This window comes from Tinamus guttatus, unplaced genomic scaffold (assembly GCF_059628265.1).
Source record: "Tinamus guttatus ecotype Peru unplaced genomic scaffold, ASM5962826v1 Tinamus_guttatus_pri_ptg000211l, whole genome shotgun sequence".
In the NCBI taxonomy this organism is placed as follows: Eukaryota; Metazoa; Chordata; class Aves; order Tinamiformes; family Tinamidae; genus Tinamus; species Tinamus guttatus.
Window position 1 is genome coordinate 8,912,224 of NW_028288745.1, and position 69,155 is coordinate 8,981,378.

General features: G+C 39.9%; 1 protein-coding gene across 1 annotated transcript; it reads left to right on the forward strand.

Moving 5' to 3' along the window:
* Positions 1 to 12,547: 12,547 nt before the first annotated feature.
* ARHGAP29 (Rho GTPase activating protein 29) lies at positions 12,548 to 58,431 on the forward strand. Its single transcript, XM_010216131.2, has 23 exons — positions 12,548 to 12,870; positions 32,310 to 32,453; positions 39,993 to 40,086; positions 40,407 to 40,479; positions 44,227 to 44,287; positions 44,721 to 44,858; positions 45,139 to 45,203; positions 45,686 to 45,796; positions 45,920 to 46,000; positions 46,274 to 46,462; positions 46,708 to 46,845; positions 48,034 to 48,224; positions 49,939 to 50,105; positions 50,614 to 50,742; positions 50,883 to 50,981; positions 51,632 to 51,795; positions 52,050 to 52,238; positions 52,386 to 52,523; positions 53,751 to 53,983; positions 54,960 to 55,266; positions 55,452 to 55,560; positions 55,934 to 56,053; positions 56,514 to 58,431. The coding sequence occupies exons 1-23, from the start codon at positions 12,609 to 12,611 to the stop codon at positions 57,410 to 57,412; spliced, it is 4,101 nt and encodes a 1,366-aa protein (XP_010214433.2). The 5' UTR covers positions 12,548 to 12,608; the 3' UTR covers positions 57,413 to 58,431.
* The last annotated feature ends 10,724 nt before the right edge of the window (positions 58,432 to 69,155 follow it).

Here is a 69,155-nt window from a genome sequence, read left to right on the forward strand (position 1 = left end):
AACTCAGGGTAGAAAAGAAAACACCTTTCAAGCCAGTTTCCTAGAGATAAGCTAAAACTCTACTCAACATTGTATGTAGCCATGGAGAGAGAAAAATGGAAGTTGTTAAATACCAGCCTCTCTGCTCTAGAGCTGCCGGAGGCTGGGGCGCTCCCTATGGAAAAGTCCCGGCCAGGTACAGCAGCAAGGAGCAGTTAAGAGTCTTGTAATTACCAAATATGCCACAGGATGGTACCATAGGGTTGGTTTGTAAATCATTCAGGGGGTACCTATATTAACTTTGAAACAAGCAAATACTAATGGCAATTATCAACACAAATATTTTATAATATAGATATAAATGTTAGAGACTATAGAGGGTAATGTTTGCATTTGTTATAACCTTAACAGATAGTTTAAGTCCTAAACGGTGAAAATTCACATTCAAAACAGAAGTTTATTACTTGTGAAACACAGTAGTCATCTTTGCCTTCCTGAGTTTGATTTCACGGAATTTCTGGAAAACACATTATACAGAAATAATATGATTGTAACTAGTGATGTTATTACAATCTATAGCAGATCTCTTGATTTTTCCTTTAAGCTACCAAAAGCTTATTTAATTAACATATTCCTTCTGCTTTTGTAGTAGTTAAATTAATCTAAGTTTCTATTGATCTACTTTGGGTAATGTTTCACTTGTCAGGGAAAGCCATAAAGAGGCATACCCATAAGAAGACCAAAGAAACAGATTCCAGTTTATTTCTGTGGTATGTTACGGCTCTTCACATATATAAAGATTGTACTATATAACTATGCCAACTGAATAGTCAATGCAAGTATTCAAAGAATTATATGTAAGTTAACTGACTGGCATGGTGAGATACATTTTGTGGTGGACTACAGAACTTAACCTCTCAATGTTAAGAAGAAAATGCTAATATATATAGTAAAAGTCCTACACATTCAAGCCCCTCTGCTGTCTTAGATTTATTCCAAAGTGAATCACAAGATCCTACAGGACTTCCACTATCACTGAACACAACCCTAGAATCTTTTGATACAAAATATATACAAGAATATACAGCACAGGCAGTTTTCACAAAACATCTTTTTTTATCCTGGGAATTCAAAACTATCATTAATGTAATCTTTCAATCTAGTTTGTTTAGATGAGATTTACAGGTATATCAGGATAGCAGAGGTAAAATATATGTCTTTCCTTATTCATAAATATTTTTGCCATTCCCTTCTGTACTTGCCTCCCATTTACGTACTTCCTTCATTTTGTTTATAGAAGTCTTTAATTAAATTAACCTCTGTAAGATTTATCAATAAGTAAACATGAGTAAAAATAACATTAGGTAGTTAGCATCCTCAGTCTATACCTTATCATCCTGGCTGCAGCCCTGCACATTTTTACTTTGTTCAGCATCAAGTTTCATGTGATTTATAAGCCTGAGAGCCCTGTAGCCATCCATAGCATTTTCATTTGTGCAGTGGATGTATGAATGAAGATCCACTGTGGGACTACCTTGAAACATTTCCTGGTTTATATATACAATATTGCAGTAACAGGCTGTCCAAGGGAATTCCCTGGTGCCTCAACAAAACTGTCAGTATGTTTTCTAGGAAGCACCTATTTTCATTACTATTCCAGCCTTCATCAGTAACGATAGCAGCATTTAGCCACATTTGGAATCAGACTGAAGGAGGTTTCAGAACTTACTAGAGCATTCCTTGCAAACGAGGGTAAGAATAACATGTAACAGTGACACTTACTTTGTTTGAATCTGTATACTCAAATGTATTATTTTCCTAGTTTAATTGTTCAGAGGCTTGTCTGGAAAAAGCTAAATTTGATGGCATATTACTTATCTAGAACGCTTTAGGATTTGGACATTGGGACTCCTCTTGACATATGTAGCTATAGAAATGTCAAAGTAGTGTTTGTTATTTATATATTCTGTGACATAAGTTAATGTTTGAATGGCTTTGCAAAATTTCAGTTGCTGTATGGACTAACACTGAACTCCTGATTGTGTTGGGGAAATTCTCCTATTTCACCACCAGTGAAAGCAAACCAACAGCTTTCCCCTCTCCTTACAGATCTTTCATTGTAAAGGAAGCAATTAAAAATTTCACTCAACCACAACTTATTACAATAAATAGTTCTTCCTTCATACTTTCTGTTTTAAGACTTAAGTGAAGAATTACATTTGATCATACTTCTAGATTCAAACTCTTACAAGCACAATTGCATCAAGAATTTCACATATATTCATAAGCAAAATGAACCTGCACGTGACCCAATACCCCTCGATACGTAACCCAATTTCATGAGGGAAAAAAAAAAAAAAAGTTGTGGAAAAGGTGCCTCACTCTCTAGGTGTTATATTAACTGACAGGAATTCAGTCAATGGCCTCCAGGTGAAGGCAATTAAGCTATCCTAGAGATCTGGAATGTGTTGGGAGCAATTCAATGACTAGTTATAAAGGAAGGAAGGAATGTGTCCTGCTTTTCCCTGTTAGGGCTTGCTACCACCCTAGGAACAAGGGAACTGTTTATTTTCCTCTGGAAGAAAAAAAAGGTTTTGTGTCACTTCTGAAGCAGGTGATCTGAACAGCTTAACCCTTTCCTACTGTATGGATATATTTAGCAAAACTCCTTTTCAGATCTATTTTTTTCCCTTTTTTTTTTTTTTTAAAATGGTTGCAAAGCAGGAAAATCCCAGTGTAATATACCACTTGCTTGTAAGGATGTGTCGCCACCAGAGGCTACAGGGAATTAGTGCTGGACATTAGAGTTAAAAGAAAGAACCTAAGACTAGACTAGTAACATATTCACTAATATTTGGTAATCCCACTACACACTGAAAATTGAAAACAGATCTTAACAAAAATGGAAAAAGAAACATGAATGGAATTTTAAGTGAAGCCTTGTGTACTCTGGCTCCATGCCAAACCACATGGAACATACAAAAATGCACTATACGGCATTTATAAGACGTCCTCAAATATTTATTTTGCTGTTTGAGATCTTACGCTGCTGTTATTTCATTCTCCTTCCTGATTCATTTCACTCATTGCGCAGGGGCCTTGATAAAAGCCCCGTTCCTGCAACCTGTTCTGATAGAGTCTGTCTTCAGAGAACAGGTTCTGTGGCAGGAATCAGACTCAAAAACCCAGTCTGAAGTTCAGTACGCTACCTGTGACCCTCAGATGTCTAAACTACCAAAAGGAGCAATTCTTCACACTTTTCAAAGCTGTGAAATCCCCTTTACAGGATATTGCGATTGCTAGAAGTTTGCAGGTTTTTAAGGGACTGCACAAGTTCAGTGAAAATTACTACTTAGATAGAAATCATGTATACCTCAGGAAGCTTGAGCTGGAAGGCCAGGAAAATATTACAATGCAGGTCCAGGGCTTCTTGTCTTCCTTAAATACTCCTTCACAGGCACTAGGAGGAGGAGGATGCTGGTCATACTGGATTTTTGGTTTTACCCAGCCTGGTCATTCTTATGTTCTCATTTTCAAGCACTAACTGCTTTCAGTTCCAAAGTTACTTCTACATAAATATAATGATCTTGTTTCTATTGCTGAAAATTATTTACCTGAGAAATAAGGTCTGAGGAATTGTAAAGAGACCTTGATTATTGAGATTAATCTGTAACAATAATAAACTTTCTACATGAATAGCTTCATTTCAAGTCTTTTAGGTCTTGTATTTGGAATTTGGCAGATTAAATTTTATGAATGACCTAGTCTTTAATAGTGGTGCCTTTCACTACAATATGCTGGTTACACTCATAAATTATGTTTCTAAAAATCTTATTATAGACCACAATGATATATGTGTATAAAATTGAAAATATAGATAGCAATTATTTTCTGTTGCTTAGCCATCTGTGATGAATATCACTTTAAAATATACTGCTCTAATATATCAATATTTTCTCAGATATATACCTATTAATAATAGTGCAGATTTCATACAAATTGTTAAGTAAATAATTTCTTAAGGAAAGTGTTCATAAATAAAAAGCAGAAAATCAGGCTTCCATTGCACAAGTGTTAGATAAATACTTATTTAAACCAAGGCAAGAGTCTTCTCACATCTGCTGTTCACATCTTACATTACGATAGCATCTGCTGCCTTGCAGCTAATCAGATTCATCATTACTATTCAAAGCAACAGCAGGAAACCAAACAACCAAACCAGTGTTGGTCTTGGATTAGCAAATTTGGGCCAAGTCCAGTGAGAGATGATGAGGCTGTAGCACTTGGCCTGCAGGGACCCCATGTCAGGCACTGAGGCCCCCTGCGTTGTGAATAGGAAGATTTAGGAACTTTATTCTAGGACACGGTGTGCTCTGAGCTGATCCCCCTCTGGTATTTAGGGGTTGTACCCAGGCTGCAGGGATGTTCCAGGGGTTAAGATTAGTCTATGAAAAAACAGATTGCAAACCAAATAATGAAATCAAATTATTTTTAGTGTTTTCTTAACAAATTAATACAAACACTAGGATGAAAAACACTTAATAAATTCCGTATATGAAAACTCACAAACACACTCCTTGCTGAGGTAACATGGGCATAAAAAAATACGATGCCTGACAACCAAACTGCACATGGGTGCCACATAAAGTCTATGAGCCTCACATAGGAAACCTTAGGGGTTTTAAGGCCACAACAAGAAAAAAAAAAAAAAAAAAAAGCTTCATGTGAAGCAGGTTCAGAGTTTGCAGCTCCCTCTACCATCCCTAAACATGCCAGATTATTACCCTTAGCTTTGCTAGCATCATGACAAGCTGTATTTGCTCTCTTGGCAAAATGACTGCGGTTAACTACAATATGTTTAATTGTAGGGAGTTCTTTTAGGACAATCATGCAACAACATTGGAGGAATGGGGAAGAAAGAAAGGAATGGACAAAAACAGACCTGAAATTAGTAACCACTTAACCCTGTACAGTGTGTCTTACTACAGCCTAAGCACCCTACCTGCTTTTCAGACCTGAAATACACCATTCCATCTGTCAACAAAATATTTTTCATTTACCACTTAAGATTTAATATACAGACCATTTCCTTAGGCCCCATTTTCCTGTAGAACAATCAGAAGCTTATGTTTGATGGATTCAGGGTTTTTTTCTGCTCCTGTACTTGCAATCATCTATTGTTAATAGCCACACAAATGGAAGTAAGGACAGGTTTCTAGGCACATAGGCATTTTTTTTCCTCCCCATCCAATTTACCCAATTTGGAATCACTAAACACTACCAAGATTATTTAAAGGCATTTTTACTTTCCAATGGAAAGCAACGGGGGTCAGCACTCTCTGAGAGATTTAGGGAGGTTCCAGCAGCAACAACAGAGAAACCCAGCAATACCTGTTACCACTGTCTCTGCCCTGTAATCAGGTCCAAGCCTGAGATTCAAAGCACAAGCCACCAGAAGCTACCCTGCCACCCCCTCCGCCGGCAAGGCGAGTCCCAGCTCCCGCAGCCCTTCCTGCTCCCTCTCACCCTGCGGAGCCACAGCCTCATTCGCTACCCAAAGCGCAGGGAATGAACAGCCACCTACCAGCAGCTCCCAGCCACGCTTCCATCTGCCTATCGAGATGGCTCCTTTCTCCCCAGCCCTTCATCACGAGGCCATCTCTGCCTCCCCCGCCGCGGGTACCGGCCGGGCTGGTGTGGCGCTCTGGGCTGAGGCAGCTCCTGCTGACTAGCACCACTGATAGCATTCAGCGAATGCAAAAGGCGCTTCCCTTGCTCCCCCGCACCACCCGCTCTCCTGACCAATTGCTCATTAGGGTGGATGGGTTTTAAGAAATTGTTCATTAAGTGCTTGTAAAGCAGGTGCTGCCCTGCTAGCCATGTTCAATCTCCCCTGGGAGATAGGCAATGGTGTCCTGGCAAACCCAGCTGTGTTTCTCAATGTCACACCTCCAGCCTTATCTTGAGAAAGAGCTTTTTACCTGTGGGCAGTCTGTCACAAGTAAGTCAGGTGCTATTTAAAAAGAGGGGACAGGCTAAAGTGTTTTGAGCTAGCCTAGCTTAAGAACTTTTAAGAAGTGAACCCTGACAAGTTTTGGAGCCCACAAGCTCTTTCTGGGATGGAGGGAGAAGCTCCAAAAGATCAAAGCTATATGAAATTCTGGATAACTGCCCTGGCTTAAATTGCATGTTTATCAGCTAGAGCATCTGAGAGAAAAATTAGTTGCTAAGTACCTAGTAGAGGAGAGAGCAGTGGAAAAGAGGAGTATTGCAGAGGGAGAGGTGGCTGCCTCCAGTGTGAGAGGCAGAGGCCTGTTTCACCTTGTGAGAAGTATGCAGGAATCGCCTTCGTGGTGAACTCTAATGAGCATAAAACCAGAAATATTTTAATAGCTGGTAAGGCTATGGCTTTCACTTCCCTAGCTCATCTTCTCCAGTGTTTTGTAGTGTATCCTGGGGATCAGGGCTGAAAAGTCGGAAGCGGAGCAACCCGTCCAGGCGCCGTGTCTGTAAGCGCCGGGCAGCCTCTGCTCTCTGCAGGTTCATCCCAGTGCACAGTGGCTGCTGCAGTTTCACCCACGCGCTTCCCCTGAGGCCTTCGGGTGAGACGCTTGGCTCTAGGAAACGCACATGCACCACGGGCACTCGTGCAGGTGGCGGGGATCATGAGGCTCTAATGAGAGAGGAGAGAGCTGCTTTTATAAAACAGCCATTGGAGCAACAGGTAGGGGAAAAAATTCTAAGTTTTTTTTTGTTGTTGTTGAAAGGAGGGTTATTTTTGTGCAAGTTAATTTTAGAGTTGAGTTTTGGCTGCTCCTCAGTGAGCGTTTGTTAAATCTTAGTATGTAGCTATGGGCAAGATATTGTTTTTCCAAAATTCTGCTGTTTACTATAGCAGTATCTGAGTTCTGAACTGTTTTCTGATATACAACTTATATTTGCCTTTTATGGGAAGCTGCATATAAGAAGTGATTCTTGGAAAGAAATGGCTTGTGGCAGTGCTTGTTTAGCACAGGGTTCTGTGCACAGATGGGTGCATACAGGGAAGGTGGCATCTCCTGGTGTTACCCCTGGAAGTAATTCAGTTTATCTTATCTACAGGCATGCTCTGAGGGTGCCTTCAAGGTCCCTTCTCAGGTGTTGCTCCAATGTTGATATGACCAATTTACAACTGTAATAAATATCCCACTCTGTATTACTGAACTCTTACTGCTCACAGGGAGGTATATTAATTACTTTATGGCTTCCAGCTAATGCAGACTATTTAGCTGTTCTGTAGATAAATGGAAGAAAAGAGACAATATTTTGAAACTGATTTCTAAATGGAAATGGGAAAGTGCATTTGTTAACAGTGCCAACCAGAAACAGTCCTTCTCTTCACAGTGGTTGGAAGCTGCAGCATAGAGTAGCTCTCTTCAGGCAAATTTTTTTCCTTGGATTTCTAAGGGACTTTGTGTGTGAGCAAAGTACTATTTAACATTGAGAAGGGAGAAGCAGGCTCTTGGAGATCACTCTGTATGGACCTTCTTCATAGAAGAGATGTGCTATAGCTCTTATTTCAGTGTTTACACATGTTCCATCAGGAAAATATTTGTTTTTTTTAAAATCACACAAGCAATAAGTGGCTTCTCGCAGAAGTGTCAGTGTTCTTAGTGAAAGCAAATTCAGCTGTCTCTTCCCAGAGAACATAACCTTATGTTACCTTCACTTCCCTGCTCGTGGCTATTTGCCTGGTAGTCACTCAAGGCTGTTCTTGTTCATCCCAAGGAGACTAGTCCTACTAACAATAAATAGTCCTGCACATTAGATTAAGAGGTAGCTTTGGTTCAGTTTTGTATCAAGTTTGGCAATTTGAAAATATGGGGGGGTGGAGGGGAAGAGCTCTGAACACCTGAAACTAAAAAGGTCAGTTGATGGTTGTTTTATTTTGGTGAGGGGAAAAAAATGCCAATGCTTCACTTATTTCCCCATAATGTGGCTCACGAGGGTTCACATCCTTTCAAAAGAAGTTTGAGGCAAGGCCTCCTATGCTGCAAACTTTTGCTTAAATCAGAGGTATCTAAAACAAAAATTTGAAGAAGCATCAAGACGCTCCTAGTACTTTTCGTTTTAGTTACCTTTAGGTATTGCCTCTGGATCTGATCTTTTTGAAAAAAAAATAATAATAATAATAATTTGCCCCACCAAAAAAAGTTTGTTAAATTCCAGCACAGACACAGCTAAGCCCACATGGGAATTGAGGTGAGAGGGAGGATGCTAATGGATGGAATGTCCCAACATGAGGAAACACATGTTCACATCAGGGACAGTGGACTGGAGCTGGGTATATGCACAGATCAGCTAGGCTGAAAAGTCCCAGGCAATGGTGTAATTATGCTAAAATAAAGACATGTTTATTTTCCAAAAGTGTGCCTGTAATGGGGAGGGATTCTGCCATAACTGTGTGTACTTATTTCTAATAAAGGTTTAGTAATAGATATGGCAGCTGCCTGGTATGCTGTCCTTCAGTAAGTATGGATGGAATTTATAGTTTCTCCTTTTTATTGCTATTGTATGCAGATCTAATCCTTTCAGTGACATTTCCTGCAATAAACTTGTAATACTTTTACTCATTGTTTAATAGTTGATAGTAGGGAGTGCAAGTTAAATAGTACTGTAGTCCCTGCTTCCACATTAAATTACAATTGCTTGCCCTGGCCTGATTTTGACATCTGCTGGGCAAATTACTCAAATGATCAAAATCTTCCTGAAGCCCAGGGCATTGTCTGTTTAGTTTGCTTTTCTCCAAATTTAGTATCAGCACACCTGAAAAAATTGTAACTGATTACAGGATTAAAAAAAATAATAATAAAATACAATGTGATTTAAAGGGAAAGTTATTGAACTGTGTTTAAAATTCATGTTATGACATTGTTAACAACTGATTGATCTATGCTTGTACTTTGCTACCACTGAGCTAATTAACTAGAGATTAAATCATGTGACAATTTGCGTTAGTTCAGCTGTTTAATCTTAGGCTTCATGAATTTGGCACAGCCTGAGGAGAGAACTGCCACCCACCCAGGAGAGGGACTTCAAGGCCCCTGCTTTGTGCATGGGGCGTATGGGAGAAAACCAAGTCAAGTTGCTGGTGAAGACTTCGCATTGCAGTAGTCAGGCTGGAAGAGGGTGACATGATGGGTATGTCTAGGGAGCTAAAAAGGCAGGAGTTGAGAGAAAGGTTTGGGACACTGGGATGAAGTAATGGAAGGACTGATCACAGGTTTTGGGGGGAAAGATGTTGCAAGAAGCTGGTGCTCCGACAGCCCTGAATGGGCAGCATGCAGGGGTGGACGGGGTGCAACAGGGAACTACCTGGGACAGGGACTGCGGCAAGAAGTGGATGTTGGTGGTTGTCCTACATCAACCAACATAGGTCACCTCTCATGTGTGTCCCATTTCAGAACTCCTGGATTTAAATGGCCTTTTATTAGCAAGGAGTAAAGTGTGTGCTTTTAGACCACAAAAAGCGCCTGTTGCTGTCAGTCGGATGGGGCTGGTGCAGGGGTCTGCACAGAGCTCCTGATACCGCTGCTCAGCTATGCGGGTTTCTGTGGGAGACCATGTGAAAGAATTCCTACTTTTCTGAGCAGAATAATAGGAATATATGTTCACATACACAAAATTCAAAAGCTAAAGCGTGACCAAAGCGAGGGTGCCCCAGCCCCGCTCCCGTTCACGTGTGCAGTACGATGGCGTCCAGCTCGATTTCGGCCCTGCTTCGTGTGGTCCTCGCGCCGCGGGCGGCGCTTGCCTGGGGAGAAAGGGGAGCGCGAGCGCCGCCGCTCCCGGGCCCGCGCGGCCACACAGAGGGCGGGAGGGCGGGCCCGGGAGCTGCGCTCATTAGCATGCTCATTAACGTGCGATTAGCATAGCCCCACCCCGCGGGCAGGGGGTGGCGCCAAAGGCCGCGCCGCGCCGCGGGGCGGGAGTTCAACGGGCAGCGGGGCGGCAGCGCACAGGGCCCGCGGCAGCCCGTGCTGCCTGCGCTGCGCTCCGCTCCGCCGCCCGCGCTGTTCGGTAAGGGCCGCTGGGGCCGCCGCGGGTACCGGGCGGGAGGGAGGTGGCGGCGGCGGCGGCGCTGCCGGGAGGAGCCGGAGGGGCGGCGGCGGCGCTGGGCTCGGCGCCCCCTTTGCGCTGCCAGGACTGTCGGCGCGGGGCTCCTCGCGGGACGGGTCCTGGCCACCTCTCGCGCCGCCTCCGGGCTGGGGGCTCCTGCCGGGGCCGCGGTGGGCCCGGCCGGGCCGGGCGGACGTGCGGGCGGCGGCGCCTGCGAGGAATGCAGGGCGGGGCCGGGCGACCCCCGCGCGGAGCGGCGCGGAGGGGGCCCCGCCGCCCCTTCCTTCCCGCCGCCCAGGAGCGGCTCCTGCCCTTTCCCCCGCCAGCGCTTTGTGCCGGGAGAGCAAATTGCTGAAATATCTGGGTTTGGTGGTGGTGGTATTACTATTTCCCCCCTCGTGTTGGGGCTGGTAGCGTCTCCCTCCTAAGCAGGGAGAGCTGGAGGCAGTTACAGGAAAGTTGGTGTCTTTTTGTTTTTAATTATTCGGTCTCCTGCAGAAATACGAAGCACGCTGATAACGGGGGCGTGAGGTGGGGGCAGAGCTCGTGTTTACCCGAGAGGTGCCCTGGGGTTGGACGAGCCGCTCGGTTTCACTCTGGCTGGTGCTTGTAGCAAGCGGCTCCCTCAGGGTTTCCCCGCGCGGAGACACTTTGTCACCACCGCGGTGTTTTTCGGCTGTCGCGTGTCGCCTTTCTCGTCCCGGTCACAAGTAGCGCAGTGCGTGCGTCTCAAACAGGAAAGCGCAGAGCTGTTCCCAGAACAGGTCCGACACCTCGCGCTGCTTTAACTTGCCTCTCAAACTGGCTAGACTTAAAAGGGACGTGTCTCTTTTAAATAATATGAAAATCCCAGTGTCTTGATATACAGAGATATCATATTTGTTAGAAGGAAAAAGGGATAGGTGTTTGTGTGTGTTTGTAATCACAAGGCAGAATTGCGAAGTACCTTTGTAGCCATGAGAATTGTATGTGGGAACAGAAGAAAGTTGATTAAACATAACGCTTAAGCATGTTTAATGTAAACCTCGCCTCAGTCTGGCTGAGGTGTTTGGAATTGTTTAATTGCCTGTGTTATTTATATCGTCTCATGTGTAGCCTCTTAAGTGCTAACTTCAAATAGTAAACAGAAATCAAGGCAGTTGATCTGGGTTGAACTCTAAAACTCTCTTCTCCCCAGCGCACACATTCCCCGAAAGGTCTGCCAGAGCAATTACAAAAACAAGTGCTATTTAACCACGTTTCCTCTTGTGTTTTTGTATTGTAGGGAGAAATAAAGTGAAAATAATGGGAAAATAATTGAAGTGCTTTAAAATAATGCCTCCTGAGAAGCTGTTGGTCAACACAGATAGAAAAATGTGTAAATACCAAGTTTCAACTTGCATTTAATGCTTAACTGGGCTGTAATAAATTTTAATTTTATCTACTGGAGATCTGCTGCAGTTCTAGCTGCAAACAGCATCACAGTTCTGTCTGCAAGCAGCTTCACGCCCTTTGGCTGACGTGTTCCAGTTGTGTTTGGCGCGCAGCGTGCGGTGCGAGTGGCCACAAGGCTCCCTGCACCTGCCACCTGCAGCCTGCTGCCTCGAAACGGCCTGAGCACCTTTACCTGGTGCTGGCAGAGCTGCAGGAGCCTCTACTTTTCCTAAATCAAATAAGCACCGGTGGCTGCTTGGTTACACTAACCTAATCTCCCCAAAGTCTCTGGCTTTTTTATGACAAGATGGGTTTCTAAGCTGCACTAGGGCATCAAAGTGGGACTTGTAGATAGGCCGTAATACTAAAATATTTTAAATGTCTTCATATGTCTTTGTCTTTTGTTTGCAGTTTGTAGTCAAAGGTAATAGGTTTCTTCAGGGTGTTTTCTTTTCTTAAACCAATTGATAGGTCAAAAGGTTCTTGATGGGCCCAATCTGCACAAGGAAAACTTATCAGATCGTGGTTCAATCGTAGGATCGATCATGAGACAGGATGCTGAGCACCATTTGGTGGTTGGTGCAGGTCAGGGTGTTGTTGGTCCTCTGTATCACATTGAGGGTTTTTTTGTTTCTTTGCTTTTTGTAAATCTGTTAAGTTAACGGTGTAGAATGGGTTTCAGTGTGCATGTTATGAACTCAATTCTTAGAGCTTCCAAGACAAAGATGAACAACTAAAGTTTTTTTTACGAAATGAGCATACATTAGCTTTTGAAATAAAAAAACTGTTTCTGCATACAGCTGACCTCTGCAGCTATAAGATTATACTCTTGCTATGCAAATTAAAATAACTTGAAGTGCTAATCAAAACTCTTTAGAATATTACAGTTACACTTTAAGGTAAAATTTTCACTTTAATGATAATTCTTTCATCTTGAAAGAATTTTTGGCTCTTGTAAGTACAACAGCATTACTTCAAAAATGTTTCTACACTAATCAGTGTGTTTCTGTCTCTTCCTCCTTCCTCTGAATTTTAAGGGCTTCACCTTTTGCGTGTCAAATGGACATTAAGCACCAGTGAGAGTTAACGGCGGAGCTCTAAGCACAGCGCCTGCTGGGATGTTGCGGCAGAACGGCGGGAGTAACAAGCGTGGTTTGGGATTAGCCCGGCTGTCTACCTCCAACTTCTTCACCATCTCTAATTCAGGAAATTGGGGAATGGGGCGCAGCACCAAGAGCAGCTCTCTGAGCAGCATTAGCTCCAACTCTGACTGCTACGATAATCCTGCTGTGGATCCCGAATACATCATGCAACTGGTGAATGATGTCAGGAAGTTTGCAGATGTGCTGCTCTGCTTGAAAGAAGCCATTCTTTCAGAAGGTTTGTCAGTTGTTTCTTATCCTAAAATTTCCTCTGAAGAAAGAAATTCTGAAACTTCTGCAATTCTGTCTATATCTTTTTAAACCAGTCTGTACCATGACTGTTGCACCAGTAACTCCTTTCCTCCTCTTCCCCCCACCCATGCTTGCGAGGTGATTACAGGAAACTGTGTTGTGGGTTTTTTGTTGGTTGGTTGTTTTTTGTTTGGTGCCTATATTTCCTCATCCAAACACTGTGCAATCCGTTACTATATAATGCTTTAGGGTACATAGTACGTAAAAGGAGCAGGGAGAGTAGGTGTTCAGCAGTCTGCCTAGGCTGGCACCTGAAGTTGGTGAGGTTGTCAGCTGATTGTGTTTTCAACCATCTGATTGTGTTGTGTAATGCCAAAGAGTTCTGTTAACATGTTGATCACGCTTTCATTTCCTGGACTAGTAAAACTCTGTGGGTTTTCTGTTTCCGTTTGTTTTGTTTTTTGAAATGTTCGTATGTCAATAGTTTGAACTTTAGTTTTAAAGGAATGAGTGCTTAAGTAGAACACAACACTACTGTCAGTGCTTTCTTCCTCTACAGAAGAAGTATTTACCATCTTCTGCCAGCAGGTGGAAACTGCATTTATTTTATTTTATTTTATTTTTTCTCCTTAGAAGTGTGTCTTACTGAACCTTCTATTAGGGAAATGATATTAGTCTATTTTTGATCATCAACAGGAAAACTGTTTTAACATAGAAATATGGCTGAATAGTTAATGGCTGAACTAACACACAGAGCAGCTTTGTATAAGATATCCTATTACTTAGCATTTGCTGGCACTGCTGTATTCACAGCTGTAGCTTTTCTTGCCCCTACTGTGCCTCACTGTTATCAATGCCCATTTTCTCTTGAGTTCAGATCTGACCTACTAATGAGAAAATTCAAGGATGCAGGCGAGCAGAAATCTCACTCTTGAGGAGGGAGATCATACTGTAGATTCCTCTGCAGTTCAGGAACAAGGAGTTTGCTGTGACAGGTCTCTCTCTCTTTGTGTACTGGGTCAATATAATGGTCATTACCTCTAACTATAATGTGTATTTAGGATTGCTGCTTTGTTCACTGGCAGGGTTAAAAGCTTTAGCAGTAATGAGCAGAGTTGGGCTATGATTTTAGTCTCTTTTTGGTGGCTCTATAAAGAGCAGAAGATCAGGGAGTGAATGGATTTGGTGCTTTGTGAACCTCAGATGCTTGAGTTTGCATTCAGGCTGAAATGGCTGCACTGAAGGTGTGACTGGATCCCCATGTGATGGGATTGGAGCATCTATCTTATGAGGAAAGACTAAGTGAGCTGGGCCTGTTTAGCCTAGAGAAGAGAAGACTGAGAGGAGATCTGATCAATATCTACAAGTACTTGAGGGGAGAATGTAGGGAGGATGGGGCCAAATTCTTCTCTGTGGTGGCTGGTCACAGGACAAGGGGTAATGAGTACAAGCTGAAACACAGGAAGTTCCACCTCCATGTAAGGAAGAACTTCTTTCCTGTGAGGGTGACAGAGCACTGGAATAGGCTGCCCAGAGAGGTTGTGGAGTCTCCTTCTCTGGAAATCTTCAAAAACCCACCTGGATGCCACCCTGTGCCACGTGCTCTGGGTGTCCCTGCTGGAGCAGGGGGGTTGGACTAGGTGATGGTTAGAGGTTCCTTCCAACCTTAAGCATTCTGTGACTGATGTCAATTCTGTCCAAAGTGTTTTTTGCTGAACTTGCCAGATGAGCTCATCAGCTTGTGCGATGAAGTGTCTGGTGCCTGCTTACTGATGCTGCAACAAGTGCCCTGTGGGAAGGGACTGCCAAGATACTAATGTGTTTCAGCAGTCACCCAGCAATTCTTAATTAATGCTGAGTTTTGTGTTTGGGACTCAGAAGAAGGGAGAAACTAACACAAAAGAGAGAAGTCGGATTTTATTTTTTTATTTATTTAACATCACATTGTGGATTTGCTTTGGGAAACAATGCTGTCTGTTTAAAGAACTTTTAATCTTATAAAGGAGAAATGTTTACTTCATTTTATAAGAAGTGTTCTTTGACCACAATAGTGGTTTCTATAGTCTTGGATTGCTGATTGGAGGGGACATCTTTGAAGCTGAATACTTTGAATTGCTTCTCTTCATTTTATTTATCTTTAAAAACTTCTATAGTTATATGTTCAGAAACCATAGCAAGCTTTTACTAATTTTTGGACAAACTTTTTAAAATTCTGAACTTGTACTAATTGCAGTTTACGGCCATTATGGAATTAGTTATGTGATTTATTCCAGAGTGGAATCACTTAATAGAAAATACCTTTGTTTTGTTTTTGAACAGCGATACTCAAGTGACTTGAGGCAGTTTTTGAGTAGTAAAACTGCTGTACAACTCGTAAAATGTTTCCTGTACCTAGTAGCAAAACTTATTTATTTTATTTTGCTTATATACTGCATCATGCTTCCTCGGGCAGTTCAGCAGTGACGAATGTAAGTGATACAGCAGGGTTGCATCAGCAAGTGTTGTGCATGCCTGGCAAGTGCTCCTGGCATTTGAAAATTCCTGTCTAATGCACAGCAACTTTGCTCTCGACCACGTGGCTCAGCTTGCTACACATTGTTCCTTGTTCGCTAGGACTCACTGTTCCACTGCTCACATCTGTACCTAAAGTTTAGCTGATTGCAGGAAGGTGCCGGCCTCGAATTTTCCAATTGGCTGATTGTTGTATTCCCTGTTTGCTCAGGTGTATTCCAACACACCTGAGCTGTGTTGGGAGTGTCTAGCACTTACTCTCTTACATTTCATCCAGTATCTTCCTGAAGATCCTGTAGTGATAGTGTCTTGAGTGAACAGCTTAAGCCTCTTTGGATTGTAGCATGTATTTATGTCAGAACTAGATCACAAGTTCTGTCTTTTGCATTATAGACTTGTATAGTTTTACATGGGTCTAATGTATGTTGATAAATAACCTGAGCTGAGATCTCTCTTAAGAAAGAAGGTTGTATAACTGATATTGTTAACCTGTGCACTGACTTTTCTCTTTGAGTTACTTGTATTAGTACTACTGTAATTTCTTTAAATTTCATTATAATGTTGCTGAAATTTGAGTGTTAAACAGGATAGCTTATAACACTGTTTTTATCTCTGTTGAATTGAGTCTGTATTAATTTGGGGCTTTCACCTAGCAATGATTGTTATATAAACTGAAATCTAAAGTATTTGCAATCTGCTTGCTAGCACCAAAGAAGAAACTTGCTTCTGAACAGTGGTATTTCATTTTTTATTTAAAGGCAATAGATCTCTCTCAATACAGTTATGGGATTGAATAGTTTGTCAAGTATTGGGACACGAGGGAACTGCAGTTGCTTCTTATGTTGAGTGAAATAACCATGTGTTCCTTGCACTTCACTGCCTGATGTCCATTTTGTAAATTCCCTTCGGGCTCCAGGCTTTGTAGTCACTGAACATCATTATGATTTGTTTTGAGGCCCATCTTGAGATACAGGACCAGGATACAGGAAATAGTCTGGAGACTAGAGCTGTGATCTTCAGAGGGGTGACAACATGAGAAGAGACATAATTTGCCATGGCAGGGAAAGTTATTTGAAGGGAAAAGTTGTTTGTCTCCCTCAAAAAGCTTCTTAGCCACTCGACCACAGCATGGAAAGTACTTGCTTTGGAATGTGAAGTGCCTGGACTGCACTTAAACTAAATATACCTTGATACAGTTACATAATATAACTTACAGGGCTGATGTTTTTCCTAAAAGTATGGGCTTGCTGCGCTCACAAGTAAAGCTTGTTCAATTTTGGGGATGTGTGACTCGTGCATGTACATCTTTTGAAGGAGGATACACAGTGATAACTTATATACTGTACAATCCCTTCAAAATATAAGGGTGCCTGTATCTCATAGAAGTTGCAAAGAAAGTTGGTGAGCCCCTTTTGGGGCTAAAATATATAGGAGATAGGGTTTATAAGCTTCTAGTACAGATTTGCTTTTTTTTTCCTGCGTGCAAAATAGTATTGCATAGATCTGCAGAACTGAGGATCTAAGCAAGAACAAGCATTTTTGAGAGATTGATGCTGTTAGTCTGTTACTACCCATAATAAATTCCAGTGCTGCTTTAAGAAAATGATGGCACTGTGTGGTCATAGCTGAAATGGGATTCATTTCTTTGGTTTAACAGGACCACACAAAAGGATCTTTAGGGCTAAGTTCCTAATTATGAGATTTTTACTTGAAGTGTTTCATTTTTAAACAATAACTGGTTGCTCTTGTATCAAAATGAGGCACAGGGGAAACATTCCTGTTCCCCTGGTTTGAAGTTAGTGAACTCTCGAGCTTTATGGCAGCTGCTGTTTATTTATTTATTTTTTTAAGGAATGTAGTATATGCTTCATGCTGTAAGGTCTGCCCTTGGGTCTGTGGGAAATGCTGTGTTGCATTATGAATAGCTGTAAGGGTGACATTTACATTTGATCTAAAAATGCAAGAGTAATTGTACTTTCTACTTTTATATAGTCTACTTGATTGTGCTTCAGAGTATATTCAGGAATTATTGCTTGCTTTATCACAAACTTTGAAGTAATCTTCAAAGTGTGGTACTCTGTGCTTCATGTGGGTACTTCTGCATCCTTTTCATGAGTAAAGGCTTTCTTCCTCAAGTTCATTCTATTTGCAAATGATGTAGACTCCAGGTTATTCTGGAATGGTAATGCACTGTTTCTCAAATATGTTGGATTAAGCACAACAGCTTTTCTATTTTGTTTTCCAACATTTTTCTTTGAGGATCAGATTTTACTGTCTGGTTTCTTTGAGTTTGGGGTGGGGTTTAGGGTTTTTTTTTTGTTTATTTGTTTGTTTTCCTATTTTGTTTTTGGTGGTAATGTTACGCCCTGGCCCCCACAGAGTTAAAACTCTGAAGCTGGATGCCCTAGTCAGGAATGTCTGCATCCTCCTTAGAGCAGCACCAAGACTTCAGGAATGCTACCTAACTTGAAACCTCTCAGGTCCTTATTCTTGAAGGATATTCAGCCCAGCGGGACAACTTTCAAGATGTGTCAAGTAAGAGTTTCCTCAAAATAAGGAACTTACTAATCACTAGTGGCTTCAGAACCTTGTGTTAGTGCCACGGAGATGCCTGTTGCCACAGCCGTGCTGGAAGTCAGAAGTTGTCTGCTGAAGGTGGTTCACAAGGGCCAACTGTGAAAGATCTCTTCAGCACCCTCAGGCTTAATAATGTGTACTTTTTTTTCTGCTGTCCTTATTTTAACATGAATAAGGCGGTTTTGTGTTTTTGTTGTTGTTTGTTTGTTTGTTTTTTTTGCATTTGACTTCGTTTTAAAACGGTGACGTTCTCTGTAGCAAAGTTTGAGACATTCTCTTGGGAAGTCAGTTTGACTCGTTTTGCTGGGGGTACTTGAAGTTCATTATCTGTTGCAGTGACGATCACAGATTGAAATTATGATAACTTATAACGCTAGGTGTAATTTTGTTGTTAGTTCTTTATTTCAGTTCTGATGTTTCCCAATGAAAGCGGTTGTCTTTGATACACCTTAAATTGAGCGTATTACCTGTCTAATGACACATGAGGTTCTGACAACATAATTCCTAACATGAGGGCTCGCTAGGTGGGCAGGCTGTGCTAACCAAAGATTTAATGGAATGTTCATCTTTCTTTGTAATGCTTTCAGAAAAAAATGTTTGTAATTTGTTTTGAGTGATGTTGGATGGACTTTAAGATTTTTGTGGGAGATTATGCTGTTTTTTTGTTTAATAATATCTCACATCTTGTGAGTGACCGGTCTGTGAGAGAGAAAAGCACTGATAAAGCAGCTACTTTTCAGTGATTGTGAGAACTTAACACTTCACAAATATGTAAGTAACGTGAATTAAGTGACCTTCAAGGAGCCTCTTGGGAAGGCAGAGGGGTTCATGTAAAGTATAGCCCCATTGAGTATTTCATGGCACATAATGCAAAAAATGGGGGAAGCCCCTGTCTAATACATAATACATGCTCCTGCAGAAATTGAAGTATTTCAGGATCCTGGAATGCAGTTTGCTGTGCTTTTTGATGCTAATCGCTTTCAGAATCTTGAGTGTTGTGTAGCTGTAAAATCTGAAGAATAATTCTGTAAACTGGTTTATTGTTGAAATACAACTCTTTTTGCAGTTCTACTCAGGTGTGGTCAAGTGCCCTAGGCTATATTAAGGGTGGTTGCTGCCTCCTGTGTAAATTCTGGTATTGCAGAACTCCTGCTGAGTCGAATCAGGTGGGAAGAGCCGAGACGCAGCAGTTCATGTTTGCTGATCAGGATGTTGATGTTCCCACCACAGAGCCGGCCGGAGTGACCTTGGGAAGCACCAGCATGAGTGTTGCGTAGCCAAAATACAACAGACTGGGGCAGGTGTAGGGCAGCTGGGAAGTGCGGCCTGTGACGGTGCCCCTGCACCAGGCATGGGTTTGTCTCCCTGCCGCGACAGCTGAGACCATGGCACAGTAGTGTAACTGTTCAAAGTCTACAGGATGCATCAAAATTGCAGTTTTCCTGTCCTGTTAACAAAGCTGCTTGCATCTGTTTTAAACCACATTCATACTCTGCTTCCGCAGAAACCTGAGCGGCTGCGGTGTGAGCGGCTGCGGTCTCGCTGTGCCTCCCTCACCCTGGCGCTCGTGCTCAGGTGACTGCGGCTGAGCTCGTTGGGTGAGCTCAACTGGCTGACAACCAGCCCTAGGAAAAAAGGAAATAGTTTTCAGCCACATCAGCTCCCTGAGCTGGCTGACTGTACAGTCTCCCCGGGTGCCAGCAGAAGAGGGAGGAGAAGGCTGGCAAAGGGACAAGTGGCCAGAGGTAAAAGTGGAAGGAGACGGTGACAGTTTTAGCACAGCTTGCGTGGCGCTCCACCCTGACGTTAGAGTACGCTTTGCTACAGCCAGGGCCGACTTGGCCTCCTCTTTTGAATGTAGAGTTGACAGAGATTTATTTCCCTCAAAGTTTGTGGGGTGGTGGTGGGGGGGAACAGCAAATAGAAAATGCCCTTTGTAGGAGGCGAATTAATCAGTTTCTTTAGTTCCAAGCTTCAGACATTCTTGAAGCGGGTAGTCATCTTTTAAACTTGCCTTCTTAAAGCTCACTTTTAAAATGTGGAGACGTAAGCATTTCCAGGCTCTCTGACCTGGAAATTCCTTAGAGCACCCTCTTGCATGTCTCCAGGAGCTAGTGGTCTCTCTGTTAGCGCTGCCCTGCTGAAATCAAAATTGGTCGTGAAACGGTGAAATGGTCCTTCATGCTAAGAGAGATAAAGGAACCAAGGATAAGACAAAGTAAATATTTATTTTTCACTGTTTGTTATAACAAGTTAGAAATTACTGCTAGTAACTAGTAACTCAAAATCAAAAGTAATATTGAGTTTTTTTCTTAACAGCTATTTAGCTGCTAAGAAACTGTCCCCATTTGTTGGAGAGTTCCTTTTGCAGAGCTGTAGGACCACAGCAAACCAGGGACCTGCTCACTGTTTCCCCCACTGCCCTTACTTCATGCTGTCACTTTTCCTGAGTGTCTCTCAAGCGCAGCACAGAGATTCCTGCTCAGAGGCCTGTTCCTCTCCAGTACAAGGTTCTTCAAAAGCCTTAGGACTTCTGCAGAGAGAGCAGAAGCTTGATGTGCTCCAAGGAGCTCAGACCACAAGAAAGCTAGTGAAACCTGAGGGAAAACAAGCCCACACACCAAGCCCACATAAACTTGTTGACCATCAAATTTTATGGGAAACATCAGGAACTAGACACTGTGCTTTTTCCCCAAGAAATGTTAGATTTAAACTTTAAGAGGAAACTTTCCACCCCTTATTTCTGTCCCACTGCTGGTTATTTCAAAAAACATTTTGTCCAGCCTGCTGCTTTTCTGCATGTCTGTTTTTTGTTAGGAACTCCTGGAATTTCAGATCCTAAAGAGAACCAGAGGGGCTGGACACTTCCCCCCACAACTTGAAGGCTGCAACATCAGAAATCTGCTTAAGCAGCAGCCCTGCCTAATGCCAACCACGCTCTGTAGCCAGCAAGCCAAAGGGCAGCTTTCCTTTTTGAAATGTGTATTGCTTTTCAGGAATTATTAAGCTATATGCTTGCGAAGTTCACTTGATTTGGTCTAGATAGCAGAACAACTATGAAGGGGTAATATGAGGGTTTTGAGAGAGAGTGCTGATGAGACTAGAATCGTGGGCTAGGCACAATTTGAAAGGAAAAGGTTGACACTGAACTTCCTATCAGACCGCTGTTGTTTACTTTGTCAGCCTTATGCAAGGCTCCTTGTGTTAATACTAAAATATCACATTCATGGAACAGTTCAGCAGCTTTCAATACTAGGAACAAGGGGGTGCGAAATAAAAAGCCCTCTTGAAGTTCCTTGCAGGCAAAGCTGTGGACATAATAGTCCAAGTGTACTGTAATTTGCCTATTAAATGCAAACTGTTAATGCTGGGTGGTAAACACTGTTTTTGCAATTTTCAGGTTTGGGAAGATCTAAGTTAAATAATAACTTGGTGGAGCTGTAGAGAAGCTTGTGGCGGATCGGGCTCCCCCGCCCCCCGGTGCATACTCGGCATTCCTGGGAACAAATGCTCACTTGTTGCTATAGTGTCCCGGATCAGCAGTCAGGAGGGGTGTGTGTGTCTTGAACACTTATGAGCGTTTAAAATGCAAAATCAGCCCTTATGTGTACGCCGGATATTTTTGTTGACTTGAATAATTAGCATATTTGTCTTTAGCAAAGCCCTGAACAGAGTGCACAGGCATTTTCCATTTCTCTGTAGCCTTTCTAGGAGTGCTACAAGGGAGAAACTCTGCTCTTCCTTTTTGCATTTCTGATGTACTGAAGAGTCTCAGGATATTTAATTTAAAGAACCTAGTATTTTTACCTCCTCCCTGCTCTTCTCATAGTTGCAGCTCTCAGCCCCCTGAAACTGATGTTACAAGATTAGCAGGATAAGAGGTGTGCAGAGAGGAAGATGATCAGTGGTCAGGATCTTCTCAGTTTATTTTTTTGACTTTAACTAAAAAGCCAGATGTTTAACAATAATAATGATATAAAACTTTCTTCTAATGCAGATACCAGCTTGCTTACGAAAAAAGGGAGTGCTTGGCAATAAAATCGTGCATCTGTGAAAGCTGTGCACCAACAACTAGAAGATGAGATTTGATCCATTTTCAGTGCCAACTAGGGTGTTCTTAACAGGAGAAATGTTGAAACTTAACTTGTTTGAAGTCTTCTCTCTTAGGTATTCCAAAAAATTATTGCAATACTGTAACTTGTTGCTTGTTTAAAATGGCTTGAATCTCTGTGCTGTGCTGAACTTGTGTTTGGGACTCTTAAGTGTTAGAACAATTCATCATGTTTGCATTGTTTTTTAAAAAGTTTTAGTGTTAGTGTCACTTTGCCAAGACACACAGAATGACAAGGGTATTATGTATGTAGCCAGGCGTACTGTGAATGCTGGAGAAGCTCTTATTTTGGAAAGAATAGAAGTGAGGAAGTGTAAACTGAGACTCCTTGAAAATGTTGGCTTGTTGGTTAGAAATGAGTTGCAGGATTGTAGATCAATAATTTGTAGAAAATATTTTTTTGGGTGGAGTTTAAATATCTATCACAGCCCATGCCCATCTTCCAAGAAATGGCTTTAGGGACATTGAACCACATTTGAGTGTTTTGGGGATGTTCAGGTGTAGCACAGGATTATCTCAAAGAGTGTTCTTCTCTGAGCATTACACTGGGATTCTTTTCAAAGCACAGAGATGTGATTGGCTAAGAGCTCTGTGTTGTGCACAAAATAAACCTCTTAGTTGATGTTTTATTCTGGCACAGGACACTCTCAGCTGTTTTCTATAAGGTTAGATGTTACTGTAGATAGGGAATTCCCAAAGGCTGGTTTAAGATATCCTTAGAAATTCTTCTAGTTGTATTACATTGTTAAAAAATGGGTTCACATCCCATCAGGTTCGCTTGCATCTTCTGAAATTATTCCTTTATCTATGAACCAAAAAGTTTGCCCAGGTGTTCTGAAAGCAGGTAACTACAGGAATCACTGAAGTGGATCTACTGAGAAACAACATGGTATTGGCCAGCAAAATGGGTTGTGGCCTCAGCACACATGTGGCTTAACCACTGCAAGCAGAAGAGTAATCGGAGACGGCTCTTTGGTGGAAGTCCAAGATGTTTGGTGCTGGCACTGGGTAATTTGAAAGTTGTTAATCTAGAAGTTTGGTAAAGTAAATGATTGGAGTAGGCATTCTGTGATAGTCAAGTGAAGACAGTCTGTGAAGGTGACACATGTGAGATGGTGACAAACTAAATGTTCTCTGGTATTAATTGCTCAGCCTTGTGCAAGAACAAGGGAGCAAATTCAGCAAGGAATGGAGAATGTTGTTCAGCAGTAGCTACTTGTATGGTGAGTTCTACAATGGGTTAATGTCATTTTTTGGGACATGCAAGTACCATCACCAAAGACACTTTGTTGTGAGATACGCGATACAAAACCTTATCGCAGTAGTAATTGCCAATTCTTGCTTCTAGGAGATGGTAGGTTTTAAAACGTATTTACTTTGGAGCATTCCAAGTTGTATGGCCAGACCTTACCCCTCTTGTCAGGTGGTGGGTTTCAGCCTGACTTCAGAGCTGGAACCTCAGAAAGTTAATCCTCAGTGTTCACTGCTCTTCTAGACAACTGTTTTGAATCCTACTTAAAATGTAAGTTGACTTTTGCAAAACAAAACATTTTGCTCATATTTAAAACAACAAAGTAAAAATGGGATGTTTTCACACTGCGTATCGGTCAGTAACTGTATATAAAAGAAAAGGTCTTAAAAGAATTGTGCAAAGTAAATTCATGTCTTGTTTAACGCCACATAATCTCATAATCCTGGCTTTGTGTGGTCTTTAGAAAACTAGGTGGGCTGCCAACAAGAAAACAGCTTCTTCACTCAATCACTGAGTTAGACTAAAACTGGAAGGAGCAGCCATGCAGAACAAATGATGTTTTAGACTAGAAGGTAGAATGACTTAAAGGTTAAGTATTTTTTTGATATGGGTAAGCAAAGGTTAAATTTATTTAAATGAATAAAACAAATTTTCATAATATTCTCTTTCCTGCTGAGTGATATAGCAAACAGCTTTCTGGGGATGGTCTTTCCTTTTTAAGAGTACCTGTGTGTGTAGGGTATGTGTGTGTGTTCCCCCCCGCTCCGCCCCCAATATTTTCAGTTTGAAATTTGAGTAGTAATTCACATTTTTTCAGAACGTGAAGCAATATGCAAGCAACACAGTTATTTAAAGCAAAACTATTTTCTAGTTTTAAAAGCCTCTTATGCTGAAAACAAAGTAATAAGTAGTATACTACTAAAAGTATAGTTACTAAATCTGATGGATAAGACTTTCTGATAAAATACACTTACCTGATTTATTATAGATTTATCCATTATTTTAAAAAAAACACAATCTTACATCCCCTAGACAACTTAAAAAAAAAAAAATCTTAAAATGCTGAAATACTGTCCTCGCCTGCTTTTTATCCTGAAACACTAGAAGACTATGGGAAGTGATATTAGTGATGGCCAAGATGGCCACACAATGTGTTCACTCTCATTTGTTGGAAACAGGTAAGCATGATAAAACTCCACCAGTTTTCATCATTGAGTTCTTCTATTAAACTTTGGTTTAATAGAAGATGAATATATTCTAAAGATTAAACTGCGTGGCTGAACACATCTAGGTTGGTTGACTGGAATCTCCAGGCTAATGCAGTATAAAAGTTGAAGGAATGTGGCATATGGAATATTGAAATAGTGATGAAAAGCTGCTTTGTGGTAGGTTTTTCCCAAAGGCTTCCCCACATATACCGATGGGAAGTTAATCTATGAATTTAGATGTGAAATGAATGTGAAGTAACAGTTCTGTTGATACCAGATGGCAAATCAACACAATAAATATATTTGCCTGCTTATATCATATGAAGAAATACAAGATTTTGATTATTCTAATGTATTTTGCAGATAGACTATTTCTTTAACAAAATACTGTTTCAGCAAGTTGAGGCATCTTGACTTGTTTTATAGCTTTCCTTTATTCCCGAAAATAATGCTAGTCTTGATTTGCCTTATTTACGTAGTTGATAAGGCCTTCTCACCGAAGCCCTCGCCATTCAGAAGTAGAGAATCAGACCAATAACTCAAAAGCCCAATTTAAAAAAAAAAAAAAAAAAAAGAGGGGGGGAGGCAAAGAAAAAAGAAAGGAATACCTCCATATTGTAGAGGCTCCTCAGTGTAATTAATATGTGCCTGGTATTCAACAAAAGCTCTTCAAGCTAGACATCTTCCCTGGAAGTCTACATTAGCAGAGGATAGTGGATTTTTGTTTTGATTGTTTTTGTTTGTTTGTTTTTTGTTTTTTGTTTTGCCTTTTTTATCCAGGTGTGGGTTGGTTGGCTTGTTTTTGCAGAAACTGCAAAAGTGTCCTGTTGCTCTGCTTTGCTTCAAAAAGTCAAAATGAATCTTCACCCTTAAAATCCTGAAACTGTAAATCCCAGGTACTTTCATTTTAACCTCACATCTGTATGACAATTTTAAGATCAAACATAGCAGTTAAGTCATAAATACACTACTGGCTTGCCAATATGCAATTAGCTTGCCCAGTACTTTTACAGGCATTTTTTTTTAATGTAAAACGTTGGATAAAATACTGGTAATTTTAATGTACTGTATTTCGTAAGCTGTTTGCAGAAAAATTCCTTGCAGTTTCACTGAACTGAGAACTGAACCTCACTATTATTCTCAAAATAAACAGCCAAACTAATGCTATTATGTAAAATGATGGGGGATGGTGGTGGGCGGGTGGACTTTTATGCCTTTCTCATCTTCATTCATTACTAATCAAACTTGCATATGTCTTTAGAATTTTCTTCATGGGGAAAAAATTAACTGCTTAGTTGCCATAAGTTGTCACTTCTGTTGCAATACATATAATGTGATTAAAAATATTGGTTGCAATGAATTGAGCGATGTGTTGCCAAAGACAGTGTATGAATTTGGTGTAGCGTCTTTTAATGATGCCATGACAACAAGAGTTGCCATGATACTGATTACAAAAAACCTAGCTTTGGCTTGCTTGCTATTTTGAAAACTCCCAAGGATTGGAGAGAGGGGAAAAAAAAAAAAAAAGACTAAAGTCTAGCTACCAAATATGTTTTAAGGTGATCTCTTCTTCCAGATCTACAAATATTATCTGCTTCTTGATATATCGTTTTTTTTCCAGAGAAATGGAAAAATAGTGGACATAGTTTCCTTTTAAATCTTAACACTTACATAAATGCTTCTATTAATTTAAGAATGTTACTAGCTCTTGCTTGTTTTTTTGAAATAATTCATCCAAGTAGAGATGAATTATAGACTCTTCTTCCCCCTTTTTTTTTAATCTGAAATTCCAAAATGGGTTATTTTTTATATTATTTTTCCAGTAACTTTGGAGAAGTTCACTGTTGCATAGACAGTATTTTTAAAAATCAATCTACTGGGATGGTTATAGCATAACTCTTTTCAGAGTGACCCTTGTGAACCAGGTAAATAAAACTACAGGTTGATCACAATAATTGCTTTGTTAGACACTGGAAGGATGTTACATTTTTAAGTGCTGAAGTGTCCAGCAATGCCAAAGAGTGGAAAACAGTGCCAAACATGTAATGGGCACTAGGGCTATTTCACCACATCTTCCTCTGAAAAGCACATTTCTTTTCTGTATAAATGGCTACCAGAGTTGGATTTTCCCCTCTATCCCCACCCCTTTAGGCCTACAGGCCTAAACATCAGGATGGAAGCTGCATTACAGGATTTGAGTAGACCGTTCTGTAATTCTGTAAGCAGTGACTTTGTCTGTGGTGGGACTTCAAGACTCTACGCTATGGAAACTGGAGCTCTTGTTTTGTAGCAGCACATTTTTGAAAGTAAAATTTCACAAAATACAAGTTTTTTAAACATCAGAGCCTATACACTTCAGAAAAGGCAATGAATTAGAACAGATCTGCTAATCTTGTGCGTGTGTATTGTAAATTTTAGCTGTAAGACCTTTTGTCAAAGGTACATCTTGAAAGCACAGATGTGACAGTCTCAAAACTGCGAAGGACCTGAGAAACGGTCCCCTCACTTTGTCAGCTGCTTTCAGCCCCAGTTGCTGTGTCTGCTTTGGCGCTCTGGTTATTCTTTCTAATGCTTTAGTGCAGCACTGCTCAATGGCTTTATACCCAACAAGACAAGTATTTTAATCATAGTCCTAAGAGGAGACAGGAAAGTTATTTATAAAAAATACAGGCTACTTTGTTTATAATAGAATTTGCACCATAGGTGAGGGATGTGTGTGTGTGTGTGTGTGTATATACACAAAAATGTATTTCCCCATAGTCACAAGCCTATGTTAAGTACATAAACTTGTAGAGTGTGCATATGGCAGGTTGTTCCGCATTGATACTATCACTCATTGCCTGTCTGGAAAGCTATGAAATGCATGAAACAAAATAGTCTCTAATCTTTTGACATGTGCAAAGCTCCCTTTGGAAAGCAGGGCCTTCTTAGACAAGGTAGTATAGAGTATTTGCTTTGTCAGTCATGCACATGACATGATTTCAAGAGAATTTCACAGATAGGTTTTCAGTTACTTTAGCGATATGCCCTCTTCTCCCAGGTGGGACCACTGCAGTTTTAAGCAGGCCTGTAACCATGACAAAGCAGTATTTGTGTAAGGGGCTCCCCTCTCCCGGGACTTGGGGAAGAAGGAGCTGCTGGCTGTTAGAAGGTGTCAGTGTTAATGCACCTGGAGAAGCTGTGGATCTTCTGAATGGCCTAAAGAGGAGGTGGAAGATGCAATGGGCATATGGGGGGGAAAAAAAATGTGCTGGTCTGTCACTTATACTGGCCTTGGCAAATGTTTGTTAAAATAAGCAGCCTCTGAACTGTTTGGGCTACCAGCAAATGGGATCAGACAAAAGATGCTCCAGCCCTGACGCAGCAGCGCGTGTCCCGGCTGTGTGTAACGCGGTTGCGCTCGCTGGCCCGCGTGGGCCAGCACCCACCAGCTTGCTCAGCAAATCAGGTTTTGTTTTGGAATCCGTAGCTGTGAGGCTGTTGCTGCTTGCTAATGTTTAGTAAATACAGGCTTCCCTTTGAGAAATGCATAAAATTAGAAAATAGGTGCTGGTGCTGTTCTGACGCTGAAGATAGATGAGTGGTCATAAAACAGGGCGACCGGAGCTGTGTTGGGTGGGTGCTCAAGGGAGAGCCGTGTCCTGCCAGAGAGCTTGGCCCGAGGTTTCTCCAGGCTGCCCAGTTGCTGTGCACTGCTCCACACACAGTGCATCCAGTGTTTGTGAATGACATCTGGAAATTAGCTTTATGTATCTGCCACAATGCTCTTTCTGGTACAATTTGAAACTTAACTTCACTATCAGAGGTGAAAGTAGAAAATGCAACTCCTATAATGGTTTTTGGTTTGGGGTGTTTTGCGATCTAGTGTCATTTGCCACTTTGGACTGGTTGCTTCTTTCAGGAGGTGACCAAGAGTGCATTAATCACCCCTGCGAGCAGCTTGCCTCATGTGCCCGGAGAGCTCTGGTGTGTGGCAAGACACAAGGCGGTCGTCCCAGGTATCGCACAGCGCGAAGCCCTGTGACTGCAGGGTGGGATCTTAAACTGGCCCTAGTATCCACTGGGGGAAGAATTTCCTGCTTGGCTTCCTGCAGATAAATGAGCTTTTATAGTAAGGCAAGAAGGGAAAGAAAAACTGACAGAAAACAGAGATTTGTTTTGTCATTGATACTGAAATGACATTGACTTGCGTGAACTTGCTGGAAGCACTTTCTCATGCATTCTTTTCACTGTAAACAGTATTTGCTCTAAACTTGTATGGATCTTTTAGCCTTATTGGGACTACTCATTAATAAAATTGGGTTTCTATTAATGTGACATTTGGGTATTTTTTACCTGAGGCTTGTGAATCTATGCTGGACAGGAAATTTCTGTATTGCTGTCTGTTTGGTGAATATTAGTTGCTTGGTGCAGAGTATTTGTAGTTCCTGATGGCTTTTCCCCCACCCCGTCAGCACTGCTTGTATCAGACCTTTTGTCTTCTCCAGCCACAGAAACAATAAATGTTTCAAGTATTTAGTAAACAAATAACGCAATGATGGAATACAAAGAGATGTCAGTTGGGTGTAACCAAATTTTTTGCTTTTGAGAGTACAAATAACTAACCTCATGCTTGAATGCATTATTTTAGTGATAGTGTTCTCTCGGATGGTATGATAAACATCTAGTTCAACTCAGAAGTTGTTTTCAAATTGTATTTCCCTTTGAAGCCTACAGCTTTTCTTTGGACTTGAAGGGGCTTGTGTGCTTGAAGCGTCTTTCTCCCTTCTATTTTTTGTTCAACTTGGTCTAGTGAGATGTTATCAAATGTTAAGAAAACTACATTTGGGATCAAATGTGCTTTAATTGGCCACAGTAGGTGTGCATTTTGTGTATTTTGTTTTGGATTGTTTGGGGTCAAAAAAAAAAAAAGGCTGTTCTTAACATGGCAACAAACATGTCACACTGAACTCCCCTGGATAATGACACTTTCTGCTTGGGTATGGGATGAATGCTGCTCGCTGTTCCAGTCAAATGGTGCGCTTGTACGTGCCATGTCCAGCCAGTTGACTCTGATATTCATGCTCTGAAAGTCTTGTGTTCTTATTGAATGGATGCCTGTTTTGGAGGAAGGTTGTAGTGTATATAAAACCTTCAAATCCATCTGTAAAAGCCTACATCTCCCAATCCTGTCCATCTAATTCCTTGCTGTGCCCCCAAGGCAGAATTCTGGAAGACTTGTCCACATCTGGAAGTTTGTAAGAAGAGATTGGTGGCTACTATTTCTATAGGCAATAAGTCTGCACACGAGATTTGTCCTCTGAGCTAGGTGGAATTGCTATAATGATCTAATGTTCCATTTCCTGGAAGCATGTTACTGTAACTTTCAGGTATATTTTCTGTTTTGTCTGATCCACTTTGGGTTTGTGGGCACCAGTACAGATCACTGATTTTCCTTTTCCCCATTACCTTTGTCTGGAGCTGCCTAGTCCTCCCAGTAGCGTTTATGGTTGTGTAGATTCAGTATAATTGAGCCTTTGATGGATTAAAGCCTGAGGGGACCATCATCTAGTTTCATTATGGTGGCTGTAGTGCAGCTCCAGAGGCTGGAAGATGTGAACAACCATGCTAATTTGGACTAATGCTGCCTCTAACCTAGCGTTTGCTCCAGCAAATGCCAGAAGTGAATAGCTGGTGAAGAGCAGAAACGGCGTGTCAGACAAATGTATTTTTTTTCTATGCTCACAGCATTTTCTGCCCAGGGGTGTTCTTAAGCTTTTGCAGGCTTTATAGTTTGAGTATAGTACTTAGTGGTTCAATGGAGTAAAAAGTGGAGTGGAATAGTTTAATTTTATAAAATAAAAAAGCTATGGAGGTGGATTCAAAAGGGATTAATTCAAAGGTGATGGGCTTGCAAACTGAAGAGCTTTGGAACAACCTTGGTGTAGCTGTTGTGACTGCTGCTCTGGCCTCCTAAGCAGCATTTCCAGCTACCACGCTGCGCATGCATCAGGCCAGCTCAGCCCAGCTCTGTAGGGTGTTTATGTCCCTAGTAACCTGCAGCGAAACTCCGACAGGAACTGGTCCGGTTTCCACATGAGCTTGTGTCCATGCTGTTTTGGCAAGGGGCTGCACAGGTCTGTTGCATGAGCAACCACCTTTCTTTGTTGTGATTCTGCCTCCTGCTTGCTCCATTTAATCATCCTGAGGGGTTTGCTTTTCTGTTTTCTTTTCTTTTTTTCTTTTCTTTTTTTCTCCAATTTTAAGAGTTAGTAAGTACTTGTTTCTGTCTTCATGCTTAATGAATTTGCAGCATTCTGGCATCTCTCCTTTAAGTCCTCTCTTCTGCAGGGTCCCAGCCTTCACTACTGCCACTACTGGAGTGTTTCAAACCCGCAGTGTCTTCTCTGTTAAAGTATGAAATGCTGAGCTCAAACATGCCCTTAGACTCATGTGTGTCTTTTCTAAATCACCTCAGCTATTAATGTGTGTGCTAAAAGATATGGACTTTCAAGAGCTTCCCACCCCCAGGCCAGGAGGAAAGGCACATGCCGTGCCTATGATTGATGAGTATTTTTGCTGTTATCCATTTCCTGAGTCAAGGTTTTTCCCTTGACCATGATAAGCCAGGTTGACTCAGAAAGAACCCCGACTATTTGACATATAGGGAGATAAAGCCTGAAGCACAGCAACCCTCAAAAAACTTGCTTTTGGCAACCGCAAGTCCTCAAAACTTACTTTTTGCCCTTAAATGCAGTATTATTTGTGTAGCTCCCACCCACGCACCTGACAGTAGCGGTATTCTGCAATGGTGAGTGGTGGTGTGCTGCTTTGACCCTTCGGACAAGCTTACGTTCTTTTAGTCTAATTAATAATTAATGTCTCGCAAGCAGAGCGGAACAGCTCAGGCTTGAAGCTGCTCTGAGTTGCGCTGAATCACTCGGCACGGTGCTGTAGTTGCCCATATTGCCCTTGTGGCTGCCATGGTCACGGAGCGGTTAGAATTGCTGTTGCTCTGGTTCTCCGGGGAAGTGAGTCAGCTTCCATGAGATCCTCTTTTCCTCTCTCTCATAAGCTAGACTTTCCTGAATCTGAAAGCTTTTTGCGGCAGCGTGCGCGCTGGCACGTGTGAAACTACTTCTGTGCAGCGGAGCCTCTCCTGTAGCCTCGGAAGAGCTTGTGGTTGAACCTATGCCCCGTGTGTGAAGCTGCCGGCGAGAGGGGCCAGGCCGTACGCCGCACAGCAAAGGCGGCACGCTCTGTGCTGTCCCATACACACGTGTGCCTGAGAACTTGTCCAGTTTGGGTCTAGGTCGACAAAGTTCTTCTATGTTTTCATCCTGAGTTCATCAGGACTGGCATGCCTAAAGAAAGGCCTTGATAGATCTAGACTTATTTAGTAAAGATGCTCAGGATTTGATTGACACTGGAGTTAAAAGCTATTCAAAATTGGCTAACACCTGCCAAAAATCTTTGCTTAGGTCTATGAGTAGACAGAGATGGTATCGAATTTGTATTAACTGAAGAATTAGCCAATGAGCAATACAAATCTGTTTTAGCTAATTCTGTTTTTTGAACATGTAATCATCAATCACCAAGATAGTGATTGATGGAATACCATAAAGAAATGGGGCTTGAGGGGGAATGGTTTAGTTGTGAAAACTAGCATGCTAGTGTACCATTCCTAAAATTCCTAGATTTTCATGCAATTGAACACTGTCAATGTTTTTTTCATACCACTTTTGTAAGTTATAAAAATGTTTTGATGTATTTTTTCTTTTTTTCAGAACATCAAGATGGCCTGCATCATGTAGTACACGAACGTCTGGGAGAGTCGCTGCGTGTTTTAAAATCAGTCATAAATAAACATCAGACTCTAAACTCCGTTGACATTCTTAGTGCGGCAGGAACAGTTATCGCAAAAGTAAAGGGTAAGGAAATAATTGCTTTTCAGAATCTGGGAAAACTTGAATTAGTGACTTGATACTTACTCTCCATGTATGGATTCATGTATGAGATTCCATGTGTACAGGAGAAACAGGCTTTTATAATAGCTTTGTTTTTTTTAAACCCTCAATTTTGTTTAGAAATACTTCTTTTAAGTGAAATGTTTAAGCTACTCAGAACCTGTTTAGTGCAAGCTAGTTGCACAACTACACAGAGTTACAAAAGCAGAAGCCTTTGATCCTGTCCTTTTCTTGTATTGTAGAATGAATTCATGGGGTTCAAGATAATCTTGCATTTGCAAAAATAAATAAATAAATAAATAACTTGAATGAGCAATCCGAATCGGAATGGCCTAATATTTAGGAGAATGTCCCCAAAAAAAAAAAAAAAAAAGCCCAACTTTGGAGACTTACATTAATGCTTTCTATTTGCTGTTGCTGCTGTAATTCTTAGCCTTTCAGAGGCATACAACACTGAAACACGTAGTCATTCCAGCCCCATAAACCGTGGCTGTTTTTTCCAACATGTAGCCTTGGACTGCAGCTCTCACTGTTCTGGAAAAACTCCAATGTACTACAGTGGAAGCAGAAGTGCTTTTTTTCTACATGGCATGAAAAATACTTTGAGCCAAGTTAAGTCTCCACCTCTTTCCTATGTTAAATCATGTGGACAGACTTCCTTCCAAACTATGTAATTTAGGTTTTTTTTTCTCCTCATTCCAGGGTTTTTTCCTTCATCTGAGTATCTTAGTGTGGCTGAATACACGCTACAGATTCAGTAAAGCTGGAATGCCAATCAAAATGCTAAAATATTTAGCTGCCTGATTTCTGTAGCTGGAATTTTTCTAAGCTTCCTGTAGGTTCTTCCTATATCCATATATCTCTGCCTGTGTACTCCTGGAATGTGGCAGACTCTTGCAGGTCACTTCTCATTTTCTTCCTGCTACACTGGGTTTCTTGTAGAGTTGCCTCTGCTATTTGAGATCATCAGGAGACTAACTCTGCAGTTTCTGAACTTTCTTCAGTAGAATTGTATGCAACAGTAGGACTGCAAAGGGCATCCCCAAGAGGTTGCTCTTTTCTTCCTGGCTCTCTGCAAGAGTTAAGTACATGTGTGCAGTGATAATTTTTTTCATCTCTGAGAACAGATTAAACCTCCAGCGAGTACAATTTTACACTAGCCTCAGACAAGCCTGTTTCTAAGCTTACCCTAATTTCAGTGGACAGAAGACACAGCTCAACATTTCTTTCTATAAGAAAAATCAAGGAGAACTGTGTGTCAAATACGCAAACAATCAATTACCAAATCATTTTTCTGAAAACTTTTATGATATTATTAATCCTCTCTGGACCAGTTTAGTTTGTCCGTTTGTAATATACGATGCTGCAAACTGCTCCTTGCCAATTCCTCCTGAAGTGAAGAATTAAGCACTTTTTTGAATTGCATAATTGGGAGGGGAGAAAAGGTTTTGAATATGAAATGTTTTGAATACTAGTCCATTTCTTTGAAGGATTTGCAACGTTCTGAACTTGATGCATGCTATTCCAAATGCTGTCAGTAGTTGACAATACTGAAACTCTAGCTGTAAGGACCACAATCAAAAGACTTAATCTTAAAAATATAGTAGTCGTGAGGTGCAATGTGCTGTTCTGATAAGAATTCATTCTTCCGGTGTGAATAAATAATAAAGTTATCTGATAGAGTAAGAGATTATGGTGTGAAATTACTGCCTGTACACAGCCCTCTAATTTGTTATGGAGTTAGCTGTCTGTCTTAGAGGCAGTGCATGTCTGACTTAGAGGTGAGGGGCTGCCGTAAATTGTGCGATAGCCCTTTGGCTAAAGGGAACACAAGCTCCCTCCGCTGCAGTGAATCATGCACTTGTGATCCAGTGCGGTGGGACGTGGCAGCATGGATTTCCCCAGCTAATTATCAAGAAAAGACAGCTTTGGGTGAAACTAAAGAACATGGTTTTGATCAATGTGTTTATTTGAAGATTTTGGCCAAATTTACGCAAATCTGATGGGGAGGTTTTCCAAGATTATAGCCCTGCCTCAGTATTTACACTGTTGTTTGATGATGCATTTTTTTTATCTATGAAGATTTTTAGTAACCTTTGTTAATGATCTGATGTTGTATTCCTTCTGTGTCTGAAGACAGAAATAGGCAGTTGCGGGTATTCAGCTCTTTAGGATTGTTGCTTCGGTCCTACTTCTACTCAGGACAGTCTATGCTGTAAGAAAAAGGCCTATTTCCTCCACAACGTAATCATTGGTTAATTCAAAGACAGCATCTTCCTCTTTTTAGTATATTTTGCTTTTTACAAGTGTGGGTTTCTTTGAGGGTAGTCCATTTTAGTACTGAGTGTATTACAGCTGGCACCGACGAAGTCAAAGTGAAAAGAGCATTTTGTGGCAGTCAGTAACCATATTGGACCTCACATTTGCTTACAGTGGCCTGTCAGTAACACTTGGGTTCACAGGTTTTCAGCTGTGGTTGTTTCACTAGAAGTAAAGTAACTTTTAAATAAACAGGAAACTGCAAGAATGTAAGGACTCAGTGGGTTAGATTTAGTATCCTTTTTCTGCTGTCTTCCCAGGCTGTGTTAATGAAATAAGTCCATCTGACTCATCTGTTTCTTGTTGCTGGAGGGCAGAGCTATAAAAAGACACGGAAGCATTCTGTATCTGTAGTCAGATTTATGACTAACTAGGAAGAAGATGAACCTGGCACGGAAAATTTCTAATGTTGTTTATTTAGGAGAGGATGAAATGGCAACTACTTGGAATTTGCTTTTTTTTTTTTTTTTTTTTTTCCCCTTCAGAAATAGAAATGTAACTGTTGTGTCTTCTAGAAGGATCTTTGATTATCTTGGTATAATGCTGGGGTCTCAAATCTTGTTTGCCTTTGGAACCAAAAGTAAGGGTGAATATTTATTTCACTTTAATATGTCATGTTAATATATGTTTACTATATGTCTGCTTTTGCTTCTAATGAAATCAGTTAAGTCTCTTTGGAACCAGCAATTTAAACTCATAAGACTCCAAGCCCTGGTCTGTAAAGTATTCTTGCAAGTCTAAGTTGCACTTTGAGTTACTGATATGTCTTGTGCATATGGTTTTGCTGTTATTTTTAAGTTTTTGATGTTTGAGCTGTTCCTTTGGGCCCGATGGAGAGAGAAAAAAATGCTAACCATACTGTGTTAATCTTATAGACAGTGTATGATGCTTGATTGAACAGGTACAGTGAGACTCGCACTATTTTAGATGGAGGTTGCTGGCGGAAAGAGCTTGATTTCTTTGAATATAGTGTGTGAGGTGCTTCACTGGGCCCCCCTGTGGGCCCTGCTCCTCAACTGCCCTCATCAGACTGCTTTGAGAAGTTTGCTCTTTAAATGGCACCTCACTTGAGCTGAAGGCATTAAGACCAACTGAAGCTCCCCGCCTATTAGTAAGGATGTTCCTGGAATGTGCTCAGAATTCTATTTCTGGTAGTCACTTCCCAGCCTCACACCCCGTCATGCTTGAGGCTGTTAAGTTCCCACTCAGTAACTTTAAATAGCTGATGGCCATAGAGTGTGTGTTTCATGATTGCATGCGAAGTTGGAGGCTGTATTGTCCTCTTTCTCGATACTGCATCCTTCACTGTAACTGAATTAGTAGATAAACAGATCCTTGATAAAGCTGAAAACTTGCGCTTGTCTTGTAGAAGTTTCCCTTCTACGTGGGGTTGTTCTGTAATAGTCCTGCATTAAAGCAAAATAGCTCTAGCAAAGATGAATTAATTTCAATTTTCATGGTGTGAGTTGTAAATTGAGAGCATGGTCTAATAGATAGTAAGGAGGAAACAGCTCCTCAAACTTTGCCTTCTCTGCAGTAAGCTGAAGGTGGGAGGCCGCCAGATCTTGCAGCATATACGGGCCAGGGACACTGTGCCGCAGATGGAGCAGCAGGCCTGGGGCCTCAGCAGCCTGCTCGTGCTGCCCGCTTGCGAGGTCTCCCAGAGCTGCTCTTTGGCCTCTTTCCAGGTGGTGCACAACTGATCTTTACTTAACTTTCTCTCCCCACCTTGAAATTTCCTTTGTGTAGGTTTTTAAAATGTGAAAATGTGGATGTAATTAAGGATGCGACAACAACAGTAAGCATTAAAATACACTTAGGTGGGAGGGGGGTGGTTTTTTGTTTGTTCGTGAGTGGCGGTGGTGGTTGTGTGTTTTTTTTTTTTTTTTTTTTTTTTTTTTTTTAATTCTGAGAGGGTCTCAAAAGAATCAGGAGTTTAAGGAAAGAAAACGGACTCCAAATGCACTTGGTTTCAAAGTTGGCTATCCACCCAGTAGAGTACAGGTCAGAGATGCATTTTTCTGAGGAAATGGGTAGTGGTGGTGTTACTGTATGTGTCTATCAGGTGTGAGAAGGCCGATCTGCAAAGAGGAAGCTCTGTACTTTGAGGTAGGTGAGACCTGTGCCGCAGAGCCCTGCTGCTTTTGGTGCTGCTGGCACCCATGGGGAGGAAGGAAGCAGCCCATTTCTGCAGATTCCATGACATGGCTGCATTCCCTGGGTTTCCAGGACCATGCTGATTTGACTAGCAGGGGCTCAGGAGGCTGGAGCTGTGCTGTGGTCACTCTGAGCTGTGCAGCAGCTGCCACGAGCTGCATATGCATCAACTTTTAAGGCGCTGGTTGCATTTAAGTGATATCACCCAAATGCCCTTCTCTGCAGCTCCACAAGCGCTGCCCAATTGCTCTTGCTGCTGGGCTTCTGATGTCTCAAAGCTCTGTGGTTATTGCTGGTTCCCCAATCCAGCCCATTCTGTGTGTGGTTCAGATGGCTTTTGACAACTTGACCTCAAAGTTGAAAAGTACAGCAGCTTGCAGCATGTAGTTGAACTTAACTGTCCACCCCATTTTTCTTCTAAGGTACCCTTGCTATCTTTGGAAATGTAGATCACCTTTGATGAAAGTTGGGCTTGCATTTCAGGTACTAGTTTTCAGACTTTAGTATGTTGCATTCATATGATTAAAATTTAAAATTCACTATGTGCCATCTGAAGTCTTATGCAATTCAGCAGCACTTATTTAAATACATGCTTTGAAATTTGTAGAACTATAGATAGCTAGTTGTCATTTCCAGACATGGAAATATTACTATAGTTCATTGTTGTCAGTAGCTATTGTGTGCAGTCAGGATGTCCTGGGGAAAGAGCGTGCGTGGTTTAAAGTTGATGTTAAGTACATCAGCATTCCAGAGGTTGTAAGCTAAAAGTAAGCTGCTTTTATTCAACTGAATTTGTACGAGTTTGGGCTTTATAGGGAGAAGTGGTAATTATGAAATTTTTTCATAAGATTTTTATTCAGCTGATGTGATGGAACCTGAAAAGAAAAGACTTTCATGGGATATGAAATGCAAAGCTTAACAAAGCTTTTGGAGCCTTCCTGGAACAGGAAAGCACAGCAAGGCAAAGGGCTTTTCTGTAGGGTGAGGTTATCTGTACTAATGCCTGACGGAGGGAAAGAAGTGCTTGTTCTCTGAAGATAGTGGGGCTAATGGATATCCTTCTGTTTCTGTGGTAAGTGCTTGAACCTATAGACAGTTTTTGTTGTCTCCTTTTAATTTTCAAACAATTTGTTTCATGTTTGTAGTCAAATGATTTTTCCAGTCACCTGACAATCAATAGCCCTCTGAATAGTTGTTATCACTTAATCATTTGGCATGTAATGTAAAGCTTATATTTACAAGCAGCTTCATATCTGGAAAGCTGAGGTTTCTAATGAAACTCAGTACTGGGAGAGGGACTTGCTCCATTGATATTTGCAAAACTGTTCAAAAACATTTTCTGTGGAATTTTATTAAGAATCTCACTTCAAACAAAGATGCCAGAGGGTTTTTTTAATTACAAAATGCAGAAAAAGGAATTAAAAGCTAGGAGAGATATCATAATTTAAGTGAGCTGTGGTTATAGACTGTTAGTATCTATGTAGTACATGGCATTTTATGTGGTTTCTTCCAATGTATTCTAAGTGATGGTGCCATATAGTCAACAAGATGACCATTTAGTTTCTCTAATAGCTTTCTTAAGAAAGAGTTGTTATAAAAATGTTGGTTATGTGTGTTGACATGCTGTTTAGAAAGAAATGGATTCAGCTGTGTTAATTTACTGGTTAAAACTTTTCCTTTCACAAAGGAAGTCTAATGGGGGAACAGATTACTGTACTTTCTTTGTTTGCTACCCATTAGCGCTTAGGCACCTGGCAGGAAGCTGGAATGCTTTTTAAGATTAGAGTCTGTTACCTGGATCTGTTAAGAAACAGTGTATAGAATGGATGACATTTCAACAAGATTTAATTATTGCTACTTCTAGAAGCTGTTGCAGTCCATTATTTCCATATTTGCGCTTGAAATACTAAGGAGAATGAATTTAATACTGTTACAGATCTTGCAAAAAGCGATCAATGTGGGGTGAATTGCTCTGTGTCAATGCAATACCTCTGAAACAGCAGTAATTACAGTAAATTTAGTCATCTAGGTAATTTGGAATATTGCATATTTTTCTATCTTTTTTCATAATAGATGCTAATGTGAAATGGTCTCTTCCCCCAAAATAAGGCTGACTTCCCTCCAGAAGGCATCAACTCTGAGCTTTACTTCTCTGTTAAAATTTCCTTATTGGCAATGATCTAGCATTTAAGCTGGAACCTAGATAAAAGGAATGTTATTTTTTCCCCTGTTCTGCCTGCCTTTCCTCCTCCAGCGGTTTTATTAATAGAAGCCCTGGCTGAATCTCTCGGTGCCGCCCTTGTGCTCGGGTTTGCTGTGGAGGCCCAGAGCTGGCTCCGGACTGCTCAAGGTCCCCGGCCTGACCCTCTTGCTATTCTGAAAACTCGGTTTCCTGCTTTGAGACAGCGAAGCTCATGCTGAGCTGCTTCCTCACTTCTAGCAGACAAACCTGAGGGCTTTCTTTGCCATGCCATCATGGAGCTAATAATTGAAGGGCTTTGCCACAGACACCATGTTCTGATAGCTTTCTAGTTTTCTGTGCTCAAGACATAAAACCTGTATAAAGGTACAGTTGACAGAGGTTGGGAGAATAAGTCCCAGAAACCATATTTCCAGTTCTGAATTCTGGATTTTTTTTTTTTACCTAAAAGCAGAGAAGCAGTTGCCAAGTATTTGACTCTGCATTTGTGAGCTGTTGGATAGTGCTGCTGCTGCTGGATGATCTGATTCTTTTTCGATTTCTCCACCATTACCACCATGTATCCCCACAAAGCTTTTTCTCAACTGAGAAGAGGTTACAGACTAATCTCATTCTCATTCTGGAAAAAGCTATGTCATTTTGATCATTTCTTTATTTGTAGGGTTCTTAATCTTTACTATTTTTATATCTGAGATATAGTTTTCAAATTGTTCATAAGAGTATTAAAAAACCCTTTCCTTAGGGGACTTCATATATAAGTTTATACCAATTCCTAATAAGATTGCTTGATTTGCCCACTCACCCTTGCTTCTCTTTTATTTCCTAAGCTGTCAACTTCAAAGAAGTTACTGAAGAAAACAAGAGAGATCTCTTTGAAATACTTTCTTCCATTGAAACATTGGCATTCACCTTTGGAAACGTGTAAGTTGGCATTTAGAATGAATTTATAGAGCTGAACATAATTGAGACTGAAAATATCTTAGTTTTCTTCTCAACAAATACTGACTAACATTGAATTTAAATGACTCATATACAGAACAGTTTTACTGCTTTATTTTATTTTTCCCCCTCAGCCTGGGAAAAGATAATGGTGTATAAATTGCAGGGCATGCAAGTAGTACTTTAAAAACTATTCTGCATTTTTGGAGAGTTTTAGAATCTGAGTTTTTGTTTTCAGTGATCTGAAATCGTTCGGTTGAGGTAAACCGATGAAGTAACGCAGTTCTTTGTTTTTCTGGCAGCGTTTCAGACTTCCTTATGGGAGATGTAGACAATGGCTCGTCACTGGGGCTTCCGGTATCTCGGCGAAGTCGGGTAGGTTAAGCACGTCCTTTAGAGTGTGTAATCACATCTCAAAGATTTTTGTTTCCCCTGAAACTCTGTGTGTCTTGAGGCAGGTACATTTGGAATCCTGTTTTAAAACAAGGCTCAGCCCATTAACAAAATACAACTGGAGTTTCAGTGTTTTTCTCTGTTTTAGATGCCAGTGGTGACTTAGCTGAGCTAGCACGCTAATAGTATATGATAACCTGCTGTTAGCATGTTTCAGATTTTAATTAAATTTGAAATTCATCTCTTTACTCTTTATAAAATCTTTTTAAATAAAGAGCTTATTGAAAAGAGCTAATGCTTACTCAACACTTGAAGAAATATAAAGTTTACATGCTGAAGTATTTGGAATAGGCTTGTTAGACTTAGAAGCTAAGATGAGGTTTAGTTACGTCTTTTTGGGCTTTTAAAAACAAATGTCCTTTACAAGGAAATCTTTCTAGAGCTCAGTTTGTGCTGTAGCTGTTTCAATAACACCTTACTAGGAAAACTGAAAATAGTACTGTCACCTTATACATAGTCAAAAAACAAGTTAGTTCTTTAAAGTTCCTTTTAGACACCTTAAAGGCAAGACAAAAGTTTAGAGCAGTATTTTTTTAATGTTTAGATTCTTGGACTGATGAAGTAAAACTAAAAGATAAATATAAGGAAAATAAAGTTGATAATGGGTTTGCGTGACAAGCTCAGTTGCTACAATGTTAGAAATCTTAGCATTAAAAAACAAAAATGGATCTTTGAGGAGTGCAGCTCAACCTTTGGCAACATTCTCTCAAGTAGGCTTGATCATAATGCTGTGCATCTATAGATGACAAATTAGTCTTTTAAAGTTTTTACTGTGTTTTAGAACATAAATGTGAGACAGATTAATGGTCTTAGCTACAGAATTAGAAGAACCCCAAAGTGCATTTTTCCAAATGGCTTAGAGGGAAGGAGGCTAGTCAAAAAAATTCCAAAAAAAATCCAGCAGGCTTTCAGAGAGAGATCGATTGCTGAAATGTACATATTTTTTTCCTTCCTATAATGCATTGCAATGCAAAAATATTTGAGGAAGAAGTCCCCATACACATAGTAATGCAAACTGAGTGCTTGGCTGAAAGATCCTGCTTTTAAACCTCAAAACAGGGAAAAAAATGAGGGAAAATTAGAGGATAGCAAAACGAAGAAGGAATTCTAGTGTAATTGCTGCAGAATCCACTCGCCTATATTTAAAGGCCCTTTTTATAGTGTCATTTGCTTTTCTGAAGGTGAAAGAGAACCACTGTAAATAAACTATGGAGCAGGTAGGGTAGTATGGTTCAATTTGTTGGATATCCATCTTAAATTTTAGGTGCACATTCATTCAGACAGATGCATATTTAACAGATGAAGCATATTGCTTTGATCTGCAGCACACAGAACAAGATTGGAGAACAAGCAGGAAATCAGCCTTAGGAGTTAAATGCAAAATACTTAAGTAGCTGTATTAACTTCTCGTTCCTACAGATATTTGTTCTGTGGTTAAACATAGCAGCTAGCCATATCGTATAAAGATTAGAGCTTTTTTTTTTTTTTTTTTTTTTTTCTTGGTCTAATTTAGTATGTAAACACTTTGGCTGTTAATTAAGGAGTGTGATTTAAATTGCCTACTAAGTTAGGAGCCTTCCTAACTAAGCTGTTGTGGATCACTTTGAAGTGGGGTGGAAGATGGTCTTGTTTCTCTAGGCTGCCAGGGAGTCTACATTCTTTTGTTCAAGCATTCAACTTGGAGCCTTAAGTTAAATATGTATATACCCTCTTATTTAGCAAATGTAAAGGTTTTCATTGTAGTCCTCGTAGCTCAACTAGAACTACGGGGAAAGCAAAGGTATTTCTTAATTAAAAGCAAGAAGTTGGAGAATGCATCGGGAGAGCTGAGATAGACACGTGATCTTTTTATTACTCCACAATCTATTGGAAGCAATATAGATCTGCAAATGTAACATAGGATGAAATCCTCAAAATGTGTGTGGAGACTTGTGTCTAACCTAGATTGAGAGTTCTTGGGCAGTGGTGAGGTGGCAAGGAAGAAGTCAGCTTGGTTGAAGTTCAGTTGAAGTGGAATTTATCTAGAAGTTGGGATTTTCTGCTGCTTGGCCCATTGGGATGGGTCAGTTGGTCCTTTTGCAGCATCTGTGTCAAGTTGTGATGATAAGTGAGAGAGGATATAAGTAAAAGTAATGGAGTGGCATTAGGTGTCCCTGTGTTTGGCTTTGCAAAGTGGGACTGTACATTTGTAGCTGGAGTATGGATGGGCAAATGAGCATCGATAGCTGTGCTAACTGCACCATCTGAGCTACTGGAGAGGAGGGAACAGTTCTCAGGGCTGACGTGATCTGGGTCTTCTCCAATGGGAAATGTTTGTTTTAGGGTGTTTTATTTGGTTGTAAAGGATGAGCTCATAAAGTAAATTTTTTTACCCCTCTTGCTTGTTCCCCTAACAGATACATATCACTTTCAAAAATTGCTAACCAAACCAGATGTGAGCAGTGTTTATACTTTTAGGTGGGAGAATATTGACCCTTGTTCAGTTTTTCTACTGTCAGTTCTGTTCACACAGCTCTCTACTAGAGAGTAGCCGAACAGCTTTTAATTAATTTCTTGGTTGTTTCAAAGTAGTAATTTCTTCTTACTAAAACACTTACTAGATGGCAAATGTAGTAGCCTTCATTTTCTTAGGATTGGAAGTAGGGGAGGACTGATCTGCAATGTAATTTGATTCTGTCTTTGTTTCTGTTCATTACTATCTCCACTGTAATTGATGATTAATACAGTGCCCATTGTGGTATAAGAAAATCCTGGTTTTGCTATGAAGTAAACAGTACTCGTAGGGTTTCTTTTTCTGTGATTGACATAATCAGATTTACATTAAGAAACAAACCAAAATACAAGAACTAAGTGTGTCACTGTTACCCTACTTCATTTTAATCTTAAGTCTGAAAATAAAACAGCACAGAATCAGAAGAAATATCTTCTTGTAAAACTTAATGCTGCCTTTTGGCTGTTTCTTGGCCTTCGTCTTCTGCCTGCTCGACACTGAGTTTTTGAGATTAGTTTAATCATTTAAAATGATGCAAGTTGAAAACAAAAGCAAACTCTTGAGGGGTTTAAGTAGGGAAACTTTTCATTCACTTAAATTTATTCCTACAAATGGTACTAATTTGCACTCTTAAAAAGGGTAGCAAAATACAGCATGAGGGCAAAGGCAGGGATGAAATGCTAAATTCCCTTGGTTGTTTTGATGATTAAATTCTGTCTGGCTGCAGTTATCAGTACTTTAGAAAGTCAGCCTTGTGTCTACCTGGAAATCTGCGGATAGTTTGCGGGAGCTTTATACCTGTAAGGCAGAAATCTACAATTCCAATGACTTGCAGAAAGATGTCTGATTTGTATGTATATGACAGTAAGTCTGTATGAAATGCTTTCCTTGAAGATAGGGAGGAGACCAAGGAAAGCTAGAAGTCCCTAAAATATCAGCCTAATTAGTTAAAAAATTAATTCTTCCATCGCAACCTTATGTATAATGATTCCCTGCTTGTTTGTTTCAATCTATAGCTACTGGAGTTTATAAGATTATTGTAGATAGAATAGGATAGCCTATCTTATTGGGTAAAAGGGAATTACAGCACAGTAGGGGGCAGATTAGACCTCTTAGTTTGTCTATCAGTTCTAGTGAGAGCTTTTCCCTAATTTACTGTTGTATTTCTTTTACATCAGTCTTTTGAGAACCTTTCTGTGGAGTCTGGGGGGTCACTGCATGAAAGGGATGATATTCAAGGTAGGTCATCTTTTTGGCCTTTTTTACTATTAATAAACACTATGCTGAAACTATATTTTCTCTTTCTAAAATACTGTCAAGAAATTTGACTTTAATAGCTATGTTGTCGTTAAAATTTCAGTGAAAATTACTATCATAGAAGTTTTTTGAGGAGGGTGAAGGAAATGGCCTGAAGCACTTCTGCATATAGTTGATGTTTGGATGGATCACTTTCTTTAAGAAAGTTATGCTGACCATATGACTAATCAGGAAAAAGTACTGTGACCCTTTAATATGTTCTAAAACCTCTGTCAGTCCTGTTTAGAGTCAATTAGTATTAAAGAACAATTCCAGATCAGAGCTGCTTTAGCGTTCACAGTTGGCTAATACTGGCTTTACTCTTAGTGTGTGGTCATGTCTAAAATTCGCTTCAAGTCTGGTGCTTTATTTTCAGGGCATCTTCGAGCCGAGGAGGTTGATAGCATGCTCCTGAGAAAAGACACTGGGATCGAATCAGCTCTGTCCTATGCTAAAGCATGGTCAAAATATACCAAGGATGTAGTCGCATGGGTAGAAAAAAAGCTTAGCTTGGGTGAGTGGCTCTTTCTGGCATTTAATCAGCTTTGTCATGATGGAATTAAATCTGTTGTCAAGTCCCTGTGCTGCAGACTGTCAATAATGTGATTTCTCAATTAATAGCTGTTCCGCTGAAGTGGACAGAACTATCGCCCATTTCCTATAACTAAAGGCCTGTAACAAAGTGAAGGTGATCCCTCTGTAGCCCATCTGTTAGAGGAAGAATGTAAAAAGCATTTAGCATGTGGTATAGTTGTTAGTGTAAACAGTAACTATGTGGAATGTGTTTTTAACAGAAGTGGAGTGTGCAAAAAACCTGGCAAAAATGGCTGAAACTGCTAAAGCTGTTGTTGGACCCCAGGTAAGTAACTTCTAGCTTTTTTCTTTGTTTTCAGGCTTAAATATGAATCGAATGCCTTGCCAAAAATGAAACTGTTGGGGCACTGAGGAAAGGAGTTTTAAATTGATATAGAATTGACTTATTCAGTAGATGATTAGCTAAAACATCTGTTGCTTTTCATCCTTCTGTCCCCTTTTGGAAATCTGGAGAAGTAAATTTATTTTTGTTGAAAATAGAATAGACTTTTTTTTGCAGTATGATTTTTCCTTTGTGTAGTGTATTGTATGCTTTGCAATATGGACCTGCAGACTCTGCAGAGTATTTTCTTTTTTGAATAAAATTTAACTGAAAAATTGCACTGCCATTTCCTACCCTTATGCATGATCTGAGTTCTATGCATATAGAATTACCTCATTAAACTTAACTGAAAATCTAGTTCAGTTATACAGGCTCTTATAATGTCTTATCCAATGCACTAATATTTTCTGTGTGTGTAATTTTAGGATTATATGCCATTCCAATCGATATTCATTAATGCTTTTCAAAATGATATTCAGAACAATCAGCTTTGGCAACAAACAGCTGCTGCTCTCCAGTCTAATAAATTTGTGCAGGTAAGCTTACACAAAATGGCCAAGATTATGCAAGTTTTTAAAAAGTTTTGTAACTGTACAGATTTTAGAGAACATAAAAAGCTTATGGTTGAGAGTTTATTCTTTTCAATCTCTTCCATACAGCCCCTTCTGGGAAGAAAAAATGAGTTGGATAGACAACGGAAAGATATCAAGGAGCTTTGGCAGCGAGAACAGAAAAAAATGGTATTTTTTCATATTTAATTATTCAATTTAAAATTCTTCAAAAAGTAGGGACTTCAAATTAGGCTGTTTAATGTTACAAACTTAAATTCACGCAGAGCATTTCTAGGGCTTACTGTAACGGTCAGTTCCCTGGTGTACTTCTGTCTCTAAAACGGTATCTTTTGATGTGCATATAGTTTGAATTGCCCAACAGTCTCTTTAAACATGGCATTGAATAACTAGAAAAAAAAAAATCATTATTTCTTTGTTTTTTCCCTTTGTTGCATTCTGCAGCAAGAGCTAGAAGCTGCTCTAAGAAAAGCAAAGCTGCTATGTATACAGCGTCAGGATGAGTATGAAAAGGCAAAATCCAGCACTGCTCGTGCTGAGGAGGAGCATCTTAGCTCAAGTGGAAGCTTTGTGAAAGATGTTAGCAAGCAACTAGAAAAAAAACGAAGACTAGAAGAGGAGGCCCTTCAAAAAGTAAGGGATTTTGTTATTTGTTTTTAGAGATAAGTGTTTGCTATTCTTATTTGTGGTTCCCCAGTGATAGCATTTGAACAAGTATTTGGCTCATAATTCTTAATTTTAATCCTTCTATGCTCTTTCAGACACTTCTTCTAAATGGAACTCTCTTCTTACAGCCTGTTTTGTGTGTGTGTGTTTATCTTGCTTCTAATACTAAGGTCTTGTACTCCGTCAGCTGTCTGTGCTTGTGTCTTCTCTAGGCTGAAGAAGCCAAGGAGCACTATAAAGCAAGCATGGCAGAAGTTGAAGAGAAAAGAAGTGTTTTGGAAAGCTTTAAAAGTGATGTCCTAACACAGCTTCGGGAGCTTATTTACCAGTGCGATCTCACTCTTAAAGCTGTAAGGATCCTTTTTGAAATATTTTTAGCAGTAAGAAGAATATGACTTGAGGTGAAGACTGAAAGAGAACCCCAGCTAAAGTATAAACTGTTTAAAATAGAAGGTTTTCAAAAATCCATTTTAGCTTAGTGTGGAAATTGAGTACATATAAATAAGATTATCAAGACTGTCCTACAGTTTCAAAACTGTTTTCAAAAATTATAGATTATATTTTGCAAATAGACATGTGCTCTGAACTCAGCAGCTTGAGGAAAAAAATGTTCAATAATAGCTACCATTTTGTTACCATTTTGAACTTTGTCTTCAATTAACACACTTGCAGGATGGATTTCACTGGCAATCAGGTTCTGTTTGCCTAAATCAAAAACTGAGCATTCAGCTAGCTAATGCTGTTGTAGAAAGTTCAAAATCCTATTAAGCTGTTTACAGTGAAGACGAAGTGTTTCTCATCTCGGAGAGGTAGGATGAGCAAGCCTGAGATCTTTATGTAGGTGCATCATACCATATTAGTGTGAGCTGCTCAGATACTGACTTGTTAAAGAACAAAAGTAGGAAAGAATATGTAAATGTAAACATTGATTCCTGTTTAAGAAGTTGAAAGAGTGGTAGATACTCCAGCAATCCTGAAGCTCCAACAGAAGCCATGCAGTACGCTTATTTCCTGGCCTCCCACTTGTTGGGAGTGGCGGGGGGGGGCGCTAAAAGTTCTACATAACTGAACAAGGAAAGGCCCAAGTTAGTGTGTAGCTCTGTGACAAGGTACTTGGTCATTTTCTCGTTTCAGGGCGATGATGAGCTAGCCTGGGTTTGGAACTGCCACTGCTTAATTGTTGAAGTGGCACCTAACACTTTTCCTTGAGCACAAAAGCTGCCTTTTTGGTAGCAGTAAATTTTACTGTTTGTCTTGTCAAAGTGGAAAGATTCTGGAATTGCCTTTGCTACTTGGAGGGTTCAATAACCCAGTGAGCACAAAAGAATATTGGTGCTAACAGATGAAGTATTTGCAAGCTAACTTTCAGGAGTCTTGCACAAAGTCAGTCTCTATAAACGTGCAGACAAAGATAGCAGCATTTGAAATACAAATTGTTTAAATAATTCTCTTGCTATTAGGTCAAGCAGTGTGTAAGTGAAATACCTAGTAAACAATCTACAAATATGTATTTTTCTTTTTCCCTTTCCTTCTAACAGGCAGCAGTTAACTTGTTCCAGTTGCAGCATGCTCAGGTTGTATCTCTTCCAGTTAACTGCCAGTCCCTCTGTGAGAGTGCCAAACTCTATGAACCTGGTCAGCAGTATTCAGAGTTTGTGAAAAGTTTGCCAAAGGAAGGTGTTGCCATTGAACCAACTTCTTTTGAAACTCAGAATTCCCAGGTTGATGGGTGAGTTCCAACCTGCTGGTAGTATTTGCTTATTTCAGAATTAGATGAGGCACGCATGTGGAACAATAAAACAGAATTATTTGATAGTCAGCAATATATAATGTTGCCATTAAAACTTGACTTTAAATTCCAAGGAGAAACTTGTGTTGTAAAGACTTGCTAGAACATTGACAATGGTTGTCAATGGTGTAAGTGAATTTAAGTGTAGATATTAATTAATATAAAAATGTATTTTTTCATGTTGCATAGTGTTCACTAAATGTGGTGTGGCATTACTGCTCAATAATCAATTTAAAGTGTGAGAGTACTTTTTCTCTGTAAGCAGGTTTTGCTACTACTGTATGTTCTCCTTTATTTTTTAGGTCTGAAAACGTTGTGGCAGGAAGGTTGATTTCTGTCTAATGCTGTCTAGCATAGAGTCTTTTTTTTAAGACTGTTTCAAAGATGAGAGGGGCATGGCAAAACTTTTATTTTTTCAGCTGCATAAAATGGCAGCTTTCACTGTTCATATATGAAAGATATAGCTAAGGTGGAAGTAAAGGGATACCAAAGGACAACCTATAGTATCAGTGTGGCAACTACCCCTCTACCTTTAACTTGTTGTAAAATAGTTACTTAGCACTTAAGTACCAGAATATCCATTCCAATCTGCAAATTTCACAGTTCTACAGGAAAGTGTCGTCATCGTGTTTCAAAAGGAAGCTAAATACAAAAACTTAATGCTTGAGTCAGACTTGTACCAACAAAAGCCAGGAAACTCAAAATTAAAGCTGAGATTCTTAGTTCTTGTCTGTAAATTTCCTGCCTTTTAAGACTGATTTAGACTGTGCTTGTAAACTTTGATTTTAGGGGATTTAACTATGCAGTTCCCCAAGAAACGGATGAGTGTGAAATTTCAAACTCCTTGTATGTCCTCCTAGCTATTCGCTTTATAGATCTATAGGAGCATTGTTCTCATCCCTTCTCTTTTTGACGTGACCTTATGATTCTTCTTGCGCTTGCAGTGATCACTCTATTGCTTGGGCCTGCGTTTATTTAAGGGACAGTAGCTTGGTCAAAGGGAACTTTTAATGTTTCTAAGTCTTTGTTATTTCCTTCAGCAGAGTAGGGGAGGGCTGATTAAGCAACAACTTCCTAACTGCTAAACTTGGCTAGCAAGACATTTTGTCCATAGGGCACTTCAGCATTTTACACTAATTACACTGTTAATTGCTTTCTGTCCTTGTCTTAAGCAGACTTTTGTAATGAACTGTAAGTCTCAATGTTTTCTCTGCTTTTAATAAAAACTGGTTCTAACCACAATACATCACAATATGTTGAAGTTTTTATTTGTCTAGATGAATAGTTCTGATGACTGGCAAGAGAATCTCTGAGCAAAGCATGAGAGTAGGATGCAGGAACATCTGAATTATTCCAGATTTTAGATGAACAAATTTACTGTGTTTCCAAAATCCATAAAGCAGGAGTCATAAAACCTTGCAGAGATGTGGAAAAGCTGATTCATTTTGCGAGGGAAGGGAGTCATTGGGAAATATTACTAAAGTACCTTTATTTATTTTTGTTTGTTTATTAGTATTTGCGCTTTAATAGTTCTATGCCAAATGCATATAGTCATGACAAGTAATTAAATGGAGCATTTTAGTGTACTGTGATGAAAAATCAAATTATTTTTATTATTTTACTCATTACCCAAACTGCTTTCATCTTTCTACAGGGTGTTTAATAAGCAATCAGTAAACAGCATCCATACATCCCATGGTAACTTATCTCAGTGTTCAGGAGATTTTCCTACCCATACATTAGATGATGTGGGAAGCCCAATTTATCATCGTTCACAAAAGATTGGAGAGAAGAGATCTTCCAGTAGTACAGATATCCAAGGTAGTTCTTTTCTGTTTCAGTGTTTAGATAATAATGTCAGGAGGAAAAAAAGAAGGTTCTTGATATCTTATTGTCAAGAAACTTAGAGTTGAGGGTGCAGGGGAAACTGCATTTTTAAGTTTGAAATTTAAAAATAGTGTATGTACTTGAATATAAGACCAAATGGAAAACTGTCTTTACAATTTGATGAGAAAGATGAGATGAGATGCCACTCATCAGCAAATACTGTTAAACTTAATGTACTAAGCTGTTTGGATAAAAGATGTTTAACACTAACATTTAAGAATCTTCTAATATTTTTATAAGCTGTTTTGCAAAAACACGAGTGTCAAGTCTGTAAAATTCCTTTTCCTACATGCCGAACATGCTTTGGGTCTTCAGTGTATATTTCATCTTCATTTAACTTTTCCAATATTTTCCTATTCTGACTACAGTAAAATTTCAGTAAAGAATTTTCAACCTCATTTTGTCTTTGACACTTGGATTTTTGGGATTTTCTTTTTAAAAGCAATCCGAGGGCCACCACCATTCAGGTCGTGGTCAGTTGGCAACCAGAGTGGAGGAATGTGCAGTGATTCTGAAAGTGCAGGGGGAAGCAGTGAGTCACGATCCATGGATTCGCCGTCTGCTAGCCCAGGTAAAGGTCACCCACAGCTATACTGATCTGAAATCTCTTCTTTGGCTCTTAATGGAGAGATCGCAGATTATTTAAGAAATGTTAAGAGACCAAGCATTTGAGTAGAGGTGATATTTTCCCACTTTTTTTCCATTTTCTAGGCGATTTTAAAAGGCGACTTCCCCGAACACCTTCTACTGGTACTATGTCATCTGCAGATGATCTTGATGAAAGAGAACCACCTTCTCCTTCAGACTGTGGTAATGTAATTTCCATACCCGAAGTCCTTATAAGATGCCCTGAATGTGATTCTTCTGTGTTTTAGCATAACTTTCTCAGTATATTAATGTTGTGATTGCCCACAGTACTGTTCTTCAAATCAGTGTGCATCTGTATGAGGTTGAGAGCTGAAAAATAAGAGTCAGGTCACTTCTGTGAAACAGTACGGAATGTCTTCATACATTTAGGTTAAATATGTAGCCAGCCTTTGAATATTTCTAGTGCCTTTATCCTCCTAAGGTAAAGGTCAGTGATCCCTGAAACAAGCTATATTGTCATCGTTTATCTTCTAGTACAAGCTTTTACTTTGAAGTATCTGGCATGGACAATTATTTGATCTGTGAGACAGTTGGAATTAAATGTACTAAACCTTTGACATGCAGGAAAAAAAATACTAAAATATGTAGGACTTGACTATTTGATTCTACCTTTATGCAAGATTATTTGATAGTGTATGCCTGTTATACAGACTATAACATTGTTTTACTTTCTTGGAATGGAAATAATGTTACTTGCTTTTAGTTGTAATTACTTAGAAATCTATGTTCTACGGCATAGTTCTTAAAGAAAACATCCCACTATTGCATCTAACTAAACATTAGAATATTCAACATAAAAATTTTGCCTCTAGGTTTGAATGATCTGACATCGGAAAATGCAAATTCTCCAGGACCTTTTAGAAATGCTAATATGTCTAAAGCAGCACAAACACACAAGCTACGAAAGTTGAGAGCTCCATCTAAATGCAGAGAATGTGACAGCTTAGTAGTATTTCATGGAGCTGAATGTGAGGAGGTAAGTGCTCCTTGGGATTTTTGTGAAGTTGGGAGTCTTGGAAACTTTGTACTTAAACTTTAATGTTTAAGTTATGCGATCTTTGTGGCTCATGGAATGATGAACAAAAAGCAAACAGCACCACATACCAGTGAATCTTTTTTTTTTTTTTTCTTTTTTTCCTCACATATGGCATGAGAAGCACTGGAGAGATCTCTTATGTCAGATTGTGTCAAACTTTTTTTTTTTTTTTTTTTTTTTTTTCTCCCCTCCAGTGTTCACTTGCATGCCATAAAAAGTGTTTGGAGACTTTAGCTATTCAATGTGGGCACAAAAAACTTCATGGAAGGCTTCACTTGTTTGGAGTGGAATTTGCCCAAGCTGCTAAAAACATTCCTGATGGCATTCCTTTCATCATCAAAAAGTGTACTTCTGAAATTGAAAGCAGAGCCCTTAATGTAAAGGTATGCCTAAGTTTACTTACAAAATTTTAAGTACCTCGGGTGTGGGAGAGGAACCCTTAACACAGGAATACTGCACTGTTGTTCTCATGTTTCTGTCTTACACTTGCCATTAGAAGGAAAATAGAATTTGCTGGTCTCTTATTTCAGGGCATCTACCGTGTGAATGGAGCCAAGTCAAGAGTTGAAAAACTCTGTCAGGCTTTTGAAAATGGAAAGGATTTGGTCGAACTCTCAGAACTCTATGCCCATGACATCAGCAATGTTCTCAAGTTGTATCTCCGCCAGGTATAAACTCTAGAGCATGGAAGAGAAAAACAAGTAACATAATAAACTTTAGTTGCAGAATTGCTGGAAGAAATTATCTTCCTCTTGTTCTGAAGATGAAACGAACGTGTTTTATATTTGCATGTTCTCACATGGCGACTGATAGGGCACTGAAAACTGAGGTTACTGACCACTGGCACTACAATTTGGATTCTTCTTGGGCATGGATTTTTCCTAAATGCCAGTACACTACACAAACCAGGCATTTGTTTATCAACTTTGTGAGGCTTAGTACTTAAAACCTTGTGGTTACTTTATTTGCTTTGTTTCATATGAAGCTTAAACTATTCCCATACTCTTGTTTCAAAAAGCAGGCAAATGCTAATTCATTGCTAATAAAACTTTGATTAAACACTCATGCAAGTCATGATGTGCTTGTTAAAACAGCTTATCATTCTTTTTCACTGAAAATGGAATTTCAGGGCTTTACAAATGGGTTATCCAAAAGGGATTCAGTGAGTATCTGAAAAGATGAGTTGCCCAATGACTGAGTTGCTCTAGAAACTTCTTCCCCCTGAAGAAGCAATCCTTAGCTGCCTTAGGGCCTGTCATGTTCCATTCCTCACACTGCCTGTCACAGATAAGCATTCTTAAGAGCATTCCAAATCCCATGATCCCCATTAAGTGCTTTTTGAGATACTACAAAGATGAATTTTGATTTTATTTATTTTTTAATGGTGGCTTTTTCATGTGATAGCATTTTTTATATATCATGCTTTGGTGGGTTCAGGCACCGTGCTGCATTTTGAATAAATTCCATTTTGCAATACTTTTTCTGGATAATGATTTCCCCCAGTCTTATTACATCCTGTGGCTAATCAGTTTGCAATTTTTAGATAGGCCTGCTCCCTTGAAAAAGGGGGAGACGAGAGGGTGACCTGGAATTTCTTCATGTTGTTAATATTGTATTGAAATGGGTTTTACATACAAAAATCTGATGCCGCGCAATTTTTAAGACGTGCCCATGCAATTTTTAAGACTTGCCCGAAGTGTGATGTGAGGGTACTGAATGTAGCAGCCCAAGAAGCATAATAATCTCTCAGAAATGTTGCAAAACTAAAATTCTATTGTGTGTTGCAAATGAGTTTACTTTCTTTGTTGATTTTTGACATGTATATCTCTACTGAAGTATCATTTCACGGATGTGGTGTCTCTTCTATGTTAAGAGCCAAGTTCTTATTTCCTCAGCTTCCAGAACCCTTGATTTTGTTTCGACTTTACAATGAATTCATTGGACTTGCAAAAGAAAGCCCGAATATTAATGAGGAATTGGATGCTAAACAAGCTAGTCCCAGATCAAAGAAAAGACAGTCAATCTGTATTGAGCTGAACAGGATCATCATTAAAATTAAAGATCTTCTCAAGCAGCTGCCTGTGCCAAACTATAACACACTTCAGTACCTTATAGGACACCTTCACAGGTGAGAAGATTGATATACAAACTGTATGTTGAAAGATATTTTTTTATATGCTACTCAGAAGCTCTTGAACACTTCGGATGTCTTTAGAGGAAAAAGCCTCAGGGTTTGTGTGCATCTTTCACTTTGTTTATTCCCCAAATACGTCGTGTTGTGTTCCCGGGTCCTATGCCCTTATACACTTATGACAGAATTTAACTTGGGCAGTTAAAGTCTTTTCCAGGCTCCTGGTCCTTTAGAGCAGGAAAAAAAAAGTGTGTATTTTTGCATCTCGACCACTGTCCCAAAGTGCTTTTGAAATAGCAGAGACTTTGTAGCTTGCCTCACACTTAATACTGTTGAGTTGAGGCCCTGAACTGTAGCCGAGATCCTGAATTCTAACCTTTACTTCCCAATCTGTGTGAACAGGTCCCGGTTCTGGTGTTCCAAGAGATAAGACACAGCAGAAATGTTTTTATTTTTGTTTCCCTGAAGCTGTGGTTAGGCAGCTATTGCTTTGCCATTCTATACTTACATTCTAAACTTGTGGCTGCCATGAATTCCCTTTAGAAAATGGAAGGATCTTGCTAAATTTGACTCAGTTATCAATTTAGGTGGCAAAAACTTTTGCAGGTGGACATTTATAGAAAATTGTTCATATTTAAACCATTATACCCATAGAGGGCTCTAGTTCTTTCTGTTCTGGGGAAATTATATATGGAGAGTAGGTTGCTCTATTTTTTTTTCTCAATTTAATGAGTTCTTGGCTAAAGTAAAAATGGGAAAAATAAAAGAAGGTGGGAAAGAGCTGTGCTCCATTATGCTTGTTTGTCTGCTGGCTTCAGGGTCAGCAACTGAAAACTACTGGCAGTTGTGTTTTAAGGATTTGACCCAAGTATGGTAGTGATCTGGTCACTATCTATTATCGAAAAAATGGAAATTGAATCATAGTTGGTGGTAATTATTTCCAATTATGTTTATTTTTTCTCTTCTCACACAGGGTTACAGAACAGTCTGATGAAAATAAAATGTCAGCCCGCAATCTTGGCATAATATTTGGCCCAACGCTGATCAGGCCGCGTCAGACGGATGCTACGGTTTCTCTGTCATCGCTTGTGGATTATCCGCACCAGGCCCGGGTAGTAGAGCTGCTCATCACACACTATGAGAAGATATTTGACGTTTCATTGCAACCGCTTCTGAATGCGTCTCAGTCAGAAGAAACTGCCCTTACAATTGGAGTTGCTTTATCAACAGAAGAGAGGGAGCCACAGCAGCAAAGGAAGTCGTTAGTTGCTGTAAAGGAAGTGAGTGACTTCTCGAACTGAGCGATGTTGCCTGCGTCATCTTGTGTTAAATGTTGCAGAGTTCCAAAGAACACTTCAGTGAACATCACGGGTGGTAGTGGGTGGTTCTTGCTTGGTCAGTTGCCTTTTGATTAAGGAATGCTTTTTTTTGTTCTCATTTTCTTTTGCTCTGATTTTTTTCACAGAGTATTCTGCTAGCTCCAACTGAGAGCAGAGTTTCGGAAGCAGTTTCATTGGTTTTGGAATCGGACAATAGCAAGAATGCAAAAGAGCAAGAAGATGCATCTGGAACTGGTTAATGAGTTTTTATATATTTTGGGGAGTGTGGGTAAATACCATTGCGAATGCATTATATTTAAGAGCTGCTCTTGGATTGTAAGTGGGGGACATAAGTGGGAAACTACCTGTCACTGCTTAAGACTCTGCTTTATTTTGGAGGAGGGGTAAAATATTACATCTTTCTAAAAGCCTTCAAGAAAGCTGTGTGTTTGGAATCAAATTGTAATATATTTAGTAAGAAAGCACAGCAGTGACTTGCTTTTTATTTTCTTTTAAACAAGATCACTATGCTGTCACTGTAGACTATTCACTGGATTTCTGAAACCAACTATAATGCTATAAACCAGTATCCAGCAATTAGTGTTTTGATGGTTGCTTTCCCCCCTAGGACTTGTATCATTGCCACTCAGTGGGACTAAGCTAGAAGGCTCTGGAAAGAATAGTTCTCTGGAAGAATCATCGGCTGCCAGCGTTTTGGATATTCATACTTTTGCTCCAAATGAGTCAGGTTTGCTGAGATTGTTAATATGCAGCAGTTGATTTTAATGCAAATACAGAATATTTTATTCAGGAGTAACTATAAATGGTTTGTTTTAATTATACTGAAATTTTCCCTTGTCCCGCTGCTGGTACCAGTTAAGTCTATAAGTGGTTCAGCCATCTGAACACATCCAGTCTTCTGAACTGAAAATATCCAAGGGTGGGAAAGCACCTGTGTGTTTTTATTTTGTTGTTTTGTCTAAGTCATTTTTGTTTAGCCTTTCTTGGTTGCATCTGTCCAGTATGAGTTTTACTGCTACTGAAGTGCTACTAGTTGGCTAGGCTAGGATACTCCTAGTATATATGAAAGGCTGTGCTGTGTTCTGTTAGAATACTAGCTGCCAAAGGATCATAACCAAGTTTAGTCATGCTAATTTCTCTATATACTTGGTGCAAAGATTCAGTAACACCTATTTGTGTACTTGTAGGTGATGCTGTGAGCTCAGCTTCAGAGAGAGACGACGATTCATTTGCTTCTGTAGGCGAAGACAGCTGTAAAACAAACTTATTTCCTGTAAAACCCAACCGGCAAATTACCAAAGTTCCATTGCGGATTCCAAGGACAAAACCAGCTATTCGCCCTGTGAGCTTACCTGTAGACCGGATACTTCCTCCGTGTGTTTTGAATGAAAGAAATTCACGAAATGCAGGAGCAGTGAGTCCAGAGAAGCTTGGCAGGAGCCCTACTATTGAAGAGGTTTCAGAGGTGAAATCACTCCCTACTGTTAATACTTGCTGCAGACTTTCTTGTTACGATCCCCAGACTCTACGAAAGACTTGGGACAAACAATATAAACAATATGATATAACAGCAAGGACAGCAATGATTGTGACTAATGTGCCTCAGGAGAACCGAGCACTTGAGAGTGGAACTGCAGGTGCCTTATCTTCCTCGTGCAGTGTCAGTAACAATTCAGTTAATGCCATTCTTCCTAGTAAGCCATACTCTATTTCTCTCAGATCAGGAAGAACAACAGAAGGGAATGGTCCTGATACCCATCCTCTTGCTGCCTTCAGGGCACCAAGAACATTGCAGCCTCCCCCTGGGACATTTTATAAACCACCCTCTAACAAGTCAAAACAGAATGAAGAGGGTTCTTCTGCTAAAGCTTGTTTACTAGCCAGTGCTAGCACTGTGCTTCCCCAGGACAATGCTGTGAATCTGGACGGGAGCGCCGCACTTCTGTCGGGTGATCCCGTAAAAAATACAAGTGAACAAAAAACTAGCTCAGAGGATATTCACCCTGCAGATCTGAAGCCTACTTACCAGAGACTGCGACCAAAAAGGATCCAAGAGCTAGAACACAGGGAAGCTCACTTCGTGTAGGGTGCAAATTCTTCTTGGACTGCTATGCAAGTATTGACCTTGCCAGTGGAGGCTTTGCTTTTCCCCTTTATCCTTTGCCTTCATTAGAGAATCCCATTTTTGTGCCATATTGGAGTTATTTTTATATATGCAGCGTTTTAAAAATGGGGGGAGGGGGGATTGTAAAGGAAATAAGTTTTCATTTTGTAACTAAGTAGGTTTTCATAAAGATTTATTGCATTCCCAGTCTAGATGCAGCTAATAGGCTCATTGGATAAGACACTGAGCTTCATTCCATAGTATGGAATGAAGTGCTTATTCATAGAGAAACAACTGTTGCATAGCCATGAAAGGAGCCATTTTTCTGTATAAACCATGTAATAAAAATGGAAAGCTTGATGTTTGCCGTCTAAGCATAAACCAAAGCTTGTGCTTTGCTCTGTTAAAGCATTTGTTCAGTTTTCTAATCTGTGCAATTAAAGCTTTGCTCCAGACTTGCATACTGGCCAACATGGCCCATAATTATGTATCATATGTGTATATTTTAGGCAGATGTGATCATCTATTGCCAGTTTTCTATGTTGTCACTTTAATGCTTTTTTGTACAGCGAGATGCACTTACTGAGCTTTACTTTTCAGAAGCAGCAATCAATCCACTTCTGGTTTCTTATATAGCCTAATAAGTGGGGGCAAACGTGCACAGTCGGCTTGGTTTGGATGCCCTTAGGGAGAATATCACTGTAATGGTGGCTGTCTCAGCTGCACGAAAGGCAGTGTGTTTGCTTGCTGTAGATCAGTTTCACCACTTAACCTGGTATAACTGAAATGAAGAGCATGGGTTCCAAGTTTCAGTGAAGAAGCTGAAAATAACCAAAAATTTGCATTAGTAGGTGCATCTAATGGTTTTCACTTTGTGTTAAATGGTTTTTATGTGTATACACTGTTATATTTGCTTTAAAATATATTAACTTGTTAACATTTCAGTGACTCTATGCTTTTTATATGTAACTTATTAAAATATGGATATTTGGCCTTTGCAATAGTTCCATACCTTCATGGAGTCTGTCTTGGGAGGGGGAGGACTTTTAATAATTAGAATATAATTGCAATTGGTTGGACCCTCTCTCACATATTACAGAGTACAGTTACTTTAGTATGGTAGTGTTAAAGATGAGAACCAAAAGAAGAACCAATCCCTCAGAGGATACAGAAAGCAAAGAATCCCTTTCATGCTTTAGAGAGCTAAATTTACTTCATCCTGAAGCGCTCAATTCCTCTTGTCCATACAAAATACTTCTAATCCTGCACTGATTTTTAGTTTCTAGGACAAAAGAAATTTAGCTCCTAAATTCTTATCACCTTAGCAGGGAAGAGAAGCTTGTCTGCTTGGAAAAATCATGCTACTGTTGGATGGTTCTGGTCATGCTAACATCGTTCTTTAGGGAGCTGTATCATAATGAAGGAAAGCCTGAAGAAACTGTAGACACTATTTCAGCAAGACTACTCTTGCAAGTTGTGTAAGAGGAGAGGTGAAGGCTTCTCGACATAAACGAGAGCTTGTTGCACTTGCAAAAGAGAAAAGGTAATTAAAAAAGGCTGCTTAATAAGCAGAAAAAGTTACTGAAATCTAGAGGTATCATAGCAGTACTAGTGAGCAGCCTGTGAAAGGATGGTGCTGATAAGTATAGACAGGACCACAAGCTGGCAAATTCTGTGAACTGCAATTAAATCTATTGTTTTTTAAAAATATATCAGAAATATTTTAGTATTGTGTATATGCCAATGGCTTAGGACAGTCTAATAAAAACTTAAGTTTCATACTTCCAGTTCATGGCCTTCAGTTAATGGTTTCCTAGGTCTAGATGGATAGAGCATCTCCAGATCTAAGCTTTAGTTTTAATGCAATGTATACTAATCTGTGAGAAAGTATTCAAGTAGCAGCCAGGAGCACAACTTGGTTAAACACAGGTTGAGTTGATGTAGTCCTTGTGTACCACCAGCTTCCACGTTTCACTTGTGTCAAGCACTTCTGCTGTTTTCAATGTGCTTCAGATCTTTGTTCGGCCTTTCTCATTAGGCCACCGCAAGCGAGTCTGTTTCTCAGCAACCTGCTGTGTCCTGACTTTGGTGCCAAATGCACTTTGGTGCATTCGGATGATGTTGAAAAGGAGTGGTCATCTGGGCATTTCTCAAACAGTTATTTGAAAAGCAAATCTCACTTGAAAACTTCAAGTGGGCATCAATGAATCCTTAGGCCCAGCATCTTTGAGCTATTGCCACATTGTTTGTTTGGTACTATTGTCAGCCATACAAAGTAGTTGCTGAAAATAAGTGTGTTAAGAATCTGTTGACTTACAGCAGAGACAGAATTTTAGGCCCAGTAGTGGAAGGATTCTGTGAAATTTTTGTGTGAATTGTAATTAATTTGGGCTAACAAGGCTGTCAGAAACAAGCTCTTTGGCTTTGTAGAAGGAGGCTGGTCAGGAGCCTTGCCACCTACTCTGCCTTCTCACATTCAGGGGTCAAGCAAGAGACCAAAGAACGGTGCAAGAAATCCCCCCAAAGCTGGGCACGTCATGGTGGAGGAGCAAGGATGATGGCAGGTGTGGTACTGTAGGTGGTTTCCTATAGAGAGGTTAGTGGGTGGAAGTCAAGGTGAAATCTCCTTAATTCGGGTGACTCTGACTGGGAGCAGGTAGCTTAGGAAGACTGAGCCTTCCCTTTCCTTTTCAGGAAATAGGACTCAAAATCACCTGCCAGTCTTGCAGGCAGTGGTGCATTTCTGACAAGGCTGTTGTGGCCACTGAGCCTGTGGGCCTAGGAGCTGCTGTGGGGATTAGTTAGGCAGTGTCTGATAGGAAGAAGCTTCACCTGTCCTTGAGGACAGTGTCCTGCAGTATCTGCCTGCATGGATGAATATTTCAACAGCTTTGCCAGGTTTGGGTACTATAATGCTATATTACCATGTTAGGAAAAAATTTCACTCTTAAAAGATGAATTGTGTATGTCTTAGTTTTGGGAATAACCTCTAAATGCTCTAACATCCTAAAGCGTGATAGAACTGAAAGAGTTACCACATTAAAGTGTGATAGAGCTGAAAAAGCTAATATGTCTTCTCTGAAGTGAAAGCCTTCATGTGAAGACTGGAAAGCACTGGTGTGATCCTGTTTTGTGCAGTCCCTGTGCAGGCAGGACATTTTAAAAGCTGCCATCCTCTGAAAAACATTTCTTCACCCTCTGTGAAGAAATCGGCCCCATGTTGGGGACAGCAGGGGGGTGCTGCACCTGTTTCCTGCATGCAGCAGGGAAGGACACTGCCTCGGGCCTAACCCTTCCAGAACTTTCTCTGCCTGAGTACAGGCTGTAAATGGGAAGTGAGGGGATGGTGTTTGGCCAGTATGGGCTGGGATGCAGTTTTCTCAGCACTAAGGTGTTATTTTATTTTCTTGGAAAATGTTGTAACTTGGAGTTTGTCTTTATCTGCTGTTCCTCCAAAACTAGTAAAAAAGCTTGGCTTCAAGCCCAGGTTTCTTTCACGTGGGTTGGTGTGCTGTGCCGTAGCCTGCCCTTCTGCTCTGCGAGGAAACGTCTTCCCATGGCCTCCCTGCGCCATGCACAACGCAGAAACTGCTGCTCGGGGCAGGGGTTGTGGCCAGGTGGTGTCTGGGGAAGGGCAGGGGTAGGACGTGACCATGGAGAACCCTACCCTTGAGGCAGGGGAGCCTTAAGCCTGGTGGGAAAAGTCTTTGGCTTTCCTTTTGACTGGAAATGTCACTAATGCTCCCTTTTGTTTCTCTAGATTGTGATGCAGATGTCCCAAGGCCTGATGTTTGACATAGCTGATTTGCAGCGATTCTACCCACCTGCCCCAGGTGACAGGACTCTGGGGTCATGCAAAGTGTGCCTCCCCATGTGGCTTACCCTCGGGGAGGAAGCCTGACTGTGTCAGATTTGCTTGGTAATTACGTTCTCTGAAGTTGTATTGCACTCACCTCATCCTTCTTAAAGCTTTGGCAGGAAACTGCAGTCCTTGAGAGCCTGACCTAATTAGTCGTGACAGCTCTTTGTTTAGCAGGGCCCCTAAGGTCACCAGAGCTATGGTTCCAAGACCATCTTTTCAAACACAAGGTTTGTTCAGATCTGAAGAAAATTCTTGAAGGAAGTATCTGCTTCCTGCTACAGAGTTTATTGTGCTTATGCTGGTTGTATCATATGTTAGGTTTTTTTTTTTTTTTTTTATTCAGCAGTACTTAAACTCTCAGATTGAGCTGTTGTACCTCGAGGAGGGGATTAAAACAATCTCCTTACAGCTGAGCAGTGTTATTCTGTGAAGTGCTAACTGCATCTGAGATATGCGCTCCTTTGCAGCCAAGCTGTACATCCCTTCAGAAAGCTTTTTCTTTCCCATACCACTGCAGTGCTCACACATGAGGTAAGCTTATGTGGTAAGTTTTCCACTTCTTGTTGTTTCTGTTTAAGAAGTCCTTGTTTTGCTTGAATATCCATGAATTCTTGAGGTTCTCTAATGTGGCAAAGGGCCTGAGTTCTTCTGAAAGCTAACTGGAAATGCTCTGAGAATTCTACTGGTGTGTGAACCCTAACATCAGTTATTTAGTTCAGATCATGTTTGTGCTTCTTAAGTGACCCCCCCTTACTCAAGTTCAGAGCACACAAACCAGATTCTCCTTGGATGTTTTCTTCAGCTGCTAAGATACATTCAGTCTATGGAGCGAGACAAGAGCTCATCTGGAGTAACTCCATGAGCATATACAGGTTTGGTATTGGGTCTTAAGCACTTAACATTTTACTCTGCAGATCTGCTTTTATCAGGTTTGTCAGTGTGCACCCAGACTCAGTATGCTGGGAAGTTAGCCAAAATATTTCCGTTTTTCACTAGCAAAAATCTGTTTATTTTCTCCATGTTTACAAATAATCCTATTATATGAAAATGTAAACAGTTATAAACATGTTTCACAGAAGGGGGTTTAAGAGACAAACCTACAAATCTTCCTCAACAAATCTTTCTCAACCAAAGTTTCTGTCTGCATGCCAATTTGTCTTCACAGAAATTCTGTTTTTAATATAGTATTATGTAGGCACCTAGAAGAAGTTTTGACAGTCAGAAGAAAAATCCATCTTAAATCTTTAAGCCTTTAAAATATTTGAGAGACAAAAGCTAAGAAAATTTTCGTTCCTCTCAGGCCTCGTGATGCAATGCTTCCAGCTGTCAGAAGAGTGTTTATGTGAAGTAAATGGGATAGTGCCAGATATAAGACAACCTGCCTTCAGAGTTTGCTCTTGGTGTGCTCTGTGCTTACTTTACAGCCTTGTGCCTTGAGCAGATAGGGGTGATTAGGCTGCCACTGGGGTCTGTGAGCAGGAAAAATCTGTTTATGGTGCCACATTTCCCTGTTTTGCCATGTGGAGGAGGCTGCTCTTGGTTCTCATTATCGTTGAGTTTTAGGAATATACCTTTCCAAAGGAAGTTTCAGCAGTCCTCTTTAATTCTCACTTGTCTTGTCAGCGCTTCGCTTATATCATTGTATCAGCAACCATGTGAATGCTGCAGCTTCCTCTAGCTTCTCTGCACTTGTCTCTGCATTCTGTTCTTTTCCTCTCTTTAAGTGGCAAAACTCATTTCCTCTTTCCCTCTCCTTTATTTTTTTCCACTAGCCACCATGTCCAAGAAATACAGTTTGACACCAACATGCTACAACTTCACAAGATTTCTTTCCTTGAAGTCTCTCCATATATGTTTCATGGAAACATGTAAAATGTTTAAAACATTTGCAAAACTTCTGGTCTCGTTTTTTTTCATTGGAGTTTAAGATAGCTAGGCACAAAATTTCCTATCTATAAATCCCAGCCTGACTATGTATGTGTTAAAAAATGTGTTAGAAAATTAACTATTCGGTGATTCTGAGAAATTGCACGTGTAGTTTCCAACACACTCAGGTTTATATTTGTTTATATAAAATGTTTGCACACCCTGTCACACTGCTGCCTCAGCAAAAATGTTAGTGTTGGACTAAATGATCTCCAAAGGTCCCTTCCAACCTTAACCATTCTGTGATTCTGTGTTAATTGTGTTAGATTTTAGTGAGGCTGTGTGAGGATATTGCCCTCTATGTATGTAATGTCTTGCCAATTAAGAAGTTGACTAGTTGTTGGAAAGCACTGTTTCTGAAAATGAGCAGTATTGGCCCATAAGCACAGACGGTAGGCATGAATATGCATAGTGAAAGCTATATTTTCAGCTAATTTGTTAAATTATAATAATAATAGAAAAATACTTGCTTGTGCTGTTGGAGGTTTTTTTATAGTTTGCATTACAGCACTTAAATTTGACTTCGCAGATTGAGGAAATAAAACTAATAAAATGCTGACATTTAAAGAAGCTGGTAAAATATGGCATGTTTAGGAGAAACAAAGTGAGGTGAAGGTTTAATTAGGTATTGCCGTGACCATCATGACTTATTTGTGGCTTTGTCTTTTGTAAAGTGTGCAATCACACAATCCTATTTTAATATAACATGTATGTCAACTTTATTGCATGTAGGTGTTTGTGCATGCTATTTATATCTTAGGCAGCTTTGTGTTATCAGAGCTCTGTTGTGCACATAACTCAAGAACTACTATCAAATTTGTATTTTCATTAATTACTTTTATTCTGACGCATGTGTGGAATACCTCCTTTTTTGTAGTAAAGTAAGGATTATCAGGAAATCCTTAGAAGCTCTCAGAGAAATTGTGCACAAATTATGTTCTCCATAAACTGAACCATATTCTCCCCTCACATTTGAACTGACAGGCCCCAAACAAGCTTTCTGTTTACTTTCCAAGCAAAAATGGGTCACAGGCACCGCTGACATAGATAAACATTGAAAACAAACATGTCCCACCATCATCCAATTGTAATGTAAAAATCTAATTAGGAGAGATTAGTTTAATCTGTTAAGAGCCTTCACTGCATACATGCAGGCAGCAAGAAACAATCTGTTTTCTTGAAATAATTGAGTTTTGGTGTTAAAATGTTTGCTGACTGAAAGTATTGTCTGCCTTGGAAACAGACGCTGTGCTTGAACACAGTGTATAGCCTTGCAGCAACACTAGTTGTTCTGCACTGCCATTGATCAGCAAGGACAGATACCTCTGTGGTTACGTGGAGTCCTTCATTTCTCTGCTGAGACTCCAACAGGGTGAGCATCAGTTGTGGTATGAACATATGTCCAGCAGAAATTAGATCAAAGCCACTTTGAAAAGATGAGATTGCCTCATAATCCTTTCTGAAGCAAGACAAGTTGAAGTCAATACTTTAGGTGCAAATCTGGGCAAAGACTTGAGTGTCCTGAGATTACATTAAGCAAGGAAGCAATGTGCTAAGTGCAGTGCCCAGCAGCTGCAGCGTGGCCTGGTATCTACGCATTCGTATGCGTTAGGCTCAGTGAAGTGGGGACCCATGGGTGATTTTGAAAGGTTTCCCTGAGGCCCCGTGGAAAAAGAAATATTTTTTTGTTTGTTGTTATGGTTTTTGTTTGTTTGTTTTTAAAAATAAAGGCTAGAGTGGCACGCAGCTCCCATAATATACAAAAAGAGTCACAGGGCTCTGACAGTGAGACAGTGAAGGAAATTATGATGATGCTACACAAGGCCCGAGACTGACATGAGCCCTGGGGTTTTGTTGTTTTTGTAAGCAGTGAGAAAGATTTCTGATTTCCCAAGGTTTTATCAGCAGACATAAAAGTGAAGTAATTTGCTAGCTCAGTTACTAAGGATGATGATTCTTTATTATAATAATATTAAAGAGCATGAGAATTAAAGACTACAGTGCACTGTTCTTAACTGATGGTAATGAGTAAATCTCTGATGTCTCAGTACCCTGACGTTCAGGTTCCTCATCAAAGGCAGGAACATTCTGTAGATAATAATTAAATTCACAAGATGATGACTTAAGGAAATAAAGAGTCCAGAGAAATTTTTGGTAGCTTTTGATAAAGTGTAATTGATACAATGTAAGCAAAGTAAAGAGACTCTACTAACCATTTGGTAATCCTGAGGCTGGAAGAGTTCTTTTAGACTCTGAGATGAAATCAGGAAGGAGCTACTGCTCAAACAAGACATTTTTTCCCCTCTTGTGAACTGGAGCTTTGTCAGAGCCTTCCCATGCGTCACTATTTGCTGCTGATAGAACTGGCCCACTTTTGTTGGCCCTTACGCTCAGGTCCTTGGAAGGGAAATCTCTTCCTGCAAAAGGTAAATTATAAAACTAGATTTACTTATACCGGGGATACAAGGCACATCTCTAGTGTCTGGTCTCTTCAAGTGCATCACATTCTAAATAGTAACAAACGCATAATTTGCATTAGCTTCTTATGAAAAACTGAATAAACAATTCCTAAGTGTGGGCTTTCTTCCAGTTTAGGCAAAGGGGGTTAATATTTGTGTTAATACCCTCAACTTTTTGGAAACTACATTTCTTCTCATATCTGTGCTGTTCTTAATAACAGCTGTCTCAAGCCACCCCTGAATTTGTGAGCAGCATGCTGCTGATCTGCACCATGACTAATCGCATGAGGAGTTCATGGAGCCCCTGAGTGCATGTGGAGCTGTCAGCATATTTTTGCAAGGTACTGTTTTTATCGTGGACCTACTCCATGATTTTACTATAATGTTTTGCTCTAGTTGAGTTATTAGGACTTGAATTTAACCATGCAGTTTTATGTTAGTCTGGCTGGATGAATTCCAGACAGGAAGGGATAGTTAGGGATTGTATTTGAATTATTTCAATTTTACTTTGTTTTGCTACAGAATCCAAGGCCTGTCTCTCCACTGTCTTCTGAATTTGGTACTTAGATCCTTTTTTTTTTTTTCCTTCACTTTTTTCTTAAGTTAACCTGTCTAATTTGAATCCTGTAAGTATGGTAAAGTTGACATAGTTTATCATGTGCTTATGTGAAACTGTTCCATTTAGGAGAACAAGATTCATTCTTTTTAAATCTCAGTGAAGGTTCTATAAACAAACCCATTTGGGGAAATACAAAGGTATTCTTGTTCATTCTAAAATTAGAGATGATTCTAAAATGTGTCTGACAAGCCAAATACATATCTTAATGTTTTGTACATTGGTTACGTTTACTTTAAGTATTAATGCTGTAATTAAAATAGTTTGTTCTATGCCAAAAGGAAAAGTGTTTTTAACCTCTGAGTCATTTAACAGCATCTTAGCAACAATCAGTCTTAGAATCTTTCTCTTAGGGTGATTCCTTTGGCAATTTATGAATACTAATTAGGTTGTCAATCATTAATGAGTTGTTCATCCTATAAGGAATATCTCTCCCTATCACAAACGAGTAAGTTTTAATATATAAATGCAATCTGGATAACCTTGCTTACTGTTTTTTTGTTTGGTTTGTTTTTTTTTGCAAGGTTATTAATCCTAGCTTCTCTGCTAATACATTCTGAGTCCCAGAAAAATACTTAGTATATCTAGGGAAAACAGCCATTTAATCTGGCAGTCCTAATCCCATTTATGGCCTTGATTTGCAATTTTTTTATTGCTAACAATAGTAACAAAACTTACAGGATGGTGCCAGTAATGAGATTTTGTGGACTGACTTAGACTGTGTGTCCTAATAGAGGATCTCTTAACCAAGACAGGAACAACATGATCAATAAAGAACCAGGGGGAAGAGGAGGTCTTTGGAGGTGTGTAAATTGTACGACCTTTTCACAAGGGCATGATTTTCCTTTCACAGCTGTCACAGGGAGCTTGCAGAGTACCCATCCAGTGTGTTTAGTGGAAGGCGAGAGAGTCTGGAACAGAATTAACTTTTTTCCCACTTGTTTAGCTCTAGGATTCATGCTGCAGAGTAGCAGCACTTGGGGAGTGATGGCCTGAGAGGCTGGTTGGAAACTCCTGTGGACGTGCTGGCTGCTGCAGGCTGCTCCCTGCTGGAGCTGCCCTCAATCAGACCTATGGTGGCTTCAGATGAGAACGTTCTTATGGCCCGTCAGGAAGTTTACATGCTGGGATGTCACTAGTGACAGTAACTCTTACCATTTTTTTGATGGTGTTCAAGCAATGTTTTCCATAGGGTCCTTTCCAACAGCTAATAGATCAAAGATTGGATGAGATAAATATCTGAAGAAAAACTAGACATGTTTCTTTTCCAGCCCTGAGTATTGGGGAAAAAAATGTAGGTGTTAATTTGTAAATTTAGCCTTTTATGTTTCCGAAGTACACATTACAATAATCCTGACTGATTCTCTAGTGTCACTTTTCTGAAAAGGATGTATCTGTGTTCTGACATTTAACTTTTGAAATATTTGCTTCTGTTACTGTACGGATGTTTGCTTTTCACACAGATATAGAGTGCCCAACTTTGGAAGGATTAAAACTTAGGTATCTTGATACAGAATTTCTTTCTCAAACCTCTGTGTTCTGGTCTTTGGTCTCAGTGTGAAGTTTTCAATTAATCCCTTCCAGTATGATTGAAATAGACTTCAAATTCCATCAATGTGAAACGATCTCCCAGCCAAATCTTTTCCATTGCAGCATTATCATGATGCATATTTAGGATCCCGATACTATCTAAGCCATTAGGACCTGTTTTCAATTGCAGTACTGTGGTATTGGGCAAGATAACCAAGCTATGTATTTTCTTTGTTCCCTTAAGCCTATTTCTATTGAAGATGAGAGGTTCTTGATCCCAATGGATCCATCAAATGTTAATCCACTTACTCCCTATGACAGCAGCAGATTTTGTTGTTGGTCAGTCTTGCCACATTGCTCTGTTTGTAGCCTGAGTTATTAAGAGTTGATAGAGAGATATTGAAAACTGCAAAAATTGTTAACCTATGAAATAGGGGCATAATAGAGGTTTGGCCAGTGTCGGTTTTGTATGCAAAATCTTTCTGCAGAATTTATCACTTGTTACTTGATCACCTATAAGCAGCACAGCCAATTCTAGCTCAGTATGACCTCAAGTATTCTGCCCCAATCTCTTCCATGCTGCGTATGTTAAAAGAAATCTGCACATTCTTTAAGAACACTTTCCAGCAGGATTAGTCAGGACTGGTGCCAGCCCTTCTCCCCTGTACAGGCCTCTTCCTCCCTGGTTGAGGTCTAAATTCCTTTTCAGACCATAGAATGTGTACCTAAAATGATTTTCTGAAAGAGTCAGAGTTATTGATGGTTTTTATGATAGCTAAAGCCTACTTGGCAGATGGGACAGTTATTCAGTTCACCTATTTAAATTCTGTAAGTTATAAAGTAGGAAGTCAGTACAGGCAGCAAATTAAAATGGTTTCTTCATTTTTGAACAGGTACGTGTATCTGGCAAGTATCTATTTAGACTTACTTTTCCGATCTTGATTTTCCTTTGAAAAGAGAAGCTGATATTGGTAATGAGAATGAGTTGTGAACCTAGAAAACAGAGCATAAAATCTTATCTTAAATTCTAGATCTGCCAGATCTTAGATTCTGTTGTACCTCTACCTAAATGTCCTGGGAGTGACTTAAAAGCATAAAAATCTAAGATCTTGTTTTTTTTTTTTTTTTTTTTTTTTACTAAAATTGTTACAGTGCATTTTCCTTTGCAAAACCTATTATATCCAAGGTTTAAAGCCGTGTTAGTCAACATAGACCTATACTGTCTGAATTGAAAGCTTAATTCTGTCTTTGTAATTGATATGCAAAATAATGCTTAGTTGTAAATCCATCTTTTCTTGGAAACATTAGTTTGAAAAAAAAAGAACAGTTAAT

Coding starts and splice junctions, on each gene's coding strand:
- ARHGAP29 (XM_010216131.2), top strand. CDS start 12,609: ATGTTGCGGCAGAACGGCGGGAGTAACAAGCGTGGTTTGGGATTAGCC. Junction 53,984..54,959: donor CTTATAGGACACCTTCACAG/GTGAGAAGATTG, acceptor CTTCTCACACAG/GGTTACAGAACAGTCTGATG. Junction 55,267..55,451: donor CGTTAGTTGCTGTAAAGGAA/GTGAGTGACTTC, acceptor TTTTTTTCACAG/AGTATTCTGCTAGCTCCAAC.